Raw genomic sequence first — 72,089 nt, 5'->3', positions numbered from 1 at the left:
GAAAATGAAAGTCTAAGGATGCTCTTGGAAATAGCCCCATTGCGTAGATCTTTTCATTTTGAATCTACTGCAACTTGAATGGGCTAAAATGGACTTTGGATGAAGAAGTTATTGCAAAAGGAAGTTTTCCTTTGTCCTTTGAAATGGAGGCAAATTCTTAGATAAATGGGACTTAAGGGAAAAATGTGTTTTTAACATAAAAACCCTTAAAACCCACCACATTGCATTTCTTCATCGTATCGCAAAGGCCTTCGGCGGACCCGATGGATTTATAAACCAAACAGACAAACCTTTTGAGTTCCGAAGGGAAAGGGCAGTAAGCAGTATTTCGGATGGGGCTCAGGCAGTAAGCAGTATATGACGGGCTCCGCTCGAATCCATATATTGGCCGATGCATGGCACGACGAAGGAGAGAGGAAACCGCCTTTTCGGGTGGTTAATCCCCGTGCAAGTTACGCATCCGAAACGAACTGTCAGCCATTGGATTAGTGGTCGCAGATCAACGGTTAGGATCTGATTGGCAGATTGATGATAGGTGTGACCAAAGAGAAGACCTTGGGGATGTTGCAACAGTGATATGATGATTGCGATATAGCGATGGGGCTGTTGTGACAGCGATATGCCGATTGTGATATAGCTACAGGGCCGATAGAAATCAGTGATATCGCCAATCAACAATTGGTGAACCCCCGATACAGGGCCAATGCACATTACGATTGTGACTTGCAATACACCGATAAAAAGGTAGACCCGATACGAATTATGGACGCGATTTCATAATATTTGAAATCTGAAATTTTGGATTTTCTTTGTATTTCCCATGTATTGAGGTTTTTATACCTCCCGCCTAAGCAATAGCGATAAGCGATATTTAGATGGACCTGATAGGTTTATAAGGCCAATTCCATAATATTTGAAGTCCGGGCTAAAGGCCCATGATGTGTTTTGCGTGCATTTCCTGTGTATTTCCGTTATTTGGCTTACACGACCAAAGGAAGGAAAAACGACCGGTTTTCCTTGCCTGCGTGTTCTTTTCCATTTGTAAACGGATTATTGTGAGGAAACAGTCAGTTTCTTCAATGATGGAGGACTATAACCACTGCACAATAAAAACACAAAGAGAACAAGTGTTGAAGGGAGCTGAAGGTTGCTGAGGGAGCTGTTTATCTGAAAGAGGTCACTGGAATTTTGCTGAAGAATCGCTTGGAGGTCGGCGAGTTATAGAGGCATGCAGAGACCGAGAGAGAGCTCAGAGAAGCCAGAGCCGAGAGCCAAGAGCCAAAGTGAGAGCGAGAGCCAGAGCCACGAGCCAAAGCCAAGAGCTAGAGCTAGAGCCAGAGCCAGAGCAAGATCCAGAAAGCCTGAGAGCTTGAGCTAGGGATGAGATGGTGTTCTAAGCCCATTGTTTCTGTGTAATACAGTGGAGTTGAGCATGGAGCTTGTAAAAGAACTTTACCATAATCCCAGAGAGCTTAGTCGAGTTGACTAGAGCTCAAGGAGATGTAACCCAAGAGTTTTGGGTGAACTCCATATTAAGCTTGTTGTCTTATGGTTTGTTTACTCACTGCATCTTATCGCTTTGTGTATGGTGTCTTTTTGCTACACTATCTGACTGTTACATGCTTCATATCAGTTTAAGTAAATAAACTAATGGCATCCAGTCAGTTAATAATAAACACAAACATACACCTATATTTTCAAGCATTTTTAATTCCGCAATTGGTTAATCATAGTATCTTGGGAATATATAAGCTTTGGAAGTGGGAGAGGTTCTTGTAAGCTTGATAAGAAGCCTTTAGGCCCCATTTTTAGAACAGGTTCTCTGGAAAACCCTAACCTAAGGGTATGCTAATGTTAACATACGAAACACTAAACTGCTTAGGGTTATTGAGAAATGCTATTTGAATTTTTTATTGATGTTTTCAAGTTTGGGATTTTGGTATGATCATGAAAAGATAACTTGTTAGGGTTGAATGATAAAGTCTAAAATCCTAAACCTTTGAAGTATTGTAATTTTGGGTTTTCTATGTTCTTATATTGAAACCCTAACTCACTAGGTTTTGGTGGAATGTGTAAATAAGACCCTTATAATGTATTAAAAATGATTTCCTTGGAATGTGTGTTTGTCTAATCAAACCCTAGTCTAATAAAGTTTGTTGTATGTTTAAATCTTATTGATATTTGTGAAATTGGGATTGAATAAAGCGTTGGTGAAAGTTTTGTTTTTCTAGGATGATAGTATTTTCGAAATTCTGGGGTTTTGAATTTAAATCTTAGTATAAGTGAAAATTTCTGATGTATGATGACAATATGATAATTTGAGATTTGTATAAGATTGTTGAAACATGAGTTCTAGTTTTGATTGATTGAAAAATCTATGGTTTGCAACTAACCCTAGTGGAAGCTCGTCATGTTGATGACTAAGCTATGATTGGTTTTGACTGATTAAATTCTCATGTATGAAATCTAGGATTTGTGTGAAACCCTAGCAAGAAGTATAACATATGAATTCTGAAAGTTGTTAGATACTTTGTAGATCTATATTTATTTGAATTTTTTCTAGGTTTTACTATATGTTGTAGTAGGGTATGTCATACCTTTGGAAGAAACATTGAAACCATAGATGTAATGAAAGCTGTTATGAAGAAGTCTAGCGTTTATGAAAAAGTCCCTGGCAAGATGTTGAATAGTATGTGTCTCTTGTTTGTAATTAAGTTTGGGTATATGATATATATAAGGTTGAAATTTTTCCGTAATTCTGATATGGCTAACTTCATGTTTCTAGAGGTTTGGTTGTATTTGCTATGTAATTTGTGCAGGTACACAATCTTCAATATGGTGAAGATGTTTGATAATAAGCATGATGTGAATAATGATGGAAATGATAAATATGATGAGATGGTTGGAAGCCACTAAATATTCTCCAATGTTGAAGTAAAGAATTCGATCTCCCTGGGTTAAGAGGGAGCCTGGATAAAGAGAAGCTCCTTGGTTGAGAGGGAGGGCATAACATAGTTTTGATTGGAAAATGCATTTTTAAAGGTAGTTTTCTATACATGAAGTAGGAAAGGAAAGTGTATGATTGAGGAATATTCTAACAAAGATTCAGTTGATAGTCCTACTGTGAAGAGGAGCAAAATCTGTTGTCTGAAAGACCCCGAAGGTTTGTATTTGATTATGTACATGTGAAAGTATATTATTGATTGGGGTTGTATTTATAAAGGTAAATATCTCTAAGGTTTTGTTAGCATGTTGTTTACCAAACAGTTTGATTAGGAGAGATTGGTTATCCTTGATCTACTGGATCAAGGAGTGTTGAGGCTTTGTGAGTGAAGCATTCCCTCGGAGGACATCTGGCTGGCACTTTGTGTTGGTGTCTACGTCTTGAAGTTGGAAAGGTGGTGTTGGTTATAGAGCTCTATTTTTGGATACACACCTAGATCCCTAGGTTGATGGTTAGAAAGTAAGCTTGATGGTACCTAGAGAGGCTGAAAGCTTGAGTCCATATTAGTCCCACATGGATAGATTTCCCCGGTAAGGAATCTAGTCTAATTCTTCATGGTTAATATAGTTGAGATCTTCCTTATACTTGTATATGATGAATACCTCCCTAGTTAAGAGGGAGTGTTGGAAAATGTAATTAGGTTCGGTCTTCATTAAATGTACTTGAGTCATCTTGTAATGTACTTGTCAAAAGAATAAAGAAAATAATAATAATAATTATTATTGACTTATTAAAGCATGAGTTTCATGCTTGGGTCATCATATTTTAGGTCAAAGTCCCCATTGAGGACTTCTAGGATTTATTTTGAGTTAATAGAGCCATTGTACTTTTAAAGAGACCCTTCTTGGGTTTTTGAATCATGTAATAAGTTACGTATTGAGTCAAATATGAGCTATGTTGCCTCCACACCAAGTCGGCTTTAAGATGATCAAGTTGGCCTCAAAGAGGGTTATTCGACCTCACCAAAGGACTATAAATGAAGCAGTTCGAATTCCATTTGAATCACTCACTCAACAAGCTAGTTCGATATCTCTTGAAGCTGGAAAAAGTGCGAAATAGAGGGAGGAAGAAAAGGAAATGCGAGTTTGGTCAAGGAGAAGGAAAGAAGGAAAATCAAAATTTTGGTGTATTTATCTCTTTGTCTCTCGTGCCCCGGTTTGGAAGATTGAAGTTTTCTTGTTGATGTCGTAACCAGTTTCTGTATGTTGCTACTGCTAGATCAAAGTATAGGTTGAAGTTGTTGGTGCTGGGTGTTGCTACCTCATGAAGTTGTATTGTACCAAAAATTGAAGTTCATATGTGAAGATCGAAGTCTTTCATTAAAAGTTGAAGTCTCCATAACAAGGTTGAAGTCGCTGGGTTGAAGAAAGTGCTACTACTCCTGCTTCCAGATCAAGTAGGATTATCTGTAAAAGAAGAGGAAGGCTAACATGGTGTGCGAGAAAGTTTGTGTCAAGATCTAGAGTCTTGGAATATCTCCGAAAAACTATTGAAGGAAGAATTACTGGCTAGGTTTTCCCCTAGAGAGGGGTTTTTCCCTAGCTGTGACCCTATATCTTGTGTCCATCGTTTTATGTGTTATTGCTTTGGTAATTGTTTGATGAACGGAAAGAAATAAGATATAAAGAAACCTAATAAGAAGTTAAGAACATCACAAGTAATTATCAGGTATGAGAAAATCTTTCTGCCTTTCTGATTTTCTAACGATCCTTTGTACTTAAATAACATAAAATAAATTATAAATATAAATTCATAAATTTCTAATTGTATAATATATTATTAATTACAATTTATATTATTTAAATTATACAATTAAATAATAATAAAATGTAATTAAGATACTATGTAAAAATCAAATAATATAATATAATAAATGAAATATATTATTTTATGTATTAATTTTATATTACATATTGAATTGATTTGATTTATAACATAAGAATAAATAATATATAATATAAAAAAAATATAATATATATAGTTTATTAAATCATACAAACTAACATACTTTTTTCTTTATTTTTAATATGTTTGTATTGCTATTAATATTATAGTAATATTATTCATAGATTTGATTTATCTTAAAATTACAAGGTTACAATTTTAATTATTTTGAGTTCATAATATATATATATATATATATATATATATATATATATATATATATATATATATATATATATATATATATATATATATAAAATATATATAGATATAGATATAGATATAGATATAGATATAGATATAGATATAGTTTGAAATTGTCATATTAAATAAAATGAGATGAATATAATTTAAAAATAAATATATGAAAATATACACATATAATATATATTGAAAAGTGTGTAAAAACATGAAGATTGTATAGAGATATGTATTGTTTCTTTCAAAAGAATATGAAATGACAATTGATGAGCCTCAGTATTGCAACAAGAATGATGCAACTCCCAAGGCTACCAACTTTAATGATCACCACGGGGTTCATATGAACTTAAGAGGTATCGACACTATATGTGAAACATACAATGTGTCCTTCTTTTGCAGCCATGATGTAATGTAGTGCATGTACTAAAGTCAAATCTTAAACTAATTGCAGAAAATGAAATGTTCAAAATTGAACCTTAACCTATTAAGAGAAAGAAAGTACAAGGAAAGAGACCGAAATCAAATGCTAAAACACACCATTTTCTAACTAACTGCTAAGAGGATTTGTTTCAAAAGAATGCTAAGTTAACATGTATGTAATCCTACTGTCCTAAGCATGCAGATTCAAACCATCAAACCTTCTACTACTATGCATGTAAATGAATAAAATAAATTTGTTTTTCTTTTTTTCCTTTTTTTCATGTGAGAGTGTGAAAGCTAATCTATTTTGGGGATGTGGCAGGTGTCTTGGAGATGATGGTGGATGGTTGAAGGCTTGGAAGACCCTTAGGTGACCTTGTGTGGCTTCCTAGAGGTTTTCCCTTAATTCAGCTTCAAAATAGGCCACTACAATTAAACCTACAAGATCCCCTTAAAACCTATAGGATACAACCGAGAGAAAAAGGATGAATGTTGAAGGTGATGGAAAGATTATGGAAGGTCATTGGTGGATGGAATGGGTCAAGGGAGTGCCTAAGACCACTTTAGAACTCAAAACCAAAGTTGGGAGATGAATGGATTTGCTTAAAAAACTTGGAGAAGTTTCCTTGTGAAATGATGAAATTCGTGAGGGTTTAATGACCAAGAAAATGAAATCCAAATTGGACGGGACAATATTTGTTATTAAATAGGATGTCTTAGGTCCCTATTCTAAGTGGAATCACTCAAAAAGACCTATGTTAACCCATGCAAAAAAAATTACTAGTCGAAAATCTAGAAATTCGAGAACTAGTGAGCTAGTAAATATAAAAAAATTCCTAACAAAATCAAGTGAAAATGCAATGGGGTAATTTTTGTTATGAACTAAAATGTTTTTTTGATCTAATGCAAGTGGAACCAACTAGATTGAATATTGTTAGCATGCTCTAAAAAATAACATAAATGTTTTGTTCTTTGCTAAAAAAAGGTCCAACAATCTAGATTTGGGAATAAGAAAACTAATCCAAGCAACTCAATGATTACTATGAACTTCCAAAGATTTTACAAGGATGAAATAGTGCTTGTGATCCTAAAAAATAACTTACATCAACCATTTAACTCAATCCTACAACAAGAAATCATTAATACTAAATGCAAAAATAAAAAGAAATAAAAACTAGAGATGCATGTGAATAAGCAGTGAAAAGAAGGAAAGAAAATGATACAAAAGGACTCTAAGGCTCCTGGGATAGCCAAGCCCAAGGAAACTCAGAGACCTATGGAGGAGAACAAGATTTAGAAGTTGGACATGACACCAATCTTCATTATTTTCATCAATAGAATTACATCCCTGCAAGAAAATACAATGGAGTTGCAAAAATACGAGTTCTCTCCACAAAACACTAATGAAAATCTATCTCTAGAGGAAAATTTGACTTGGTTCTTATAAAAAATGATTAGGAATCATTCCCAATGAATGAAAGAAGCTTTCCCCACCATCCCTTGATTAGTGGATCTTGTCTCCAATACTAGGAATTTGCATTAAATGGCAGGGAACACATTCCTAGATTTTTCAATCATTCCCTAGAGACAAATTCGACTTGGGACCTATACAAAATGATTAGGAACCATTCCCATGAATGAAGGAACCTTTCCCCACCAAAATCCCTTGATTAGTGGAACACATTCCTAAATTTTCTCAATCATTGGATTTCCACAATTTGTGCCATAATTCCATAATATCTTATTGATTTATTATTTATTATTGATCCTCTTGTAGTAGGGAAAAATCCCCTAAATTATCTCCTCTTCCAAATCTTCATAATCTGCCCAATATTCTCATAATATTCCACACAAATAAATAATATTAAGCAAAAATATCCAATTATTCATAAACTTTCCTAATGAATATATTAAAGTTAAAATAAATTATCTAATGCAAAAAGAGAGGTTTAATGTGCTGAACGATGGTGATAGGCCTTAATTGATGTTTGATTTAGAGGCATGGGCCTTAATTTATGTCTAATTTAGAGGCCCATCATACCCACTGCTGAAAGTGTTGCTCATCCTCCGAGCAACTAGTGACCTCATTGTTCCTCATTCATGGATGTGGTGGCTTCTCTCTTGTGCATTAAGAATCTTGGCTATACGTTCTGCAAGGACAAGCCCAAAAATATATTTTTGCAAAGAAAAATCATTGCTTCTTGAGACCATTAGCTTGCCTTCTTCCCCTTATTCAAGATGGGTTCTTGAATATTTTTCAATTTGGAAAGGTCTTCCACACCCTTATCAACCTTCTGCTACCTTGTTCCGCCATTTGGACACCTCTAACACCTTCAAAATGCATTTTAATGAGAACTAGGACATCCTGTAGTAATTTCTGTCAAAACTACAGGAAACCTACAAGAAACCCTGTTAAAACTACATGATACCCTTTTTGAGCATAAATGATAGTCTGAGGTTAGGGCAGACCCTTACTTGACTTCCATGCCTTTATCCCATTTTTATAACATCTTTTAGGCCTAGTTGAAGGTGGATGAGATTTTTGACCCATCCTTAGCTTATAAAACTTCATCTCTCATGCATTGACAATAAATATCTAACTATAATATGCTCAAGAGAAGAGGTCAAGAATATTGCATACCTGTACCTACCTTATGGTTGTTGGAGAGACCTGCATATTGCTTCTAAATTGATGTTGATGTGTAGGTGTTGGATGGTGATGTTGATGATCTTGATGCTGCTGCTAAGCTCTGAAGGAGCTTCTTTGAACTCTGGATCTCCATGCTAAAGCTAACTGCAAATCTCTGGCTACTTCATCACCATATCCCCTCAATTTTTTAAAGAAACCCATCCAATTGTGCCTTTGAATATCTCTAGTATAGGAGGGTGTTGATGAATCCTCCCTATGTTGATGGGTTCCCCTTCCTTATCACTGCTTGATGAAGCCAACCTCTGTTTTTCCATTTTAAAATTTCTCACTTCCAATCATGTAGGTGTTGTTCTGTATCCTGTAGGATCTCAGGGAATCTTATAGGTTTTTAGGACAAAGACTTGTTTTGTCCATATCTCCCAAACGATAGAATGAATTAACCTAAAACTTTATGAGCATGTTGTCACCATCATTATGCACCTCCCCATAAAACAATTTTGTTCAACGGATGCATGGATCTCGAGAAAAAATAAAAATGGTTGAAGGTGATGGAGGTCGATTTATTGGAAACTGTGCACTGGAATTTGATAAAATTACTTGGGCATGTTACCATCATCTATATGCATCTCCCCATGAACAAATTTTTAAATGGATGCACGGATATCGAGAAAATGCATAAATCACTGTAGGTGATGGAGGCTGATTTCTCAAAAACTGTGCACTGGAATTTGTTGAAATTGTTTGAGCATGTCACCATCATCCATATGTATATTTGCCTAAAACAACTTGGAAAATGGATGCATGGTTTGCAAGTTATGGAAAAAATAAATTTATGCTCTATGTATTTTTGTATCTTGTAGTAAAATAGAGCATCCTATAGATTTTAGGACAACAAACAAATTGAATGGTACAAGCTTGAGAATGATGGGTGGATAGAGAAAATAGACGAGGGTGATGGATTGGCATGGCCTTAGACTTGTTGGAGCATTTGAGCAAAGGAGAATAAAGTCAAAATTTGACTTCTTTTGACTAGGCTTGACCAATTTTTCCTTTTGGTACCAACTTGTTCTTGTTGCTTGCAGATGGTGGAGAGTACATGCATTCATTAAAGAGATGCATGGAGCAAGGATTTCTTTTATTTCTTTTCTCTTTTTTTCTTCCAGGCCTACTAGCCACCTCAATGAGGTTTTCAACTAGTAGGTCTGCCTAGGCGCCTCAAAGGAGGTTTTCACCTAGGAACTTTTTTTCTCTTTTTCTATTTTTTCCCAATCTGTTAACCGCTTCATGGAGGTTTTGAATTAATGAGCCAATCTAAGGTGCCTCCAACGAGGTTTTCACTTGATATTTTTATTTATTTATTTTATTTTTCAAATTTTTTTCCCTAACCTACCCTACTTGAAAAACAAAATCACTTTCAAGTATAAGAATACTTCCAATGGAGCCATGTGCACATCAAGATGATAGACAAAATGATGTGGAGGCTTGAAATGTATGCTTTGACATGTACTTGGATTTGAAAGATAAAATGATTTGATTTTGATGATATCAAGCACGTTTGAAGAAGAGGGCATTGCTGCAACTTAATGATTGTCTGGAACCATAGTTCAATATAGTTGTGATGTCCCTGGTCTTTTTGTTGATCTAGATCATTCGTCATGTCTTCTTCTACCGTGACCTTCAAATCTTCTTCTTTTTGCTTATTGTTCTCTTAAATACATGGAGGATTTGATGGTAACCCAGAGAGAGATTTCTCAATCTCTAATTTTGATGTTTGTTCTTCATCAATTGTAGCCCATGGTTCTTTGATCTTCTCTTTCAAATCTTCTTCTTCTGAATGTAGTCCTTCAATGATATTAAGAGGATCTCTTTTTTGCAATTCTCTTCCTGTGCTATGATGAATACAATTGATCTCAAGAGGAGATGTTTGGAAGTGTTGTACCTCAGCATTGTAAGTGGGCTGAGCTACTTCAATGTGTGGGTTTGGAAATGGTGGTACAGGTAGTTGAGTGGGAGTGTATATTTGAGATGGATGTGGATGGGGTTGTAGTTGTGGTGAAGGTGAATGGTAGGGATAACATGGAGTTGGGTATGAAAGATATTGAGGAAAATATTGAGGACATTGTGGATGGCTCCCAAAAGTTCCTTGCCAACTTTGTTTCCAATATTGGTTTTGGGGTTGAGATGGCCAATGTTGCCAAGGAAAGGGTGTGTTCCAATTACTTTGAGGTGTATATGCATAACCTGAAATTGTGAATTAGGCTCTTGCATCATACTAGGTTTAATAGGCTGCCATGGTCCTCTTAGAGCTACATAACATAGCTGCATTGGTGATTGACTTTCTCCATTGTCCTCTTGGTAAACTTCCTTCAACCTTGGTAATGATGGACAATGTTTAACATCCTGTGATTCTGCAACACAAATATCAACATTTTCTTTTCCTTCATCTTGCATTCTTAACATTTCTACTTGTTTTGTTAGATTGCTAATAATTTCTGTTTTAAAATCATCAAACAAATTTCCAAGTTTAGCTTGACTTACTGCTATGGATGTTGATTTACCTACTCTTGCTTTTCCTCTTGATATGTGTTTGCATGTTTCACAAATTTCATCAAATGATAATTGGTATACATCACCTCTACTCATGAGATTAAGGAGATCAATCCATTCATCCCTAATTGTTCTAAGTAAGAGGGTTTTTAGTGTGTCGTATCCTAAATGACGTATTTTTCCCTCTTAACATTATACGTGAACCTCTCTATTAGATCCTCAAGGCTTTCATCTTCTCTTTTATCCATTCTAAAGATTTCTTCCTTAAGCTCATAATCTTTATATTTTTCTAGAAATATCTTTTGCATATCATTCCATGATCTTATTGAATTAGTCCCTAAACTCATGAACCATTTAAGAGCCCTATCCTTCAATGTTGTCGGAAACAATCTCAATCTTTGAGTTTTTAATAAGTAACCATAATATATACAAACAATTTCAAATTCAAAGAGAAAGGTTTTCGGATCCTCTCACCTTAGACCATGAAATTTTGGAAAAAAAAATGGAGGGGTGTTCTTCATGTGCACATTGATATCAATATTTTTAATGGGAAATCCAAGAGGATGTTCCTCATTGTCATCATCTCCATCCATTTCTCTACATTCTTTGCCATCTTCTTCTTCTACTTGGAAAAGTGATTGGTGATGTGGCTCTTACTACACCACGTGATCAAATGGGGGGTGGGTTGGTGTTGGAGATTTTTTTTGTTTTTGTTTTTATGATTGAATGAAAACTATAATGCAATGCAATTTTCTGCTTTTGAAACTAAATATGCCTAATGTAAATATTTTGTTTTTGCAAAAATGGAAAAGAAATGAATCAACTAGGGAAGAAAACAATGCATACTTTGACACTTTGACACCAAAAAGTGATAAGCCTCGATATTGCAACAAGAACGCTACAAATCCCAAGGCTAACAACTTTAATTATAACTCAGGATTCGTACAAACTTAACAGGCATCAACACTATATGTGCAGCATACAATGTGTCCTTCCTTTTCTGTCATGATGTAATGGAGTGCATGTACTGAGGTCAAATCCTAAACTAATTGTAGAAAATGAAATGTTTGAAATGGAACCTTAACCTATTGAGAGAAAGAAAGTACAAGGAAAGAGACTGAAATCAAATGCTAAAACACACCATTTTCTAACTAACTGCTAAGAGGCTTTGATTCAAAATAATGCTAAGTTAACATTTATGCAATCCTACTATCTTAAGCATGTAGATTCAAATCATCAAACCTTCTACTGCTGTGCATGTAAATGAATAAAATAAATCTATTTTTCTTTTTGTTTTTTTTTCATGTGAGAGTGTGAAAGCTAATCCCTTTTGGGGATGTGGCAGGTGGCTTGGAGATGATGGTGGATGTTTGGAAGGATTGGAATACCCTTAGGTGACCTTGTGTGGCTTCTTGGAGGTTTTGCCTCAATTCAGTCTCAAAACAGGCCACTACAGGAAAACATACAGGATACAACCGAGAGAAAAATGATGGATGTTGAAGGTGAGGCAAAGCTTATGAAAGGTGGTTGATGGATGGAATGAGTCAAGGGAGTGACTAGGACCACTTTAGAACTCAAAACTAAAGTTGGGAGATGGATGGATTTGCTAAAAAAACTTGGAGAAGTTTCCTTGCGAAATGATGAAATCAGTGAGCATTTAATGACCAAGAAAATCAAATCCAAATTGGACGGGACAAATTTTATTATTAACTAGGATGTCCTAGCTCTCTATTCCAAGTGGAATCACTCAAAAATACCTCTGTTAACCCATGCAAAAAAATAAAAAACATTACTAGTTGAAAATCTAGAAATTCGAGAACTAGTGAGCTAGTAAATCTAAAACATGCCTAAATAAATCAAGTGAAAATGCAATGAGGTAATTTTTTTTATGAACTAAAATGTTTTTTTGATCTAATGCAAGTGGAACCAAATTGATTGAAGCTTGTTAGAATGCTCTAAAAAATAGCAGAAATTTATTTTTCTTTGCTAAAAAGGAGGTCCAACAATCTAGATTTGGGAATAAGAAGATTAATCCAAGCAGCTCAATGATTACTATGAACTTCCAAAGCTTTTCCAAGGATGAAATAGTACTTGTGATCCTACAAAAGAACTTACATCAACCATTTAACTCAATCCTACAACAAGAAATCATTAATACTAAATGCAAAAATAGAAAGAAATAAAAACTAGAGACGCATGTGAATAAGCAGTGAAAAATGAAAAAAAATGATAAAAGAGGGCTCTGAGGCTCTTGGGATGGCCAAGCCTAAGTAAAATCAAAGACCTATGGAGGAGAATAAGATTTAGAAGTTGAACATGACACCAATCTTCATTATTTTCATCAATAGAATTACATCCCTGCAAGAAAATACAATAGAGCTGCAAAAATACGAGTTCTCTCCACAAGAACACTAATGAAAATCTTACCCTAGAGGCAAATTCAACTTGGTACTTATACAAAATGATTAGGAGTCATTCCCCCTGAATGAATGAAGCTTTCCCCACAAAAATCCCTTGATAAGTGGAACTGGTCCCTAATACTAGAAATTTGCATTAAATGGCAGAGAACACATTCCTAGATTTTCTCAATCATTCCCTAGAGGAAAATTCGACTTGGTACTTATGAAAAATGATTAGGAATCATTCCCCATGAATGGAGGAGCATTTCCCCACCAAAATCTCTTGATTAGTGGATATGGTCCCTTGATCAGTGGAACACATTCCTAGATTTTCTCAATCATTGGAGTTCCACAATTGGTGCTATAATTCCATAATATCTTATTGATTTATTATTTCTTATTGATCCTCATGTAGTAGAGAACAAGTCCCTATATTATCTCCTCCTCCAAATCTTCATAATATGCCCAATATTCTCATATTATTCCACAAAAATAAATAATAATAGGCACAAATATCCAATTATTCATAAATCTTCCTAATGAATATATTAAAGTTAAAAGTAAATTATCTAATGCAAAAGGAGAGATTTAATGTGCTAAAGAATGGTCATATGCCTTAATTGATGTTTGATTTAGAGGCATGGGCCTTAATTTATGTCTAATTTAGAGGCCCATCAACAATAATAATAATTTATTCAAAAAATGTGAAATGACATTTATTATGAGTATTTTTCTTTATGAATTTAAAAGTACTTAGAGCACTACCATGGTTAACCATGAGTTTTTATCTAAAAATGAGCATGTGACAAATAAGTACCTTTAACTCAAGCAATGTCATCTCAATCATGGGGATGTCATCCCCTAAAATGTGATTGATTCTCATAAAGAAAATTTTGACTGTACATTTTCCTTAGGAGGCTCATTGGTTCTAGGTTGTTTTCGTGGCTTTCAAAGGTTGTTTTTGTGGTTTTCTAAGTGGCTTTGAAGAGGTTTTTTTGTGGGTTTCATGGTTTTTGTATGGTAAGTTTTTTTTTTTCAAATTAATTTATTAATTTTACAAGAAAAATTAAATAAAAAACACAAAATGGATTGGAAACCTACCTTGACTTGAGCCTTTGGGAGGTTAGCGAGGTTGTTGTTGAGGTTGGTTGGGTTGCTCCATGTTCCAATGGCTTGATCAAGCTCTTAGTTATCCCACGATATGTGCACAAATGACGTGAGTAGATCACTTGCACAGGTTTTAATAGAAAATAATGGCTCGATTGAGCCATCATATAATATATAACTAAGTGATGTTATAATTAAATATAGTTATGCTTTTTTTTAGAGTGGTTTACAGACACCCTGGTCAACGGGTGGCGCTACGTCCACATAAAAATCTGGGCTGACGCCCCTCGGCCTACTGCAAGACCTGACCCCAAGGGCTTCGGGAGAATGGACCCTATGACTTCCCGATGGCGAGGCATTGATTTTGACCAACTGAGCTAACCCTTGGGGTTAATATATATATATTAGAGAGAGAGAGAGAGATAATTTAATTTAATTAAATGACATTTTTTTTGGATTTTTAACTTTAGAGATTAATATTTTATTTAAGTAATTATTTTTTAAAAACCAATCATATTATATTTATTATTTAAAAAATATTCAAAACATAAATAAATTTAAATTTAAAATAATAAAATAAAACAAAATTTCTTATTTGATATTTAATAGAGGTTGACACTATGAGCAACCATATTTACCATGTTAATCTCAAGCTTCTAATTAATTAATTTATTGGTTAAATAGTTTGGTTGTTTTCTACTTTCAAATTTGTTGGAAATTTAAAATTCATTTTAAATAACGAAAAAAAAAAAATTGAAAATTTATTTCACTAAATTCCTAAAGAAAAACTTTAAAACCTAAAATAATTAGAAAATAACATTTTTACCATTCAAAATAAGAAAAAATTCATAACAAACATGCTACCAAATTGCAAGTAAGAAAAAGGTTTAAAACCTAAATTATAATTCTTTTGATGGTTTCAAAATGTTTTCTCGGTGGTTTTGTGGTTTTCCAAGTTGTTTTTATTGTTTTTTAGGGTTGTTTTTGTTGGGTTTTAAGTGATTTGAAAGATTTTTTTGGGTGGTTTTCATGTTTTTTGTATGGTAAATGTTTGTTTTTTCAAATTAATTTATTTATTTTGCAAGAAAAATTAAATAAAAAATACAAAAATGATATAAAACCTACCTTGGCTTGAGCCTTTGGGAGGTTGGCAGGGTTGTTAGCGAGGTTGGTTGGGTTGCTTCATGCTCCAATGGCTCGATCAAGCTCCAATACCTCGGTTGCGCTCTTAGTTATCCCGTGGTATGTGCACAAATGATGCACAAAGATCACAGACGCAGGTTTTAATAGAAAAATAATGGCTTGATTGAGCTATAATATAATATATAACAAATTGATGTTATAGTTAAATATAGTTATATTATATTACATAGTTAAATAATAGTTAAGTTATAGTTATATATGTTATGCTATATATATGTGTGTGTGTGTGTATGTTTTGTTATAGAGTTACATGATGTTATATAGATCTATATGTTGTATAGTTTCTAGTTTCTAGTTATATATATACACGGTTTTAATAAAATTTAATTAAATAATATATATTTTTTTGGATTTTTTACTTTAAAAATTAATATTATTTATTTAATTAATTTTTTAAAACTTATCATATTATATTTATTATTTAAAAAAAAAAAAATTTAAAATAATAAATTAAAATAAAATTTCTAATTTGATATTTAATAGAGTTTGAACACCATGAGTAACCATATTCATCATATCAATCTCCGGCTTCTAATTAATTTATTTATTGGTTAAATAGTTTGGTTTTTTTTGTTTTGGAGTTTTTTGGGGTATATTTTCAGTCAAATTTGTTCGAAATTTAAAATGCATTTTTTTTTTTTTTTTTTTTGCGTAAATACTAATTCTATTAAAAAGAGAAAATATATGTATAATGAGGTCAAGACCTCAGAGGAGGCCAAAGCCATTCCTCAGCCAGATATTCAGAGATATTACAATTCATGCTTTCTGCCGATTTCACATTACAGCCTTCAAAAGATTTTGTTTGGACCATGACCCCCTGAGAAATTTTACTAAGACTCACACTGTCATGCCCACCATTGACCAAAAAGACAAAAAGGTACCCATCATACTCACAGTTGCAACAATAAACAGAGAGCAGGTTGGCTATCGCCACGCCCTTGAACAAGAACATAAACCAGACATAGACCCATAGACTTGGAGACGAAGACACGTAATCAAAATAACATAGAGCATAGGCAAGAATGCCACCCGTCAGTGAAGAGCCGGCTTTAGTCTGCATGCTGCGGAGAGTCAGGCGTGTCCCTCTCCACCTGGCTGGAAGAAGCTACCCAGGTGACAAAGCCATTGTCATCATTTCCTTCTGTACTGCCTTCAGGAGTGGTCACCAAATTGAGAATGCAGCCTCCACGCTGAGATGGCCCACAGGCCAGAATCTCGCTCTGAGTTGGGTCGACGGGATGCTGAGGCACTTCAGAGACAGGGGTGTCCTCCTGCATGTTGTCCGCGTTAGACACCACCCCAGCCATTTCCCCCTGAAGCACACTGTCTTCCTGAGAATGAGAGGGAGTGGTTTGTGCCGAGCTGACATGATTATTCTCCTCCTCCGTGAGAATGATTGTGATGTTTGCCGTCAAAACAGGCATGTTGAGCCTATTGTGGAAAGTAAACTTGGAAGTCTGAAAAGAGTTATGCGGAAGAGACCTAGATTGACCCAAGGGCGGAGAAGAAGGGGAGGCTGAGGCAATGGGAATGACGTTCTGTGGAGCAGGGCGAGAGGTTCGGCCTCTATTTCCCGTATTGCTTCCTCTGCGTGGGATTCCTCGACGGCGAGGCATGCTTGGGATAACAGACTGACGGAGAAAGGGGTTGAGACAGAGCAAGCGGGTAAGAATTTGAGCGTAGAGGAGCCCAGTGACATTCAAAGACCAGGCGAGCTTCCAAATACGATGGACCAGGCCAGGGTGCGGGAAGAGTTCTGCACAGAGGTGAATTAAACCAGTGACAATGGTGTGAAGACAACGGAGCCATACATAAGAACATACCTAAATGCTCTTGAACCAGGCACTCATAAATGCCAAACTATGAGACCATCATTCCGTTCTGCATTGGATTTACTTCGCATGCCTTTGAAGGAGTCTGCCTGCCTGAGGCGCATGCCATGAGGGCCATCCGCCAGCCAGGTGCCAGGCCAGCTGCCTGCTCTGTGCAGTGCTCCATTAATGACATTGAATGCCACCCGCATCCGGGTGTGTGTCATTCTCCTGAAGTTTATCCTGTATCACAATTTTCTGGAACTCAGAGAGTTGATCCTCGGAGGCTATGCTGGAGATTGTGCCTGCAAAGAATCCTACCCCAATTTCCACTCCGAGATTAGCAAGAAAATCAGCGAGCTTGTTTCCTTCCCTCCTGGTGTGTCTGAAGGAGATTGCTTGATGCTGAGAAAGCCATCTGTCTATTAGCTCGAGCCTTTGGGCCATCCTCCAACTGTTACTAATTTTATGAATGGGGGATCCATGCATTAGTTTTGTGACCATTCTTATAATGATTTGCGAATCCCCTTCTATGATAAGCGGAAAGAAGCTTCTTTCTTGAGCCAGGGTGAGACCTCTCCATAATCCCTCCAATTCGGCTGAGTTGTTGGTATCCCAACCTTTTGAACCCATAAAAATAAGCTGAGGAGTGCCATGGTGATCTCTGAAGACCCCCCCATACCCTGCTTTCCCTGGATTACCCTTTGAGGCCCCATCGAAATTAAGCTGGAACATGTTACTGGGCGGCGGAGTCCATTTTACTGATTCTTTTTTCTTCATGGTAGGATTCTTTTTGATGATCGTTTGCTGATTTACCTGGATCTTCCAATTGTCCCACACTGTTTTTTCCTGCGGTAATGAAGGGAAATCTTCTGAGTACCATTCTCTAATTGATAGAGACTGTTATGAAACCAGCTCACAAAAAGATAGAAAAGAGAGATCCACGCCTTAGAATTCAGCCTCTTCGAGGGGGAAACCTCCTTTACATTACATAAATGAACAATTCTTGGATGATACAAATGAAAAACCTCCTTTCTATATATAGGAGTCTAAGTGGTCCCAATACAATCAAAGCCTACATAACAATAATATTGTAGGGCACAAAAATAACAATAGAGGGATTCTATGTGGCACAATAGTAAAAATATGGGCACTACATGGGTACAACAATATAAATAAGGGGTATAACTACAATAGTAATGGGGTAATCACTAGTATTATAGGGACCCAACATGCCCCTCTCCTTCAAAAAAGTGTTGTCCTCAACGCTTGAGTAGTTTGGATACTTCTGCATAAAATTCTCATCCTCCCATGTGGAATCTTCAGCGGATAAGTTCTTCCACTTGATAAGGTACTCTGAAATTGATCGATTTCGTAGCTGTCGAGTTCTTGTTTCTATAACTGCTTTTGGTTCCAATATAATTTTTCCTTCTTCGTCAAGTTCTGGCAATATTGTTTGAACTGGGAGCTTGTCGCCTATAACCTTCTTTAAACATGAAACATGGAAAACTGGGTGCAATCGAGAAGCTGCAGGAAGCTCCAATTTGTATGCCATAGTACCAATCTTTTGCAACACCTTGTACGGACCATAATACTTTGGTGATAATTTATTATCCTTCTTAGCTTGCTTGAGGGACATTTGCTTATATGGTTGTAGCCGTAGGAATACCCAATCACCTACATCAAAACTTCTTTCACTGCGATGTTGATCTGCCTGTTGTTTCATTCTATTCTGTGCCAACACGAGGTTATCCTTTAAGAGTTGGAGGACTTGTTGTTGATGTTCGATGTGATGTTCCACTGCCTGAACCTTAGAATTTTCTCTTAAATATGATGTGATGGATGGTGGTTGATACCCATAAAGTGCCATAAATGGGGTCATTTTTGTTGCTGTATGAAAGGAAGTGTTATACCACCATTCAGCCAGAGGCAACCATTTGACCCATTGTGTCTGTTTATCAGATACAAAGCAACGAAGATATCCTTCCAAACATTTGTTTACTATCTCAGTTTGCCCATCAGATTGAGGATGATAAGATGAGCTATGAGCTAACTGAGTACCAAGACAAGAAAATAATTCTGTCCAAAAATTTCCAGTGAAAATGGGATCTCTGTCACTTACAATAATCTTTGGGTTTCCATGTAGCTTTTGAATTGTTTCCATAAATGCAGTAGAAACTGTACTGGCTTTAAATGGATGTGATAATGCACAAAAGTGTGCATACTTGGTAAGTCTGTCAACTACCACCATGATGACACTCTTTCCCTCAGACTTGGGTAAACCTGTGATAAAATCCATTGAAACCTCCTCCCAACGTTGGCTTGGAATGGATAAAGGTTGTAATAGACCCGGTGTCTTAATTGTTTCAACTTTATTTTGTTGGCAAACCAAACATTCTGCCACAAACTTTTGAATATCTGATTTAAGGCCATCCCAAAAAAATTCCTTCTTAACCCTGTGGTAAGTTTTTAAAAATCCTGAGTGCCCTCCTAAGGGAGAAGTGTGCAATTCCATAAGAATCTTTTGTTTTAGCTGGGAATTCTTACAGAGGTATAAGCGATCTTTGTACCATAACGAATCATTTTTCCAGCTAAATGTATCAGACGTACTGGAATCTTGTTGTAGCTTTCGAATAAGTGCCCACACTTCTTCGTCATTCTTCCATTCCTCCCTTGCTTCATTTATCCAATCTGGTTGGATAATAGAAATGGCGCACAACAATGCTTCCACATCCTCATCCTTTCTTGAGAGTGCATCTGCCACCACATTTTGCTTCCCTTTTTTGTAGATGATTTCAAAGTCATAACCCAACATCTTTGTGACCCACTTTTGTTGCTCTTCAGAGGATAATCTTTGTTCTAAAAAGTATTTAAGGCTATCATGATCCGTTTTTACCTTGAAGTGTCTTCCCATTAGGTAGGGTCGCCATTTCTTAAGTGCATGGAGTATTGCCAACATTTCCTTCTCATAAATAGCTTTGCTTAAAAACTTTCCCTTGATTGGACGACTTTCAAAAGCAATGGGTCTTTCATCTTGCATTAGAACAGCACCAATTCCATTTCCTGAAGCATCACATTCCACAATAAAGGTTTTTGTGAAGTCCGGTGTAGCTAAGACCGGTGCTTGGCACATTGCCTCTTTAAGATGTTCAAAGGCCTTTGTTGCTTTCGGAGTCCATGAAAATGCATCTTTCTTCAATAATGTTGTTAGAGGTGCTGCTATTCTCCCATAATTCTTAACAAACTTGCGATAATACCCTGTCAACCCAAGAAATCCTCGCAGATGCTTTATGGATGTGGGGATTTTCCATTCCTTAATGGCTTTAATTTTGCTAGGGTCTACCTTAACTCCTTCATGAGATACAATATGACCCAAATATTCCACCTCCTGGACTCCAAAGAAACATTTGGATCTTTTTGCATATAATTGTTTCTCCTCCAATAGTTGTAGCACCCTGTCAACATGTTCAACATGATCCTTCCAAGACTTGCTGTAGATTAGTATATCATCAAAAAATACTAACACAAATTTTCTAAGGAATGGTTTGAAAATTGAATTCATCAAACCTTGAAATGTTGAAGGTGCATTGGTAAGGCCAAAAGGCATGACCAAAAATTCATAATGACCCTCATGAGTTCTAAATGCCGTTTTCGGAATGTCTTCAATCTTCATTCTGATTTGATGATATCCTGAACGAAGATCCAACTTGGTGAAGTAAATTGATCCATGCAATTCATCCAGTAATTCATCAATGACAGGAATGGGGAACTTATCTTTAATAGTGAGCTTGTTGAGCTCCCTATAATCCGGACACATGCGCCATGATCCATCCTTCTTGTGCACCAATACTACTGGAGCAGAGAAAGAACTTTGACTCGGTTGAATTATACCAGCCTCTAGCATTTCTGCAACCATACGTTCAATTTCACTTTTTTGGACATAGGGATATCTGTACGGCCTGATGTTTGGAGGAACACTTCCTGGAATCAGATGAATAGCATGATCATGATCACGCATAGGTGGGAGACCTTTGGGAGTCTCAAATACCTTGGAATGATTGTCCAAGACTTTTTGGAGATCTGGAGAAATAGATGATTCCAATGTGGAAACATCTAGCGAACATAATTGTGCAATTACACCTCTTTGCTCCTTTTTTAGAAGCTTTGTCATACCATTAGAGCTGATTATCTTTCCTGGTTTCCCTGCAATACCCCTTAATTCAACTTCCTTTCCTTCCACAGAAAATTTCATGAAAAGTTCTTGAAAATTAAAAGCTATTGTACCCAAGGATTGTAGCCATTGGACTCCTAGTACAACATCAGCACCTCCCATTGGAATGGAAAGCATTGGGCTAGTCAATACATATTCTCCCATGGATAGCTTGATATTATGGCACTTTCCAGAGCAATTTATTGTTCCTCCATTTGCAATCATCACTTGACACTCTGGTGCTGGATATAGGAAGCAATTCAATTCTTTTGCTACCCTACAATGAATAAAATTGTGGGTGCTTCCTGAATCAATCAACACTATTACCTTTTTCTTCTTGATTTGTCCTTCTATCTTGATGGTTTGAGGAGTGGTAATTCCTGCCAATGCATTACAAGATATGGTCGGATTTATTTGTTCTTCATCTAGGCTTTGTTCCTGGAGTATATCTTCTTCTTTTGACCTTTCTTGCTCCTTTTCTTCTTCCTCTTCACAATCTATGTAGAATAATTTCTTCTCAGCACACTTATGACCTTTGTGTATTTGCTATCACAATTGTAACAAAGCCCTTTTGCTCTTTTTTCTTCCAATTGTTGTGGTGTCAACCTTGTAGGTTGTGGAAGACTATGGGCAACAACACTTCCATCTTTATAGTTGTGAATGGTATGCTTCCTAGTTGCCATAATTTTGCTTTCCATTTTTCTTGCTAACCTGAATGCCTTCTCTAATGAATCAGGTTCCCAAAGGCGAACATCATGTTGGATATTATCCTTTAAAGACCCTATGAACACATCAATCCTATGCTCCTCTGGAATATCTTTTACCCTTATGTTCAATTTTTGGAACTCCTCAATGTGCTCCATTATTGAACCCTTTTGTTTGAGACTTATCAATTGGCTAAAAAAAGTGTTGCTTTTTGTATCCTCATAATGTGCTATCAATTCTTCCGTAAAAATTGCCCAAGTGATAAATTGTTTACGAGAGCAAAGCCATTGATACCATACAAACTGATTTGGTTCCAAATATAAAGTTTCCATACGTACCTTTTGTGTGTTTTGCACATTATTGAGATCGAAGAATTGCTCCATCTGTAATATCCATGTGGCGGGATCCTTGCCATCAAACTTCCTCATATCGATTTTTGGAATATGGTGGGTCTTCGATCCAACATTAGAGTCTATGGAATCATGATTAACATTACTTTTGTTCACATCATGAGTTTCCTTTACAACCTTTTCACCATTAGTAAGTATCTCTTGTAGAAAATTTGTCAAATCTGTCTTCAAATCTGTCTTCAAACTTGCCATGTCTTTCTTCAAATCTATCTTCAAATCAGTCTTCAAATCATCCATCTTAGCTTCCATGCCCTTTATCTTAGCATCTGTTAGCTTTTGTGAGCGTGACATTTGTTGCACTTGTTCTTGTAATTTTGATATATCATGTAGCATTTCTTCCTCTTCTTCATGAGTCATGCTAGAGCTTTCAGGTTCCTTACTAGGTGTTTGCATTTTCTTTCCTCGGGGCATCAGTTACCGATAATAATGCTTTACTATGCCCTTTGAATTCCTTCAAACCAAGCTTATGCAAAAATAAAAAATAAAAACTACACACCTTTTTTTACTTTGTAGAAGCCTGATATTGAATCTGATGTATCTCTGTAATTTTGAATCATCCAATTCTGAAATTGTGATCTGTAGTAGCTTTCTGTGTCCTCTTTCCAATGCCACTAGTCTGAACCAAATTGGATTCTCCAAGAAAGAGTTATGCACAATCTCCCGCAGTGACCTGATTATAGACTGTTTCAGTAGAGCGAACTTGTATGAAGTGCCACGTGTCACTGTTTCAACCCTTGACTCTAAAAAATATATAAACGAAAACTACAGTTCGTCCTCTTTCTGTAACTTCTTACGAAATTTCAATCCGATGCTCAGAAAGAAAGTTATGACGATTTTCCTCAGGTCACCTGTTTTGAGTGTAATTCAGGAGTCTGCAAAAAGACCAACTTCCGCAGATAATATCTCCGAAAATATTGCGCGAAAAGATCTGAAATTTGGACCCAAGGTTCAGCGCCAATTCTTCTCAAATGGGTTTTTTTTTGCGACTTCTGAAACGTCACAGAAAAAAAGTTATAGCGAAAATGCCACGATGACCTGTTTGGAGCAGCGAAACCCTAGAATCCAAAGCTCTAATACCAAATGTTATGAAACCAGCTCACAAAAAGATAGAAAAGAGAGATCCACGCCTTAGAATTCAGCCTCTTCAAGGGGGAAACCTCCTTTACATTACATAAATGAACAATTCTTGGATGATACAAATGAAAATACCTCCTTTCTATATATAGGAGTCTAAGTGGTCCCAATACAATCAAAGCCTACATAACAATAATATTGTAGGGCACAACAATAACAATAGTGGGCTTCTATGTGGCACAATAGTAAAAATATGGGAACTACATGGGTACATCAATGTAAATAAGGGGTATAACTACAATAGTAATGGGGTAATCACTAGTATTATAGGGACCCAACAGAGACTCCTTGATATTCTGATGTATGTTGGTCTATATTTGCTCTAAGGACATAGATTGATCCTTAAAAACTCTTCTATTTCGCTCTTTCCAGATGTTCCACATTAGTAGGCTAGGTATAAGTTGCCATAGAGTGTTGAGGAGTTTGCTTTGGTATGGCGTTTGACTCCAGTTGCGAATAGTGGCTCTTAGATCTCCTTGCACTCTGCCCTCTTTTTGGCAACGGAAGGCTACCTTCTCCCACAGCTTTCGTCCAATTTGACAGGTTTGCATGAGATGTATAGCTATTTCCTCTTCTTGCTTACAGTTGAGACATATAGATGGGCCTGAGAAGCCTCTTTTCCGGAGATTATCCCATGTTAGAATTTTATTGTGACATAGGAGCCATAAAAAAGTGGACACTTTCGGCCAGATGGATGAGTGCCATATTTTGTCCCATAGAGTGTCTTTGATTAGCTGATCTTGGACTATTATCTTATACGCTTCCTTTGTGGTGAATGTCCCTTTCTCTTCATATCCCCATCTTAGAATGTCCGGTTCTTCTGAGATAGGGATTTGCCTCTTTTGTAATTCTGTGGAAAGATAATGCTGAACTTGCTCAGAGTTGTGCGTTATAATTTGATTTGCGTCCTTCCATTGTCTGTCCCTATGTGGCAGAGGGGTTCCAGAACTGACTAACCTTGGCTAACTGATTGATATCCTGCTCTGATATTGGATGGTTAGGGAGTACATCCCTTATTTTTGGGAATTGCTGCCAGGAGTCTTCCCAAAATCTAGCCGTGCATCCATTCTTGACTTCCCAAAAGCTGTGCTTTTGTATGAGATTTCTATGTTGAATAGCCGAGTTCCAAATTACCGATCCTGTGCTTAATTCTGTCATTCGAATTCTCTCTTCCATAGGGCAGTTGCTTGCATACTTAGCTGTCCAGAGGGAGGCCCAGGGGGTATTAGGATTGGCTAGCCATCTCCACCAGACTTTAGCTCCCATTGTCCTATTACTGTGCTCAGGATCTCTTAGCCCAATGCCCCCAGCTTTCTTCGGAAGACATACCTTGTCCCATTTTACCAGAGCCCATTTTCGATTGTGGCCTGAGCTTCCCCATAAGAAGTTGCGCTGGAGATTCTTTATTTCTTTGAGAACCCATTTAGGTGCTGCAAGAATGGAGAAGAGATACAAGGGCATGGAGTGAAGGACTGCCTTGATGAGAACAAGTCTGCTGGCCATATTAAGGGCTCGGTGAGTCCAGAGGGTGAGCCGAGCCTCCAGCTTTTCTAGCAAGTTTTTCCAAGATGAGTGTTTGAGGGCTGAGGCAATTAAAGGAGCTCCAAGGTATTTGGAGGGAAGGGAAGCAATGGTGAAGCCCAGGATACGGGCTATGGCTTTCTGGGTGGGAGCAAGGGTATTAAAGAAAAAATTTTGAGATTTGACACGATTAATAAGGGCTCCAGAGGCATCAGAGAAGTTTGAAAGGAGGGATTTGAGAAGGCGAGCTTCTTGCACCGATGGATAGCCAAAAAGCATGTTGTCATCCACAAATTGCTGGTGGGAGTAAGATGGGGAGTTGTTGAAGGAAAGGCCTTTTAGACGCTGAGAGAGCCGGGCTGAGGTTATACTTCTACCTAGTCCTTCAGCCATAATAACAAAAAGAAAGGGTGACAGGGGGTCTCCTTGCCTGATACCCCTGGAGGGACGATACGTTGCCGAGGGGATACCATTGATAAGAACAGAAAAAAAAAAGCCGAAGACAAAAGATTAAAAATCCATCTGACCCATGCAGGGGAAAAACCAAAGGCAGTGAGAATTTTTTGAATATAAACCCAACTGATACTATCAAAAGCTTTAGATAGATCTATCTTAAGCAACATACCTGGTTTTTTGGTCTGCTTTAAAGAATGGATTATCTCATGAGTTAAAATAATCCCATCCGTTATTTGCCGACCTTCTACATAACCAGACTGCTCGGGCGAGATTATAAGAGGGAGCAGCGGTTTTAGTCTGGTAGCTATAACTTTTGAGACGATTTTATAGATAATATTGCATAGGGCAATCGGTCTGTACTTATCTGGTGTGTTGGATTCTTCCACCTTTGGAATTAAAGCAATGAATGTGGCATTTAGCCCTGGGTACATCCAACGTAGTGCGCGGGACTCCTCCACCACTTGCCATACCTCAGCTTTTATAAGGTCCCAAAACTTATGAAAAAAGTTTGATGTAAATCCATCCGGGCCCGACGCTTTCCCTGCCTTCAATTGTTGAACAACCTCTTCAACTTCCTGCAAGTTGATGGGTTTGAGGAGGAGACTATTATGCTCCTCTGTTATTACTTTTGGGATATCCTTTAGGATCTTGTTTATAGCAGGCATTCTGTCCATACTGGGTTCTTGGTGTGCTTTCTTAAAGTATCTGAGAAATTCCTCTTCAATGCCTTTGTGAGTCTCTATTCTATTCCCCTGCTCATTTTTGATGTGGGTGATGCAATTGTTCATTCTGCGCTGCACTGTAGTTTTATGGAAAAATTTTGTATTCTTTTCCCCGTCCTTTAGCCATCTAATCCTCGATTTCTGCCTCCAAAGGGTTTCCTCCTGTTTAGCTCTCTCTAATATTTGGGATTCGATGATTTGCTCCTGCTTGGTGAGTTCGTCTGAGCGTCCTTCAGTGATGATTCTTTGCTGGATCATCTTCATTTCTTGATTAAGAGTAGCCTGAGCTTTAAAAATGTTGCCAAAAGTATTGTGATTCCAGCGTTTGATTTCGCCTTTAAGATGCTTTAGTTTTTGCTGAAACATGGACATCTTTGTACCTCTGATAGGATTGAAGTTGAGCCAAGTTGATCTAACTAATTCATCAAAATCCGGATGAGTTAACCAGAATTCTTCAAATCGGAAAGGACGCCTGATGCTGTTACCTGGCCTATTCCATTGAAGTTCGATAGGCCAGTGGTCTGAACCTGAGACAGGTAGGATGGACGCTATGAATTCCCCTCCCAGGTGAGTTGCATTGTCTGAAATAAGGAATCTGTCAAGACGCGAAGCGATCTGTTGCGATCCCTCTCTCTTATTGTTCCAAGTGAAGATGCCATTGCTTGAAGGAACATCTACCAACCAGTTGGTTTGAATGAAGTCTTTTAGCAGGTTCCCGTCACTGTTTGTTCTGCTTCTACCACCTTGCTTCTCCTCCATTCTTGCTATCATGTTAAAATCGCCTCCAGAAATCCAAAGCGGGTATGGCCTGTCTGAGTTGAGGTCTGACAGTGTATTCAGAATTTGAGCTTTGTGAGTAGTGTCCTGAGGGAAGTAAACATTAGTTACAAGTCCATAGGTGTTGGTGCCGATTAGATGAAATGTTGCCTGAATGAAGCTCTTGTTAGCATGTATGTTGTTTAGTTGAATGGCTCGCGCATCCCAGAGTATTGCAAGTCCTCCCGATGCCCCTTGAGCATCAACAGCTGTTACTAGCCCTCCTGGCCAGGCTTTCGCTGCTATTTTTTCCAAAACTGTCGAGTTGCATTTAGTCTCCTGCAGAAAAAGTATGCTTGGTTTTTCTTGCATAAGCATATTTTTTAATAATCTGCCTTTCCTTGGGCCATTAAGTCCCCTTATATTCCATGATATCAGCTTCATTGAGAAGGGTGGGGGTCAGTATTAAAGTACTTGGTTAGCTTGGCATACCTCCCTGACTCGACTAACACCTCTCCTATCTTGATGGTTCTCTCAAGAGTTGTTTTTCTGCCTCTCTTCTTGCTGTCCTTGGTGATAAATTTGCCATCCCATGGACTTCCTATCTGGACTCCTAAAGAGTATTTCTTCTGTGCCCGATTTAGGACCTCTACCAGGTTGTCCACTTGCCGATCTGGTATTTTATCAAAATTCCCTGTTTTGCATGCTTGCTCCAGTCCTAGGATATCTAGATCCCCTATGTCTAAAGTCTCAGGATCTTCTTCCATGATTTGAGGCTCTTGAGAGGGTTCCTCTCTTTCTTTTGGTGACTTGGCGCTTGGTTCAGGGTTGTCAACTTCCATTCCCTGGGAATGCCAGGATTGAGATTTGGATTGAGATTGAAGGATTGATTTCTTGAGAGGGATATCTCCTGATTGCTGTGAAGTTTCTTCCAGCTGTTCTTTATTAGATTCTTTGTCCTTCTGCGGTTCCTTATCCGGATCTTGCAGGTCAGTCTTAGCTAGGGCTTCAAAGCTATTACTCGTTGAGGGTTTTGTCATGTTGACTGGATTTGTCTTGGGATTGACTGTTGATATTTTATTCCCTCTTCTACGGTTTGTAACCTTGGTAAAACCATCAGGCGTTTGGTTATCTGAACTTTCTTGAGAAGGGGGTTTCCTGTTCAGTGGACAGTCTCTGTAGAGATGCCCTATATCATGGCATTTCCTACATCTAAATGGTACATGCTCATAATCTATAACTTGAATCCATTCAACATCTTCATGAAAGAAACTTACCGTGTCTGGCAGGGCTTGCTTAAGGTCCATGTAAACACAGATCCGTGCATAAGACGTGTATCTGCATAGTTTTGTTTCCTCTGCGACCTTGACAAACTCGCCTAGTGTATTCCCAATCTCCTGAAGAGATTTTTCTTCCCAGTATTCCCAAGGAAGCGAGTACAACCTTATCCACACGGGGGCATAGCTAAGGTCTTCCTTGTCTGGATTGAATCTTTCGACCCACGCTTTGAGATATAATCCTGCAGAGTTGAAAAAATAAGGACCCCCATCCAGAATCCTATTGCGATCTTCCAGGCAGTTGAAGACTGCAGTAAAGAACCCCTTTGGCCCTAGATGCAGAGTAATATGCCCTTTTGGGTTCCATTTGGTGCTTATCCAGCTTCTCAGCGCTCTCTCAGTCGGCCATATTCCAATGAATTTGCCAATCAGCGCATGATCTCTCATATACTGTATTCTGGCATTGATACGATGACTGGGGAACTCCACTCTTGGCCTGTGAGTTGCAACTGGCTTGCATGTGGAGGAACTTGCCTTATTTTTGTCTTCCTGATCTGTCTCCTTGCCCTGTTGCTTGCTGCGTCCCGTATTGCCTCCGCTCTATTCGTTTTCTTTGTCCCATTCTTCCATCGGCTGCGTTTGACTGTCCTTTTTGGGGGGAGGTGCATCGCCCTCCCCCTGAGGGGACTGCATTCTGTTGTTTGCGTATGGCCGGCTCACGCTGACCATGAATCCGCTCTGGTTAGTTTAGTACTGTGCTGTGTCTGTCAAGCCTGCCATTGCAGGGGCTGCAGAAACCCTAGGATGGGTTGCAGAAACCTTAGGTCGAGAAATTCTTCGTCCTTACTCTGCATGAAATTTAAAATGCATTTTAAATAACAAAAAATTATAAAAAAAAATTGAAAAGTTATTTCACTAAATTCTTAACTAAAAATTTTAAAACCTAAAATAATTAGAAAATAATAATGTTTTTACCATTCAAAATAAGAAAATATTCATAATAAACATGCTACCAAATTGCAAGTAAGAAAAAATTTAAAACCTAAATTATAATTCTTTTGATGATTTCAAAATGTATTCTTGGTGATTTTATGGTTTTCTAGGGTTGTTTTTGTGGTTTTCTAAGTGATTTTGAAAGGTTTTTTTTGGGTAGTTTTCATGGTTTTTGTATGGTAAGGTTTTTTTTTGTTTTTCAAATTTATTTATTAATTTTGCATGAAAAATTATATAAAAAACACAAAAAGGATAGGAAATCTACCTTGGCTTGAGCCTTTAGGAGGTTGGCGGGGTTGTTCGTAAGTTTGGTTGGGGTGCTCCATGCTCTAGTGGCTCGATCAAGCTCCAATTCCTCGGTCGAGCTCTTAGTGATCCCGCATTATGTGCAAAAATGACACATGGAGATCACGGGGACGAGTTTTAATAGAAAAAATGACTCAATTGAGCCACACTATAATATAGAGCTAAATGATGTTATAATTAAATATAGTTATGTTATATTGTATAGTTAAATATAGTTATGTTATGTTTTTTTTTTTAGGCTATGGTTCATGGACACCCTGGTCAACGAGTGACACTACGTCCATGGAAAAATCTGGGCTGATCGACCCCGAAGGGAATCTAGCCCCACGACCCACTAGCAAGGCCTGACCCCAAGGGCTTCGGAGAGATTGGTCCCTGTGACCTCCTGATGGCAAGGCACTGATTTTGACCAACTGAGCTAACCCTTGGGGCTATATAGTTATGTTATATATATATATATATATATATATATATATATATAAGTTTTGTTTTGTTATATATATAATTAAATAACAATTTTTTTTGCTTTTAAACTTTAAAGATTATTTAAATAATTAATTTTTAAAAACTAATTATACTACATTTATTATTTAAAATATAAATTAAGTTAAATTTAAAATAATAAAATAAAATGAAATTTCTCAATTGATATTTAATAGAGGTTGAACATCATGAGAAATCATATTCATCATGTTACTCTTAGGCTCCTAATTAATTAATTTATTGGTTAAATAATTTGTCTTCTCTTTTGGAGTTTTTTTGGGTATATTTTCAATCAAATTTGTTCAAAATTTAAATTCATTTTAAATAATAAAAAATAAAAAATTTATTTGACTAAATTCCTAATGAAAAACTTTAAAACATAAATAATTAGAAAATAAGGTTTTTACCATCCAAAATAAGAAAATATTCATAATAAACATGCTACCAAATTGCAAGAAAAAAACATAAAACCTAAATTAATTAATTAATTAATTAATTATATATGTGTGTGTGTGTGTGGTTTCAAAATGTTTTCTTGGTGGTTTCTTGGGTTTTTAGGGTTTTCAGGGGTTGTTTTTGTGGTTTTCTATGTGGGTTTGAAGGGTTTCTTTTGTGGTTTTCATGGTTTTTGTATGGTAAGCTTTTTTTTCAAATTAATTTATGAATTTTAGAAAAATAATTAGATAAAGAACACAAAAAGATAAGAAGCATACCTTGGCTTGAGCCTTTGGGAGGTTGGTGGGGTTTTTGGTGAGGTTGGTTGGGTTGCTCCATGCTCTAATGGCTTGATCGAGCTCTAATACCTTGGTCGCGTTATTAGTTATGTTGCGGTATGTGCAAAAATGTCACACATAGATCACGGGCATGGGTTTTAATAGAAAATAATAGCCCAATCAAGCCCTAAATCTCGATCGAGCCCTAAAGCTTGATCAAGCCCTAAATCTTGATCGAGCCCTATAGCTCGGTTGAGCCTTAATGCTCAATCGAGGGTTTGTTTTAAACCCTCAATTGTGCTATTTTTTTAGCGCTAAAGGAGCTCGATCGAGCCCTCTTTTTTCATCTAAACATGCCCTCTCTTGCCAAAAAGTGTAACCCAATTCTATGATATCACTGTGTTACCTCTTGTTCTTTCTAGGCTTCATCATTCTTTCTTTGATGCAAACACTATGTGGCTCCATACAACTAAACGGTAAGTAACAATACTTAGAGTAGAACTTTATGGTTTGTATACATAGCCACATTTCTTCTGTCGATTTCATGTATTGTTAACAAGTCATTTCTCCTTCTTGGAATTGCATGTTTTGTGGTGATTATTTCCCTAATGAATTCAAGCCTCTTCTCAATCTTTATCATAAATATAGTTATGTTATATTGTATAGTTAAATATAGTTATGTTATGTTTTTTTTTAGGCTATGGTTCATGGACACACTGGTCAACGAGTGACACTACGTCCATGGAAAAATCTAGGCTGATCGACCCCGAAGGGAATCTAGCCCCACGACCCACTAGCAAGGTCTGACCCCAAGGGCTTCAGAGAGATTGATCCCTGTGACCTCCTGATGGCAAGGCACTAATTTTGACCAACTAAGCTAACCCTTGGGGCTATATAGTTATGTTATGTTATGTTATATATATATATATATATATATATATATATATATATATATATATATATATATATATATATATAAGTTATGTTTTGTTATATATATAATTAAATAACAATTTTTTTTGCTTTTAAACTTTAAAGATTATTTAAGTAATTAATTTTAAAAACTAATTATACTACATTTATTATTTAAAATATATTTAAAATATAAATTAAGTTAAATTTAAAATAATAAAATAAAATAAAATTTCTCAATTGATATTTAATAGAGGTTGAACATCATGAGAAATCATATTCATCATGTTAATCTTAGGCTCCTAATTAATTAATTTATTGGTTAAATAGTTTGTCTTCTCTTTTGGAGTTTTTTGGGTATATTGTCAATCAAATTTGTTCAAAATTTAAAATGCATTTTAAATAATAAATAATAAAAAAATTATTTGACTAAATTCCTAATGAAAAACTTTATAACCTAAATAATTAGAAAATAATGTTTTTACCATTCAAAATAAGAAAATATTCATAATAAACATGCTACCAAATTGCAAGAAAAAAACATAAAACCTAAATTAATTATATATATATATATATATATATATATATATATATATATATATATATATATATATATATATATATATATATATATATATATATATATATGGTTTCAAAATGTTTTCTTGGTGGTTTCTTGGGTTTTTTTGGTGGTTTTCTATGTGGGTTTGAAGGGTTTTTTTTGTGGTTTTCATGGTTTTTGTATGGTAAGCTTTTTTTTCAAATTAATTTATGAATTTTAGAAAAATAATTAAATAAAGAACACAAAAAGATAAGAAGCCTACCTTGGCTTGAGCCTTTGGGAGGTTGGCGGGGTTTTTGGTGAGGTTGGTTGGGTTGCTCCATGCTCCAATGGCTCGAACGAGCTCCAATACCTTGGTCGAGTTATTAGTTATGTTGCGGTATGTGCACAAATGTCATGCATAGATCACGTGCATGGGTTTTAATAGAAAATAATAGCCCGATCAAGCCCTAAATTCGATCGAGCCCTAAAGCTTGATCGAGCCCTAAATCTCAATCGAGCCCTATAGCTCGATTGAGCCTTAATGCTCAATCGAGGGTTTGTTTTAAACCCTCAATTGTGCTATTTTTTTAGCGCTCAAGGAGCTCGATCGAGCCCTCTTTTTTCATCTAAACATGCCCTCTCTTGCCAAAAAGTGTAACCCAATTCTATGATATCACTGTGTTACCTCTTGTTCTTTCTAGGCTTCATCATTCTTTCTTTGATGCAAACACTATGTGGCTCCATACAACTAAACGGTAAGTAACAATACTTAGAGTAGAACTTTATGGTTTGTATACATAGCCACATTTCTTCTGTCGATTTCATGTATTGTTAATTTGACAAGTCATTTCTCCTTCTTGGAATTGCATGTTTTGTGGGGATTATTTCCCTAATGAATTCAAGCCTCTTCTCAATCTTTATCATTGGCAAGAATACATCATTAGCTAGCTCGTGGTTATTTAAACTTGTTACAGATATGATTATTCATCCCCTTTGTCCCTAGGTAAACTCTTATTTTTCGTTTTCTAGCATACAATGTCTTTTAGTTTTTTAAACAAATAAGGGTTTGTTTTATTCTTGTTTTTTCTTTTGGTTTACAGGTTCATTGCAGAGATACAAAGTTATCTGCAACCTCTTCTTGATAAGGTTCACTGTCGGAAAGGGTCTGCTCTTCATAGTTAAAATCTATGTTTTTGTTTTCTTTAAAAGGAAGAAAACCCCTTAGTGTATTTCTTGTACTCCTTGTTTATTTTATGTTCAATTTACGAGCTAGGGTTTAAAAGATGGAACCATAGACATAATATTATGGTTTTGGTTAAATCTTGGTGTATATTTTTTTGCCATGACCATATATGTAAACATTATGTGGTAGCTAAACTTTCATATATATATATATATATATATATATATATATATATATAAAATTCATTGCTTAGGGTTTTAACCCTACTCATGTTTTTTTAACTTAGTATTCCTTGACAAATATTTTTAAACAAAATCTTCATTTGTTACATGTAGAGATTTCGGGAATTTTTGGACATGTTCTTATTTCAGGTATATCCTTCTCCAAATTATTCTCTTATTTCCTCTTTAACAATATTAAATTTTGATAAGCCATGACTTATATTTATACTGTTGGGAATTCTCATGTATACAAACTAATGACATATTGTAAGCAATACTTTAACTCATTTCAAATCCCTTCTAGTCCCTTAACGAATTTGGCTTCCTCCCTTACAAGTCAGATACACTTGCACTCCTTGGTCATTTCTCGTATGTATTTGATTTAGTTTTCAGGGAATGAGATATCAATTTCTACTCCGACTTGGATATTATGGAAATTGTTCAAAATTTTTCCCTAATGGGTAATTTTATGTTAAAGGCAATTCTTCCCTGAAATTGTAATAATAAAATGACCAAGACTAGAAACCTTTTGTCCTTGTATATTGTTCTATTTTAAAACAAGTCTTTATTGACCATTTTGATTAACACTGATTTTCTTATAACATTGTATGCTAGGATTGTAATTGACATCTCAAAGGAATTACTCTAATTTTATGTAGACTGTAATCTCTTTGTTTTTCTTTTGCTATACCATAAAGTTACAACATGTATTCTTAATAGTTTTTTCAATGTTTGCATGCATTGATAAAGTTATAGGATAAATGCTATAAAATAATTCTACCCACTGATGGGTTCCCCTCTTTTTATTTTAGAACTACATAGGTCGATTACTATCCTTCCTTTGCTTACTTATTTTATTGGAAAGGACTTTCATACGTTACACATAGATAATTTATCATGCTCTAAATTCTTATTCAGAGACTTATATATGTCCATATATTTCTTAATATATTAGGCTAGTTCAACTTCAATATTTGTAATTATTAGTTTTATGATATAATCTTGTTTTATTTAGAATTTTACACAAGGGAGGGATGCTTCTAGCGTACCCTATGTAGACTATATTATACTTTTACCAAACTGTAACATTTTCTGATTCACTTTTTCATGTTTACATGAAAACTAGAATTCTAATTTTAAAATTACAGTCAACACTTTCAGAAAGTAAATATATATCACAAATTGTTCTAGAATATCTTTACTTAGTAAACAAGAAAAACATATTCTTTTAGATATATGTATCGAGATCTTTTTATGCTTTGAGTAAACATGAAGTATTTAAAAGAATTTCAAATTACTTGAAGATTATATTTTTTTCTTTCCTTTTCATTTGCATATGAAATATTTAAAAAACTTGCAAAAATGTAACAACTCTATTTCTATACATACTCTCAATAAAATGCTTAACATAACACATATCCTAAAATACAAATTGTTTAGTATACCGAATTGTCAATTTTGTTTATGGAAATAATATTGGAGCTGCAAAGCTCCTCCCAACCTCGATTCTTCTTTCTAGATGAGTCCCTCTGAGTTTCAATGGTTTGCCAACAAAAAAGACACTCTGTTCCATTTTTTCTTCCCTTTTTGTCTTTTGTACCTCCTCACACACATTCCCTGTCCTCGTGATTCTACTACAATACAAGACAAAAAATCCCTTTTCCAGGATTCTTTTGGCATTTAGTAACTACCTTCTCCCTTATCCATTAGGTGGTAGGTAGTTGTTTTTCTCATTAATTAGCTCCACTCTCCGTAGCTCCTAAGATAATGCCCTGCCTATCTAGGGGAGTTATTGAGCAATTAATTTTTCATAATTTAATAATCTAATCCCCATATTAGATTCCTAGGTCTTACATCATCCAAGGGTGAATATATCCAAGTCATTTTCTTGCAAATCATAACTTATTTTTATCCATTTGCAACTTCAACATTATTTTCCAGATTCTTTTTATTAATAACTTAAAATCATATTTAAATACAATAACTATCAACAACAAAGTATTTATGTTGTTGATAAACTAATCTCATTTAAGTCTTAAAGCCACAACATCATCACACTTGACATATATACAAATTCACAATTATAACTAAGTTAGGGGATATCACAACCCCACCTAGGCCACACCAACCCTTAGCATGACTTGATTTTTTTTTTGGTGTCTCCTCCTTGCTGGAAATACTAATAGGGGAGGTGAATCAATATTCCTTAACAGTTAGCACTTTTTAAAATCTTTTCAGAGTATTAATTAATCTTCAATTATTATTAATGTTTATGCAGTAATAACAGTACATAAAATAACACAGTAGGCAAAATAATTTTAGGTGGAAAACCCCCTCCGGTAAAAACCACAAAACATTTTTCTATTAAATTCTTTAATCTTCAGCCCCAACTGAAATGAAAGCAACAACTCTCTATAATTATAGAAAAACATTCTTCTCTGGCTCCCATTGGAAGGACACCCCAATGTCATGCTTTCTTCAGTAATCAACTGAATGGATGCCCCAACACCTTAGTGAGCCACAACTCGCCCTAGCACGACCCTACCACCCTGAAGTGCTCATAGGCCCCAACCTGTAGGCGACTTCATACACATGTCTAGAACCTCCCTGCCACCCTATAATGACTAAAATAAGACAAGATTGTGGATTCCCAAACCAGGGACAACAATCCACGATACAATAATATGTATAATTATTTTCATGTACTTGGAAAAACACCTAATCACTCTATGACCTACAACCTAACCATGACATTATCCCAACAGTGACTCCTATACCTCCTAACACTGCCTCTTCGACTCTAGGTAGAATGAATCTTTTACAATCTTTACAGTGATGAATCTTTTACAACTTTACAATGATGACTCTTTTACAAATGACTCTTTTAGAATGATGACTCTTTTACAACTTTACAATGATGACTCTTGGCCTTGATACTTCTTCACAATATGCAGATGGTTTTCATGTCTTCAAAGGATGTCCCGCTGACTCTCGGCCTTGATACTTCTTCATGATATGCTGACGATTGTCATGTCTTCAAAGGATATCACACTGCAATGCTTCCTTTAATTCAATACTTCTGCTCTTGAACTATTTATTGGTGTTGTACTTGAATCTTCTTCTACTTGCATACAAAATTTTCCCGGTGAAACCAATCCCAAAACAAAACAAAGTACCCTTCAACTTACCTCTACCTGCAAAACACATGTAAGTGCATAATAATGAAAAAATAAAAATAAAAATTACAATGCATACCTGAAGTGTGCTTTTCACTTTTTTTGTTGACTTTTTGCAGTAGTAGAAAAAGACTCCCACTCTTGATATATGCCTGGACTCTATGCAAGCCTATATCCAAAATTGACCTAAAGATACATACAATAAAAACTAATGACATACCCTAGACTTGTGATGGACCAAGTTCTAAGTACAACAACAAAGATGATTCTATCAACTATGACAGGACAAGTAACATGAGCTTACAACGTCATATAGATTTATCAGACTTGGTGTAGCATCAAGAATATGTAGTATCAAGAATATGACATCCGAAAAACTAACTGTGATATATAGAGACATAGAGATATAACCAAGACCCTATATATACTTACGTTGTCTTGAAAAAACATATGTTAGAGATGATACTCAAAATTCAAATGTAAACACGAATCATACATACCTTGTTGTAGGAGACTTACCCTTGACTGTTGATGTGTGGTCCTTACTGCAGTGAGCCTTGAATGCATGCTTTTTCTTGCCTTTTAGGAGCTTGATATTGAATCTATTTAATTTTGGATCTCAAGGGTTTGACATTTAGTCCTGTGGTAGCCCTATGAGTCCTCTTTCCAACCCCATAGGTTTGATTAAGATTGAATTCTTCAAGAAATAGTTATATCCAGTATCCCATGATGACCTGATTATAGACTAGTTCAGTAGAGAGAACTTGTACGAAGTTCCACGTGTCACTGTTGCGACCTTCGGCCCTGAAAACGATACCCAAAAATCTAAATTCTATTCTATTTCTATCACTATTTAATAAATTTGAATCCAATGCTCAGTGAGAAAGTTATGATGATTTTCCCAATGTCACCTATTTGACATGGAATTCGGGAGCCTACAGAAACCCTAATTTCCTTAGATAATATCTCTAAAAATATAGCGAACCAAGATCTAAAACTCATTCAAGAGTTTCACCATGATTTTGACTCAAATGGGTTTTAATTTCACATTCTGAAGCTTTGTAGAAAAAAAGTTATAGCGAAAATTTCGTGATGTCTTGTTTGAAGCCACAAAATCCTTACTAGAGGAGGATATGAGGGTCACTATTTATATGAATGTCTTGAGTTGAGAGGGTCCTCAAAAAGTGAACGTTGGAGATATTTAAGAAGAAAAAAAAAACATTATTAATTATTGACTATTCAATGACCACAAATAATTATGATTTCCATGCCACAACCTCATAGGGTTTTAGCTCACTAAATGGGGTTACTAACTTCAAACATGAATATCTCTCAAACCATGAAGAATTACGTGGCATGCCATATGTCAACGGAAACATCTTGATGACTAGAATCCATCTAGAATATACTTGAATAATAATAGAGTAATTTGTCAATTCAAAATTCCCATGCAAGATCGAGGTAGCCCCTGGTGCTGCTTGGGTTGACATCAATGACAACCACTGATAAAAAATCTCCCCCTTTAGCATTGATGGCAACACAAGTACTCCCCCTGCGATCATGACACCTCCTCCTACTACCTTCTATCCCCCTTTGTCATCAATAGAAAAGGGTAACCCCCATTGAAAATTTGTCATCCTGCAGACCTGTACACACCTACACTCCCCCTTTCTACTTAGTTAGATAAGAGAAAGAGTTTAATGAGAACTTGGGAGGATACCAAGCTTTTGGTGAAGATACTCAAATGCTTCATGAGGTAATGGTTTGGTAAATATGCAACAATTTGTTCCTTTGTGCCAACATATTCAAACTTGATATTCTTTTCGGTGACTTGCTCTCTAACGAAATGATATTTGATCGGAATGTGCTTTGTTTTGGAATGCATCACATGATATTTGGAGATACTGATGACATTGGTGTTATCGCATAAGATGGGAATAGGCTCATCAAACTTAACTTGAAGATCTTGTAAGGTTTTCTTCATCTAGAGAATTTGAGAACAACAAACTGTTGTCGTGATGTATTCTACTTCCACTATGGATAACGAGATTGAAGATTGCTTTTTACTTGACCATGAGACAAGGCAACCACCTAGATAGAATGTTGCTCCATAGTACTCTTAGGATCATCAAAACTTCCTGTCCAATTTGCATCTGTATAAGCTTGGATAACCACATCATTTCTTTTGGGATACCATAGACCATATTTTGTTGTACCCATAAGGTATCGAAGAATTATTTTGACATCAATAATATGAGATTCTTTTGGTGTTTCTTGGAATCACGCTACTTGTCCAACTGTCTGCATCACATCTGGAAGGGAGACTGTCACATATAGGAGACTACCAATCATGTATATATACAACCTTTGGTCGATATCCGTTGATGAATCTTCTTTTAACCTGTTACCATGAGGGTAAGGATAGGCTTGCAATCTTACATCTTGAATTTCTTGAGCATTTCCTTGATGTACTTGATTTGATATATGAATATTCCTTTATCCTGTTGAGATATCTCGATAATCGTTAGATTGTCTTGATCCACTTTCACATAGAGATTGCTTGTCAGTGCTTCCTTTCTTGAATATGTAATACTTCAACTATTCTTCTCCCTTTGAGCATGTAATGAAACTACCATCTAGTTCCAATTGCTTGTCTGTTTTTTTCCCTTGGAAAAAGTCGTAATTTCTATTAACTTAAGAAATTACATTTTGTAGATGCCGAGGCATATGCATATGGAGGCTTTACTTGCCTTATCAGGAGACATATAAGTTTGTTTACAAAAATTTTGATTGCTGAGTGGTAGATCTCCTCGCAAGGAGTCTGTAGTTAGTGTTAATCAAAACTGCCCGCTACAGCTAGAGGGAAAAAGAAGCAAAATAAATATATATTTCTCCTCTGTACAGAGAGAGTACTATGTCTGTCTATACATAAATTGTTTTACAGCCGACTGATAGAAAAAACTAATACATGTTTATATAATAAGCACTTCAAAAAACATGAGCTTAGAGCCCAATTTGTCCCTGTTCTATAAACGGCCTGTGGTAATATTGATGGTGGGTACCATCAATCTCCTCCTGTATCAACCAGACATTGTCCTGAAGATGCGTTGCCTCTTTTGAAAGTTGGTCAGCCTCCGTGTTTTGTTACCTGTAGATATGTCGATAGAAAAAAGAGTCAAATATGTTTATCAACCTGTGAGCTTCCTCCAAAATATGTCTGAGAGAATATGCATTGCATTGAGATGTATTGTTGAGCCAATTACATACGATTTTTGAATCACCAAATAACTGCAGGTGTGTGCAATGATGAGATAATGCAAAATGTATGAGGTGTTTTGCAGAGCAGAGTTCGGAAAAATTGTTTGTGCCCATCCCCAAGTTTATTTGGATTTTGAAGCAGTGTTTATCATTCAGGTGTAAAATCAGCCCCCCTCCACATCCAGCTTCCTAGGCAGAGCCATCGAAATAAGCCCAAGGTTTAGATTTGTCTATGATCTCCGGGGAGATGATGCGCTGAGGGGCAACGGGGTCCTCTTCTGGAAGGAGATCATAATCTGAGATTATGTGCTGAGTGATGGATGGCCAGTGTGGTTCTTTGAGATTGAACATGGATTGAGTCCTAGCTATCCAGATGGCCCAGTTGACAAGGAGAGGCATGTTCCAGGCTTTGCCTTTATGAGCAAGGCACCATAAGTTCCAAGCATCTTGGATGTTGTTACCTTGCCAGGGGAGTAAGGAAGGGTAATGAGCAGATATACCGTTCCATAACTCTTTAGGTGAAGGGAAATTCAGGAAGAGATGATCGGTTTTCTCATCAGCCATACAACACAGATGGCATCGGAAGGGACCGTGGAAGGATCTCTTCATCAGATTGACACCCGTAGGGATCTTGCCAAAGAGAATATTCCACATTAACAGGCAGGTGCGTGGGGTGGCCTTGAGTTTCCAGAAGGACTTCCAAGTAGGATCAATAGATTGAGGTTTATGGGGTTCCATAAGGCAGATGTATCCTTCTTTCGGGGAGTAAAGACCAGACTTGGCAAGGGCCCAGATGATTTCGTCAGGTTCCTCTGTTAAGCGAATGTGGGCCTGTGTGAGGGCTTCTATATATAGCTGCCAGTCTTGTCTCCAATGCACAGGTATGTCCAAATCATAAGTTGTTTTCCAAGCTTGTTGAAAGACAGTGGTGTTGTGGTGGTCGCCAATGTGCTTGATGTATATGATGCCTCTATAATTTAGGTAGCTAATTAAAGCAGCAGGTAACCTCTGAGCGTTTCCGCATCCTACCCAAGGGTCCGATCTAATGTGGACATTGTTTCCTTCCTTAATTCTCCAGGTAATTCCAAGTCACAGCATGAGGAGAGCATTCATCATTGCCTTCCATATGTTGGAGATATTGCTAGCTGGGGGACGAGACTGTCTAAGCCAATCCATCAAAGTTGTAGGCCATATATATTTTGCTAGTGCTACCCGGGTCCAGAGACTATTAGAGCTAATGAGCTTCCAGCCCAGTTTAGCAGCCAAAGCTTTCGAGAATAACTCAAGCCTTTTTATGCCCCATCCTCCCCAGCGTTTAGGAATAGCGATGCAATCCCATTTTACCCAAGCAAAAGTTTTTCCAGGTTGATTTCCCTTCCATAAGAATCTGCAACAAATGTTTTGTAGTCTGTTAAGTATGCCTTTTGGGATCCATGCAAGCGTCATCCAGAAAAATGGAGTGGCCTAAATAACAGCCTTGATGAGGGTTAATCTGCCAGCCCTGGATAGATATTTGTGGTACCAGATCTGTAATCTTTTCTCCACTTTTGCAATAAGCCATGTCCAGTCTGCTATCCTATACCTGAGAGGCTTTAAATGGAAGCCCAGATATTTAAGCCCATCATCCAAGTTAAGAGCAGAAAAAGGAAAACACTGGGTAGTATAAATAGACTCATGCTAAGAGCAACCAATAATGGTGATGGTGGATTTACCTTTGTTTATCATCATGCCCATAGCCTGTTGGAAGAGCTTGAAAATATTGTACATAATTGAAGAATCTCCGATGCTTCCGTTTAAAAAGATCAGAACATCATCAACAAACAGAAGATGAGTGAGATAGAAATTATCTGAGATCTTGATGCCAGTAAGCTAATGTCTGTCCTTCGCCGCATTGATGGATCTTCTCAGACCATCCATAATGAGGAGGAAGAGTAGCGGGGAGAGGGGACAACCCTGTCTGAGTCCCCTTTCTAATAGGAAGAAGGGGGTAGCTTCACCATTAAGAAGTACACTATAGGAAACATCCTTGATACAGCTCATAATCCATTTAATGTAGGCATAAGGGAAGCCAAAGTGGGTAAGAATTAATCTGATGTAGAGCCAATTTTCCCTGTCAAATGCCTTAGAGAGGTCCACCTTGAGAATCATACCCTTCTGCTTCTTAGTCTTCAGAGTGTGGAGGAGTACTTGAGCAGTGGCAATCGCTTCTTGTATCTGTCGGTGTTGGAGAAAAGAAAATTGTTTGGGGGATATATGACCAGATAGTATAGGCTTCAGGCGATTTGCTATAGTTTTGGCTATAATTTTGTATAGAACATTACAGGGAGAGATGGGTCTAAAGTCATTAAAGGAGGTAGGAGAATCAGATTTCGGAATAAGGGCAATGAAAGTGGACTTGATGGCTGCATGAATACTACCTTTCCTCCTACTGTCCTCCACGATTCTGAGTAGATCATCTCCCAAAATGTCAAAAAATGCAATAAAGAATTCGATGGCCCACCCATCCGGTCCAGGGCTCTTGTCTTTTTTGAACCATTTAATGGTGGCCTCTAGTTCCTCCTTCGATACAGCCATCGTCAGGTTCTCTGAATCCTCTTGTTCCACAAATCTGGGGAAGTATTCAGCTACCCGCATTATCTCAAGTATGTTTGCCATATCGGGTGCCTTGTAAATGGATTTGAAATGTTCGTTAGCAAGTCTAGCTAGACCCTGCTGATCAGTAATCCTCTGCCCCTGGGCATTTTGTAGTTCCCAGATGGTGTTAATGGATTTTCTGCCATTTGCGAATTTGTGGAAGAACTTGGTGTTATTGTCTCCCTCAGACAACCATATGGCTCAACTTCTAAGGTGCCAGCTCTCCTCTCTTTCCTTTAGAATTTGTGTGCGCTTAGATATAAGAGTAGAATATAGATCCTTGTTTTCCGGTGCTATGAAGGTGCCATCTGATGAATCCTCAAATGTTTCTATGGCTCGTTCGGCCTCCTTCAATATCTTGTCATCATTAATCCACTTCAAGTGTGCCCAATTTCTGGAGAGGTTTTTGAGTTCAGATAATTTCCTTAAGAAACCAGTAGTATGCTCCTCCTCTTCCGTGATAGGATTTGATCTCCAATACTCCGATACAAGCTGATGATAGCTGGGATCCTTGAGCCAAGATGCATTGAATTTAAAAGGGCTTTTAATCCTTGGGGTATCCTCAGAGAGTTCCAGGAAGATAGGTCTGTGGTCAGATAAACCCCCGGTTCCAACCCACTGTCTAATGCGAGGGAGGAGAGTGAGGAAAGCCTCTTTTATGAGGAATCTGTCTAGTCTTCTAGCTAGGCTCTGATCACCACTTCTATTATTGGACCAGGTATAATGTAATCTGACAGGAGGGATGTCAACCCAATGATGGTCGTCAAGTAAGGTAGAAATCAAGTCGGACAGGTTATCCACTTGGGCCGAGTGTCCCCAGGATTCACAGTGGCCCAAGGAGAAGTTCAAATCTCCTCCCAGGATGATGTTGTCTACCTGGAAGAGTTCAGAAGCAAACAAGGTTCTCAAAAATGGTTCTCTGTCCACACAAGGTCCGTAAACATTGATGATACGAAACTCAGTGTTAAGAGAGCAGTCCAATAAGTCCATACCGATGTAGCCTCTGCCTCCCCAGGAGTTTCGGAGAACCAAGGATTTATTACAGAAACCGATAGCAATACCCCCCGATCTCCCAGATGCATCTAGAGCATGGAATGTCCAGTTCAGAAGCCAAGAGCGAAGAATAGTAATGAGGGTGTCAGCCAGGCAGAGGGTTTCCCGAAGAAAGATCACTTCCAGGACAGTCGAGGTGAGCAGTCTTCGTAGGGCTAGTTTTTTATGGGGACTAGCAACCCCTCGACAGTTAAAGGATAAAACTTTTATGGAGGGATAGGCTGAGGGCCGTCTCTAGCTCTAAGGGCCCTGTGAATCGTTTGTTTTCGCCCAAGGGCAACTTCCTCCCCCGCTATATCTCTGGCCTTAGTGAGTCGGGAGGGGCGGCCTCTCGCTGATTTAGAAGAGGTCGGGGTGAGTAGGTTCAATGCCTATCGTGTCGGCATCCTTTCCCTTTGTTTTGGATCGCAGAGGGTATTGAGGGGAAGAGGGAGGGGGGATGGAGGAGTGGGAGAGGGGGGGTAAGGAGGGAAGGGGGGGGGGGGGGGGTGGAAAGGAAGGGGAGGGGGAGGATATCAGGGAGGGGGGATAGAGGGAGGGGGAGAGTGAGGGAAAGGGAAGTGTGCATAGGAGGGAGGAGGGGGGGGGTGGAAAGGAAGGGGAGGGGGAGGATATCAGGGAGGGGGGACAGAGGGAGGGGGAGAGTGAGGGAAAGGGAAGTGTGCATAGGAGGGAGGAGGGGGGGGAAATGCCCTATGGGAGGGTGGGAAACTGGAGAGAGCCAGGGGGGAAGGGGGGGGGGAAGAGATACCCATGCAAGAGAGCGATGTAAAAATATGAGATATGCCAGATACAGATGATGGAGAAGGGAAGAACGTACCCACGGTCGAGGCGACATCTCTAGTGGTGCCTAAGCTGATGGGCGGAGGAGGCAGGCAAGTATGGAGTCCGCAGGACGCTTATCCGCTGCCTTTGTAGCAAAAGTGCCCTATAAGTCTCTTGGATTGCCTGGTGCATCCTCCGCCGGTAGATGTGATGGCTCTCCTTCCTTCTCCTGGGGCTGTGTTGGTCCACCCTCCGTCGAACCCGGATCTCGTATTTGCTCAGGGCCCCTTTTTTTGTGGAGGAGGGGGCAGTCCCTGAATAGGTGTCCAACCTTGTGACATCTGCGGTAGCAATATGGAATGCCTTCATAATCAATAATCTTCTTGCGGGATGTGTCCCGCCATTGGATGGTGATGTATTCCAATAGGCCTCCTCTGGTGTCGAGATTAATAAGAATTCGAGCGTAGGCCATCATACCTGTTTGCAGATATGATTTGTCGTATTCCATATAAGTGCCGATGGCATTACCGATCCGTTTGAAGATGTCCTCGGACCAGTATTGCAGAGGGAGGCCTGGCAATCGAATCCATACAGGTCCAATACCGATCTGCTCAGTCTCGGGGTCAAAAAGAGGTGTCCAACGCTTCAGCAAAACTGGGGCATGCTCGAAATGCCAGTATGAGGATAGGACCCAATTTGTGTGGTCGGCACGAGCGAATCTTAGGGCGAAACATCCCCTCACAAAGGTCTGCACGAATGGGATGTCGACCAGATGGTGACCCCATACCTCAATTGCCCAGGTCTTTAGTCTCGCGGCCGAGTAATTTCTTCCCCTGATGCGACCAACAAGGACTCTGTCCGCAAAGTCCATGGCTTCTCTCCACTGAATGTCCTCTTCCAGTCTCAAGAATATGTCGTCTGCCTTGGACTTAAAGCATTTATGTTTCTTCTTTGAACCCTGTGGGGGGTGGGGGGGCAGAGCCCTGCTATGAGACGAACCTGGTGTAGAGTGGGTAGGTCGGTGGCTGTGAAAAGAGGGGGGCAGATCAGCAGATTGGAGGGATCCGGCGAGCGGCGGGACAGCGGAGTAACTGCCTGATGGGGGGGCCTGAGAAGTGAAATTGTACGGTGCAGAAGCGAAGTCGGTCACCGGAGGCAGAAGACTAGGGTTTGAGCTCGAGAAGGGGGGGTCTAAACCAGGGTTAGGGTTTAGACAAGTGGAGACAAACCCAAGTGAGGATGGAGATTCCGGAGGAGTGGAGAGAGCTGGCCAGGTGGGGGGATCGTCCGGCAGGACCACAGGAGGCTGGGAGGGTTCATCCAAGGAGAATCCGGAGCTGAATAAGCAGGTCGACGTGGAAAATGGGGTACGCCAGATGGAAACCCCTTCCAACGAGTCATCGGAGTAATCAACGGCATCCAAGTCCTCCATGGTGACAGCTGTGCCTAGGAACGGAGAAGCCCTTCTTTCGACCGCAGGAAACGGAAAGCAGACACCCTCGAACCGGTCAACACAGTAACCACAGGCACACCACGAGAGGAGCGGTTGAGGAGACAGAGAGAAAAAGACCCGTGAAACCCGCACAGTACAGATGCCTCCGGTGTAACGACCGCGACAGGTAAACTGAGGGCGGAGAGTAGCGACAGAAAACAGAGTGCGAACCGGGCGGGATACAGCGGCCGGTCTGAGAACCGCTGCAGAGAGAAAACCCTAACCGAAACCTTATGTTGCATACTTCATCCTCACCTTTCTCATCATATATTAGACATGTTAAAAATATAGACTTCCCAATTGCTTGTCTGTTAATCATAGACTTGTGTCATATACTATTGCATAGACTCCTCATCTTCAAATTTCTAGGATTCGATAAGATGAATTGTTCAGAATAGTATTTCATTTAATGGACTGTCTTGAATCGAGTCATCAACCGAAGCAGCTGCTGATTCCTCACAATCCGTTATGAATTTTGAAATCATAATTGTTGGGACCTTATTGCCTTCTTGCTTTTTTTACTCATCTTGTACTTGCTCATCATGTACCTGTTTTCCTTTCCAAACCTTCTTATTCTTGTCGTCAAGCTTTTCATTCATGGTTTATTCCATATTGTACCTACAATTACGAGCTATGTGAATATAATTATGACATTTGTAGCATTCGATGTTATTCATAGAAGATTACGTTTGGTGTCTATCTCATGATCCTGCAAATTTGCTTCTAGGGTTTTTCCGATAATAGTTGTACCTGTCTATAACTTCACCATCCCTAGACATATGTCCAAAATTGTTACATTTGTAACATCCGATATCATCTCTCAAATGATCAAATTTGTTGATATTATGCTGAGTTCTGGAATATCCACTTCTAAAGGATCTCCTAGAATTATATTCGTTCCAAACATACATGCGACATTTTGCAGCTTTATGTCCAAACCTTCCACATGAATAACAATGACCAGAAAATATAGGTTGGTACCTGGGAGGAAATATTCTTCGAGGAATGGTATTCCAAGGTTCTTCCTACAAGTCTTGGTCTCTTGATTTCGCTGAGAGATCTATCTGTTTGGCAGATTTTGCATATCCATCTTCTTTAATTGTCATAGAAGGACTTGACTTATTTTCAAAATTTTCTTTGTAACCAAAACCAGTCTTGTCACTGTATGATCATTGGTTGCTAATGAGTTCATCTACAGTCTTTGAACTATTGGCATAGTTTTGAGTTTTTTTTTTTTCCATTTTTTACTTCCTTTCATAGAGAAACTAGTTCAACTTCCAATGCTTCTCTTTCCTTGTTGTTTTCCTTTAATTCTTTCCTAAGAGATTCTTCAATTCACTTATATTCTTCAACAATGATTTTAAGGTTTAGTACCTATTTTCTTTCTATCCTCAATTCCTCTTGAAGAGTGTTAACATGCTTATTTTCGGCCTTGAGCTCTTCGATAACCCTGATTACTTTGTTTTGAAATTTGACTTTAGTGATTTCTTCTTCTTTGTCTCCTTCTGTGTCAGGTGCCTCTTGTTTATTGTTCTTGACCATAAATAATACTCTTCCGTTGAATTCTTCTTCATTATCACTATCTTATTTGGATGAGGAACTATATTCTTTGGAGAAGAAACTTCTCTTAAACCATTTCTTCTTGCCTTACTTGTTGAACTTCTTAGGCCTTTTCTTCCCTTTTGTAACATCCTCATTTTTGTGAGGACATTTGGCTGCAAAATGCCCAACCTCACCACTATTAAAACATATTAATGGAAGTTTACCTTTGAATATTCCCATACATGTTCTCATTTTCTGCGTGAAGTAGGAAAAATCTTTATCTGAGAATTCTTCTTCATCTTCTTCCTTTTCCTCATCCTTACAATTGCAAGTTTTTTCTTTTGGAGTCTGATTGTCCTTACTATTCTTCTTGGATGTGGAAAATGTTGGTTCTAAGTGAGACGTGACATCCTCTTCTTCAATCCTCATTTCATATGCCATAAGAATTTCATGCAATTCATCTATGCTGAGATTGGTCAAATTCAATATATCTTCCAAGACATATACCTTAGGGTTAAATCTTGTTGGCAAGGTTTTGAGGATCTTTCTGACAACAATTTTTGTTTCAACAGGTTCTCCCAAACCTTCCAGTATATTTGTTGTTTCATCAACACGCTGAAAGTATGCAACAATATCTTCATCTTCCCTCATTTTGTGTTGCTCAAAATTTTCCCTGAAAACTTGAAGCTTTGCTTCTTTCAACTTTGAGTCACCTGCATATATATTTTCAAGCTTGCCCCATACCTCTTTAGCATTTTTGCAACTCAATACCTTAATATAAATAGATTCGATAAGCCCACTGATAATAAGATCTTTAGCCTTTGCATCATATACCATATTTTTCTTACCCTGTTCATCTTGGGTCGGTGTGAAGCTTTTGTCAACAATTTCCCATACTTCATATCCTTGTGCTAGCAAATGAAACTGCATTCTTCCACTCCAAAGTGCATAGTTATTTCCATTGAACACAAGAACTCTATTCTTAGTATACTCCATGATCTCCTTCCAGTTGTTAAACTGCTATTGAAGGAACCAAGATCTGATACCATTTGTTGGAAATACTGAGAGGGGAGTGAATCAATATTCCTTAGCAATTATAACTTTTTAAAATCCTTTCAGAGAATTAGTTAATATTCAATTATTATTAATGTTTATGTAGTAATAACAATAAATAAAAGAATGTAGTAAGCGCAATAATTTTAGGTGGAAAACCCCCTTGTTGTGGCCACCAACAACCCCCCCTCCTTATTTAGTATTAGCAATAACACTAGGTAAGTGGGGACCCTTAGTAAAAAATTCAAAAAATTCAATTAAGACTTATGTATTATACTCCTTAAGAAAACATCACATCTCGCAAAGAAGATACGACATTTCCTTGTGAGTAAAATGATAAACTGCGAAAGTGCGACGCGATTTTTATTGCATCGCATGCATTAAGAAACACTCATATTGGAATAACCTTAAAAAATCGCCGATGGCCAATATGCGATATCGCATATCGAAATATCGCATAAAAAAACACATAACCATATAATGATTGTAACAATCTGTAATCTTGTGATAATGTGATACTGCGATCTACGATCTTGCGATCACACGATACATCAATCTGCGATTCTGCAATAAACGTGATCGGGCAACCCTGTGATAACACACCTTGATGAAAATGCGATAACGCGATACTGCGATGATGCGACGCAAATCGCAGAAACTGTCCATCGCAGATTTTCCCGGCTCAACATTCAAGAAAAAGTTGTCCATAAACCAAAAATTGGATACGCGCTTTAATGGAAATTAATGAATGATACGCTAAGTGTTAACGAAAGACAGTTTTGTGTTTTTCGAAGAGTTAGTTCACGTCAGGTGGCATGTTTTTGTACATCCGTAGAGCGCAGAGCTTTCTTGTCGATTTTTATTATCATTACTCTCTCCTCATGTGTGAACTACAGGAAGGAAGAACAGAAACAACATGAAGCAATGTGTAGGAAGTGATTAAGGAAAAGGGTAAAGCTCCAAAAGCTCGGAAACAGAGAAGAAATTCCCTCATGAACGGATACTGCATGCAACAGAGCCGCAAATTCCAGAGCGCTGCTGAGCTATCCATTACAGATCTGTCAGTCAGAGCCATGGTTGAATGAGTAGTTGAACAATGTTGATATCAACAGGCGATTTAACGCTCAAGGTTAGAAGCTCACGAAAGCAGTATGTTTACAAAATTTTGAAGCTTATACCCGGTGAAGGAAAAGGCGCTAAAGGCGAAAAACGCACCAGAAAGGCCCGGATCAAAGAACAGAGGTAGTTTCCGATGCGCGATTAGCGCCTAGCGCTAATCGCGCATCGCTGAGAAAATTGCTCAAAAAGCAAAGTCCCTAACTGCTTAGTCACTCGTAAGCCCAAAAAACGCAAGAAAGCAAAGGCAGAGGCAATTTGAGGGTTAACCAAGTAGAATTTGGATTATTACTGAGCATACACAGTAAATCCACATAGCTAGAAGATGATTCTCAAATATATCTTCTATTTTGCTAAAAATATGGTGCCAGCTCTTGCCATTTATGTTTTCTTAGCTCAACCAAAAGTGGAAGACAGTCAGCTGACTCTACCCAGGCAAATATTGAATGCTCGCAACATTAAGGAGCAAATGCAGAAATAGTTAGATATTAGATTTAATTTTTAGAAATAGTTTTGATTAGAAAAAGAGTGGTCATTTAAACCGTATCCTGAATCTGTGTAATTAAGTTATTTAGTTAGTAGTATTTAAACCCTTCTCATGCATTTAGAGAAGGGTCCAGAAATTTATCAAAAACTTGTCCTCAAAACATGCACTTTTGCACCCTCAGAGGAGGTTTTGGTGAATGAATGGATCAAGATTTGTTGATGTTTGCATTTGATATCTGCTACTGATGTTGCACTTTTGTACTCTTAGTAGATGTTAGAGCAAGGAGAGATAAATCATTATTACTTGAAGCTTATGAGTAGGACTAGTCATAAATGGTACTTTTATCTCTTGACCATTTCTGCTTATATGTTAAAGTGATATACAATTTTTAGTTGTTTATATGTTATTGCATGAATGCTTGAGTTACCATTTGGCACTTTTGTATGGTGGTAGCTATTTATTTATGTTTAATGTATGAATAGCTTATTATGCGATATGTTGTTCACAACTGTTTTGCCTAACTTTTTATGCGAAATAGTTCATCTCAATTGATTTCCTTTCTTATAATCGCTGAATGATCTTTATTACCAGTTGTTATTTGAAATCTCTTTAGATCGCATAATAGAAGAATTACATCCCGGGTTAGCATAGATTAGATGTGCTATTTTTATTAGATTACAATAGCATAGAATTAGACTAAAGTTTAAATTAGAATAGCTTAGATAGGAACTGTTAGATCAGCAACATCCAATTCTACACACACACACACCATAGATTGAGAAACTGGTCCCATTATCCCCAGTTGGACCCGCTATACCAAACGGATAAGGAGATGCCAACCAAGGTCCGGACCGGGTGGGTATCCCCCTTGTTGTCGCCTCGATTTTCGGGGCTTCAACATATTTGGTGCTAGAAGGAGGGCATGAACTATGAATGGCAAGTAAATCCAAATCTGAATACCATTCTAAGAGTAAATCACCCTCATCATCTCCCCCGACTTCCCCATTACATTTAAATCCAGAGTCAGAAGTCACTCGAGTATCAACCGCTGCTACACACCCTAATATTTCAGACCAATCTACCATTGAACCTCCTGAAGTCGAATCCCTGATTCACAAACTTCAGCGATTTTCCATTTCTCCTCAGAGGTTTGATAAATCTCAAGGCAGCGTGACTTCGCAGTACAACCCTGCTCATCCCCTGACCAGGCTAAAGAGTGAAAATTTTGGTGTCCAGCCAACCAAATTACCTCTTCCCACCAGGAAAAGAGCGAGGAAATCACCGCAAGAGTCTGACAATGAGACTCTTTCGTCTGCATCATCCATCTCAACTACTTCACCGTGAAGTCAACCATCCACACCTCCACTCCAGATCATCGTCCATCCGTCCACTGGAACCCCCACAACCCCTCTTCAATCATCTACGATCATAGTATCCTCATCCTCCCAGCCACAGGGATCATCTTCTGCACTTTCCTCTGTTAGCAGTTCAACAATGGCCCAGTCTCCATGGAACAATCCTGGGGCAGTCTTAATGCCTGCACCCTTGAGTCAAATACCGGCCCATCCTGAGAAATGGCTGCCTAAATTCAATCCCAAGGCAGGCATGCTAGCAGAAGAGCACATAAAAAACTTCATGCTTTCCATTAATCTCAATGGAGTTACTAATGAAGATGTTGTTGTTCGGATTTTTCCCTATACACTACAAGGGACAGCCAGGTCATGGTACTTTTCATTACCCTCCAGATCCAACACAAGTTGGGACATCTTCCAGGACCAATTCCTAACCAAGTTTGGTGATGACAGGTCAACGGAAACGTTAATCAATTACCTATCCAATCTTAAAGCCGAAGCTAGAGAGCCTATCAAGGATTTCAATTTACGGTTCAACAAAATTTTCAACAAAATTCCTACTGCTTCCCAGCACAACAAAGAAGTACGATGTGAATGGTATATTACCGCTCTGCCATCGAACATAGCAATCTTTGTGGATAGGGCAAATAAAATAACCTTAGCTAATAACATGAAAGAGGCGATAGCAGTAGAGAAACGAATAATAGCCCTGGAAAAGAGATCCGCGATAGAGGAACGTAAGTCCAAAAAGTCAACTTCAAGGAAGACTCCAAGAAGAAAAAAGCAAAAGATCCTTTTGATTTGGAAGGATTGCAGAAAGTTCTAAAGACCATGTCCAATGGGATGGTCGACTTAAAAAAGCAAGTAGCAGAAAATTCTTCGAAAAAGCCCTATAGAGCTTTTAAAAGAGGTCCTTCAACGGATACAAAGCCAACCAATGTCATTTCAAATGCTGAATCCAAGGAAGAGGAAGAAGAAATTGCCACTGAAGGGCAGACCGATGACGAAGAAGTCGTGGAATTACAAGGAATGTGGGAATTCATCCTCCCACAAGAAGAAGATCAAGAAGTATTTCCAGTTAGCACACGAAGCAAAAATCAGCTTGATCCTCCCCAAACTACCCCTAAGCCGAAGAGCGCAAGTTCTGCAACAAAGGATAAAGTCATGACAAATAAAACAACATCTAAAGCGACTCAAACTATCCCAGTCCAAGCAGATGAAACGCCTCCATCTAAAACACTGATAGTGTCGGATTAAATGGAGTACAATATTATTGATGACATGAAGAAGACTAGGGCTAATATCACCCTTTATGAACTGAGCAAGTTGAAACATCAACAGAAGATAATGATGAAAGAATTACATGCCGTTCCAGTTGCACCTTTGCATGCCGCTGTACTTTCTCAAGCTTCCCACAACATGGGAAGACCTCCAACTAACGCGATCAGTAAGATTGATCCAAATGACATCACCTTGATTGGAGGAAGATCAAGATCTCACACTCCCCGTTTCTCCTTACTTATGAAATCTTCAATAAAAATGAGCACAATTGTTTGGTAGATTCCAGTGCTTCATCGAATATTTTACCCAAATCTATATGTGTCAAATTAAATGTTCAACCACAGAAATCCGCAGTGTGCATAGTTCAGCTAGATCGATCTCAAGTCGAAGTGATTGGAGAACTAAATCAAGTAACGATAAGATTGTCATCCAACCCGAAGGTATGTCAGGTTATTGACATTCTAGTTGCTGATATCCCAGAATTCTATGGCTTAATTCTTAACAGGGATTGGTTAGAAAAACTCCATGGATACTTCGCAACCGATCGGTCGCACATGTGGCTGCCCTACAATGTTAAATAGAATCAAATAAAAGTTGAACGAGAGCTACACCATAAGTACATAGTAACGGAGTTAGAGGGAGAAAATGAACCGGTAGCGTATAACAACAGTATCATTGGCAATTACTCGGTAGATTCTTTCCTCTGCAATTTCAATGCTCATGCGTCACCCTATTTAGAACACTTTGTTTTGTCCCAAGTCGAAAATTTTTCTCGAACTGATAGTTCGAAATGTATTAATTTTTTAGATAAACCTGTAAATAAATCTGTGTTTTGGAAATTATTTTTTGATGGCTATAGATCTAACGAAGGAGCAGGAGCAGGATGTGTTCTGATTAGTCCAGAAGGAGATAAAATCATGCTCACATGCAGAATTGAATTCGATTGCACAAACAATACAGCAGAATACGAGGCTTTGGTTTAAGGCCTGTACAAAGCAATCGGGTTAGACGTCAAGTATCTTCAAGTCTTTGGAGACTCTGAGATTGTGGTTAAACAGGTACGTAACATTATACATTGCTTATCAGGTCACTTAAAACACTATCAATCTTTAGTACAAGATCTGACTGAGAATTTCATAGCGTTTAATATTTCTTCAATCCCCAGACTCCAAAACGCAAGTGCAGACCTTTTGGCTAACGTAGCTTCTAAGCTTATTCCCTCCGAAGATTTTAGTCCAGATAGATTCTCAATAGAATTAATCTTTAGACTGTCCATTCCTGATAACATCACAAATTGGAGAGTATTCAATGACGATCCTGATAGCGTAAATTTACTCACGTATGAAGGATCCTACTCCAATCAAATAATTGACGAAGACCAGCACGATCGACAAATGCAACAAAATAGCACTAATAATGCTATACCTAAGTCAGTGGTCAAGTTAGAAGACTTATACGATTTGAAAGATCGGTTTAAGAGGTCTACCAATTCAAAACTCTACAGTTCAACCTTGAACTACGAATTAGTAAACCTAGGGACCGATTCTAAACCACAAAACATTAATCTAGGCCTCGGCCTAGCCCCTGAAGAGAAACTAGCGTATATTTGTCTTTTGAGACAATATAAAAATGTTTTTGCTTGGAATTATGATGAACTGAAAACATATGCCACTTCTATCATTCAACACACTATTCCCATGATCGATAACGAAAAACCTGTCCAACAAAATCTGAGAAAGATCCACCTCAATTTAGAAAATCAGATAAAAAATGAGCTAAATAAGTTACTGAAAGCCAGGATAATATTTCTCGTCAGACATTCCAAATGGGTCTCCAATATGGTACCCGTTAGAAAGAAAAACAGAGATATTAGGATTTGCATTGACTTTCGGAACCTTAACAAAGCCTGTCAAAAAGACAATTTTCCTCTTCCACCTATGGAGCAGATACTGCAGGCAGTGGCGGGCTCAGAATTAATGTCTTTCTTGGATGGATTTTCAGGATACAATCAAGTGTTGGTACATCCTGATGATCAGTTGAAAACCACATTCAGAACTAAATGGGGCACATACACATATCGGAAGATGCCATTTGGTTTGATTAATGCTGGTGCCACATTTCAGAGAGCCATGGACATTGCATTAAAAGGGTTAGTCAATAAATCTGTAGTAATTTATTTGGATGATATAACAATGTACTCGAAGAAGCGAAGCGACCATCTCAAAGACCTGAAACAAATCTTTCAACGGTGTTTAAGGTATGGAATTTCACTTAACCAAAATAAATCTTTTTTCGCACTAAGTGAAGGGAAACTTCTAGGATTCATAGTGTCAAAATCCGGTATTCACATTGATCCCGACAGAATCAAAGAAATTTCTGAAATATCCCTACCTCATAACAAAAAAGCCATGCAATCTTTCCTTGGTCAAATCAATTTTGTAAAGAGATTCGGTCCAGATTTTTCGCGAATTGTGTTTCCTTTGCAAACCATGATTAAAAAGAATTCAAATTTTAAATGTGGTCAAGATGAACATGAAGCATTCAACCTAATCAAGCAAGCTATTATTAATGCTCCATCTTTAGCGACTCCGAATTTTCCAGAATCTTTTATTTTATACACATTTGCCTCAGATAAGTCATATGCTGCGATTCTAACTCAAGCAAATCAAGAAAAATCGGAAGCTCCAATTGTGTTTTTTAGCTCAAATTTACATGGTGCTGAACTCAATTATTCAGACGTGGAGAAACAGGCTTATGCTGTTTTCAAAGCGGTCAAATACTTTAGACCTTTCCTACTTGAAACCCATACTAAGATCATAGTACCGTTTCCAGCGGTAAGGAATCTTCTAGTACAGAAGGATGTGGGTGAGAAAAGGGCCAATTGGGTTACTGCATTACAGGAATATGACCTTGAGATCAAACTAGCAAAAATTGTAAGAGGTCAAGGCTTCTGCAAAATGCTGGCCGGAGCATCACAAATTTCTGAAATTCCATCTGAAGAGGTACAAATGTGTGAGGTAAGCCTAAACGATGCAGAATCATTATATGCTGATATCACTTATTATCTTAAGAACGGGTATGCTCCTTCACACCTTGATCATACTAAGCAAAGAGCTCTAAGATTGAAAGCTAAACAATATCAGCTCATAAATGATATTCTTTTTAGAAAAATTATGATTCTGTTCTTCTTAGGTGTCTTGAGAAAGCTGAAGCTGAAAAAGTTTTGCAGGAACTCCACGATGGGCCAGCAGGCGGACACTACGCTGGAGATGCTACTGCACATAAAATCTTACATGCAGGATATTACTGGCCCACGCTGTTCAAAGACTCACACAGTTACGTGAGAAGATGTCAAGTCTGCCAAACTACTGCTGGAAGACAAAAGAAGCCGTCCTTGCCACTACATCCGGTAAACATCGAGCAACCTTTCAGTCAGTGGGACTTGGATATAATAGGTGAGATCATTCCTCACTCTTCTAAGCAGCATAGATACATCCTCACGGCAATAGATTATTTTACTAAATGGGTAGAAGCAGTTCCGCTCAAGACAACTAATTCTGAAAATATTATTGAGTTCATAGATCAATTTATAATCACTAGGTTTGGATTGCCATCCGCTTTAATGTTTGATAATGCATCATACTTTTCTGGAAATGCAATGACTGAATTTGCACTTAAAAGAGGATTCAAACTTAAATATTCGGCCAATTACTATCCACAAGGTAATGGGTTAGCTGAGTCAACAAATAAAAACCTAATCAGGATTATTAAAAGAACAGTTGACCAAAATCAAAAGAATTGGCACAAGGCTTTGATATATGCTTTATGGGCAGATAGGATAACGCAAAAAGCTTCAATCGGCACTTCTCCCTTTAATTTAGTTTATGGGAAGGAAGTGGTTCTTCCGACTCACTTAGCCATTCCCTCTTTGTCTTTAGTACATTACATTGATGAAGTACCCACTTCCTCCTTACAGCTGAGACAAATGGAAATAATTAAATTAGAAGAACAACAAGAACAAGATAAGAAAATGCATGCTCATCATCAAGCGCTAGTAAAATCCTCTTTTGATTCAAACATAATGACCAGAAAAGATTTTCCGATGGGAGATTTAGTTTTAAAGTGGGATAAGGCTCATGAAGAAAAGGGAAAACATACAAAATTTCAAAGAATGTGGCTTGGTCCTTTTCAGATTGTTGAAGTCATAGGTCCATCAACATTTGTGTTACAGGATTTAGCAGGTAAGAGGGATCCTTTACCTGTTAATGGACAAATTCTCAAGAAATATTTTCCATAGAAGATTATTCTTCTATTTTTGTAGAATAGTTTTTCTTTTCATAATAAAACCAGTTGTGAGTGGTTACATTAGGTATTTACAAAAAAGACACCAATTCTCTTTCATATTTTGAAATTTTCGCATGTATAAATAGCAAATCTTTTTGAAAACTAATCTTTATTATTGACAAATACAATTCAAAAACTTTAGCCTAGATATGATACTAGTTTAAACTTCAAAGAATTTGATGAAAGCAACCTTTAGTGAAGAAATTGTTTTATCTCAGTACAATGAAAGGTATCAATAACAAAATGAAGATTCTCTGTAGAACAGTTGTTTCCAAAAAACTCTATTATTGTCATCCAGAGCTATCTTAAGGAAACAATGACTTCCTCCCTGCTAAGGAAAATCGCAGCTTTCAGAGGAATAATCCAAGGATACACTATATCTTGAAGAATAAGAGGTCTCATCACGAACTGGCTTATCATGATCACAGATATTATAACCTACTGACTTTGCCAAGACTGTCGACCACAACAGGGCAATGACTCAAGATTGTTGCAATCAAAAGACAAGGGGTCTCATCACGAGCCAAATTGTTCAGCAAAGTTATGAATCGAGTGAGTGACTGTGTCATAATTTGGCTACCAAATCAAGACATTGTTCTTTAAGAATAAAAAAGAAAATCAAAGCAATAAGTGTGGATATGGATTTTTCTTTGAAAATTGTAGGTCACCTTGAGTAGGATACATGATCATTGCTGGGTAATAGGTAACCCTGTCGAGGCTATAAACGCCTACTAGCAGTAGAGGCTCTACCTACGACAAATGAGCATATTTAAAACTGGTTTACAGAGGAGACTTTATTTTATCTTTACAAGACCAAGTAATGGCTGATGTAAATACAAGGACTAGCCTGAGGAAGCAAATAATTAGAATAGAAAGAGGTTGAAACAAAATATCATTGACAGTTTAAAGCATAATGTACTCTATCTTTCCATAACAAAGTTTAATTTTCTGAAAATTTTTCTGTTTTGGAAGTTTGAAAAATTCAATAGAAAAAACAGAGATAACTGGTTCTTCCAAGTGAATCGCCAATTGTTGTGGCCACCAACAACCCCCCACCTTATTTAGTATTAGCAATAACACTAGGTAAGTGGGGACCCTTAGTAAAAAATTCAAAAAATTCAATTAAGACTTATGTATTATACTCCTTAAGGAAACATCTCATTGCGAAAAGAAGATAGGACATTTCTTTGTGAGTAAAATGATAAACTGCAAAAGTGCAACGCGAATTCCATCGCATCGCAGGCATTAAGAAATGCTCATATTGGAATAACCTTAAAAAATCGCTGATGGCCGATATGCGATATCGCATATCGCCATATCGCATAAAAAAACACATAACCATATAATGATTGTAACAATCTGCGATATTCCGATAACGCGATACAGCGATCTACGATCTTGCGATCGCGCGATACAACAATCTGCGATTCTGCAATAAACGTGATCGGGCAACCCTGTGATAACACATCTTGATGAAAATGCGATAACGCGATACTGCGATGATGCGATGCTAAGATGCAAATCGCAGAAACTGTCCATCGCAGATTTTCCCCGGCTCAACATTCAAGAAAAAGTTGTCCATAAACCAAAAATTGGATACGCGCTTAATGGAAATTAATGAATGATACGCCAAGTGTTAATGAAAGACAGTTTTGTGTTTTTCGAACAGTTAGTTCACGTCAGTTGGCATGTTTTTGTACATCCGTAGAGCGCAGAGCTTTCTTGTCGATTTTTATTACCATTACTCTCTCCTCATGTGTGAACTGCAGGAAGGAAGAACAGAAACAGCATGAAGAAATGTGCAGGAAGCGATTAAGGAAAAGGGTAAAGCTCCAAAAGCTCGGAAACAGAGAAGAAATGCCCTCATGAACGGATACCGCATGCAACAGAGCCGCAAATTCCAGAGCGCTGCTGAGCTATCCATTACAGATCTGTCAGTTAGAGCCATGGTTGAATGAGTAGTTGAAAAATGCTGATATCAACATGCGATTTAACGCTCAAGGTTAGAAGCTCACGAAAGCAGTATGTTTTAAAAATTTTGAAGCTTATACCCGGTGAAGGAAAAGGCGCTAAAGGTGAAAAATGCACCAGAATGGCCGGGATCAAAGAACGGAGGCAGTTTCCGATGCGCGATTATCGCCTAGCGCTAATCGCGCATCGCTGAGAAAATTGATCAAAAAGCAAAGTCCCTAACTGCTTAGTCACTCGTAAGCCCAGAAAACGCAAGAAAGCAAAGGCAGAGGTAATTTGAGGGTTAACCAAGTGGAATTTGGATTATTACTGAGCATACACAGTAAATCCACATAGCCAGAAGATGATTCTCAAGTATATCTTCTATTTTGCTAAAAAGATGGTGCCAGCTCTTGCCATTTCTGTTTGCTTAGCTCAACCAAAAGTGGAAGACAGTCAGCCGACTCTACCCAAGAAAATATTGAATGCTCGCAACATTAAGGAGCAAATGCAGAAATAGTTAGATATTAGATTTAATTTTTAGAAATAGTTTTGCTTAGAAAAAGGGCTGTCATTTAAACTGTATCCTGAATCTGTGTAATTAAGTTATTTAGTTAGTAGTATTTAAACCCTTCTCATGCATTTAGAGAAGGGTCCAGAAATTTATCAAAAACTTGTCCTCAGAACATGCACTTTTGCACCCTCAGAGGAGGTTTTGGTGAATGAATGGATCAAGATTTGTTGATGTTTGCATTTGATATCTGCTACAGATGTTGCACTTCTGTACTCTTAGTAGATGTTAGAGCAAGGAGAGATAAATTATTATTACTTGAAGCTTATGAGTAGGACCAGTCATAAATGGTACTTTTATCTCTTGACCATTTCTGCTTATATGTTAAAGTGATATACAGTTTTTAGTTGTTTATATGTTATTGCATGAATGCTTGAGTTACCATTTGACACTTTTGTACGGTGGTAGCTATTTATTTATGTTTAATGTATGAATAGCTTATTATTCGATATGCTGTTCACAACTGTTTTGCTTAACTTTTTATGCGAAATAGTTCATTTCAATTGATTTCCTTTCTTATAATCACTGAATGATCTTTATTACCAGTTATTATTTGAAATCTCTTTAGATCGCATAATAGAAGAATTACATCCCGGGTTAGCATAGATTAGATGTGCTGTTTTTATTAGATTACAATAGCATAGAATTAGACTAAAGTTTAAATTAGAATAGCTTAGATAGGAACTGTTAGATCAGCAACATCCAATTCTACACACACACACCCATATATTGGGAAACTGGTCCCATTATCCCCAGTCAGATCCGCTATACCAAACGGATAAGGAGCTTCCAACCAAGGTCTGGACCAGGCGGGTATCCCCCTTGTTGTCGACCCGATTTTCGGGGCTTCAACACCCCTTTGGGTCAAAAACCACTGAACGATTTTCTAAAAAATTCTTTAATCTCCAGCCCCAACTGAAATGAAAGAAACAACTCTCTAGAATTCTAGAAAAGCATTCTTCTCCAGCTCCCACTGGAAGGATACCCCAATGCCTTGGTTTCTTCAGTAATCAACTGAATGGATGCCCAAACACCCTAATGAGATACAACTCACCCTAGCACCACCCTACCACCCTGAAGTGTTCGGAGGCCCCAACCTGTAGGCGACTTCATACACATACTTAGCACCTCCCTGCCACCCTATAATGAATGAAATAAGATAAGATTGTGGATTCCCAAACCAGGGACAACAATCCAAGATAAAATAAGATGTACAATGATTTTCGTGTACTCGACCAAATACCCAATCACTCTATGACTTGTAACCCAACCATGAAATCATCCCAACATTGACTCATATACCTCCCAATGCTGCCTCTTCGACTTTAGGAAAAATGACTCTTTCACAAATGACTCTTTTACAATCTTTACAATGATGACTCTTTTACAAATGGTTCTTTTACAACTTTACAATGATGACTCTTTTCCAAATGATCCTTTTACAACTTTACAATGATGACTCTTGGCCTTGATACTTCTTCACAATATGCAGATGGCTATCATGTCTTCAAAGGATGTCCCACTGACTCTTGGCCTTGATACTTCTTCATAACATGCAGATGATTGTCATGTCTTTAAAGGATGTCCCGCTACAATGCTTCCTTTGGTTTAATACTTCTATTCTTGAATTATTGCTTGTTGTTGTACTTGAATCTTCTTCTACCTGCATACAAAATTTTCCCGTCAAAACCAATCCCAAAACAAAACAAAATACCCTTCAACTTACATATGCCTACAAAACACATGTAAGTGCATAATTTTGAATAAATAAAAATTAAAAGTACAATGCATACCTGAAGTGTGCTTGTCACTTTTGTTGTTGACTTATTGTAGCAGTAGACAAAGAATCACACTCTTGATATAGGTATAGACTCTATGCAAGACTATATCCAAAACTGACCTAAAGAGATATACAAAAGGAACTGATGACAAACCCTAGGCTTGTGATGGACCATGTTCTAAGTATAACAACGACGACCATTCTATCAACAATGACAAGAAAAGTAACATGAACTTACAACATCATATAGATTTACCAGACTTGGTGTAGCATCTATTGTGTAGTATCAAGAATAGGACATCCAGAAAACTAACTATGACATATAGAGACATAGAGATATAATCGAGACCCTGTATATACTTATGTTGTCCTGCAAAAACATATGTTAGAGATGATACTCAAAATTCAAATGTAAACACTAATCATACATACCTACCTTGTTGTAGGAGACTTACCCTTGACTGTTGATGCCTGGTCCTTACTGTAGTGATCCTTGAATGCATGATTTTTCTTGCCTTCTGCACGCTTGATATTGATTCTATTGTATATATATAATTTAGGATCTCCACGGTCTCGGTGGGTAGGGGGAATAAAGTCAAATTAGGTGTGGACCCATGGGTTGGATGGAGTGAAATTTCAGAATTTTCTGAAATTTGATAAATACATTATATGTGATGAGCCCCAAATTTGGTAACATTTTGGGCTCATTTGGCCTAATTATCCTTGTTCAATCCTTCATTTTTCATAACTTATGCATTATTTTTCAATATGTTTATGTCATTTGTACGAATAAGGGTAGTCACTCTTCCTAGGTGGCTAACACATGCTCATTTCAGGTTTTTGACATATGTTGGAGCAAAACCGAGCAGTCATGGGCTAGGAGACAGCCAAGCTTGGGTTGAGGATTCGTAGGGGGGTTGTCTATGGCATTAAATAGCCTCCCTCAGGATCTTCACCCCCAACTCCGAGCTCCAAAGGCCACCAAAACTGGATCTAGAAGGCAGCCAAACAGATTTTTGGAAGGAGCTGTTCACTCACAGTTTTGGTAGCCAAGTCCCATAGATTTAGGAGGCCAGCTAGGGCCTCGTGGTGTATAAATGTTAAGGCCTCAACCTTCGTGAGGGACTTTTGGAAACTCTTGCATACTTTGCGCTACAGTGATGCTAGCTTCATTTTGTTCTCTTGTAGCCATTTTTGGCATAACTCTTGACTTATGATTATTTTTTGATAATGAGAAGTAGTCCGATTTGATATCAGCTCTGAGTTTTCTATAGGAGCCATAGCTCTCGGGGTTGGGCCCAACCTGAGAGCCTAGGGCCTCCTTCTTTGTATTGCTATCTTTTCTTTATGCATCGTGATTTTCCTTTTATGCATTTCAAACATGTTTCTATTGAGCAGATTTAGTTGTGTTGGTTAAATAGGTCACTGGTGATAAATAGAATTGCTTCAGATGTGTAGAATAGATTGGTAGGATAATAACAGATAAAGCTCCAAGAAAAGGGTTGACAACACTCTTAGTTTCACCTCTTCCTTATTGGATCAAGGGCTGGAATTGTAGAAACAGTGCTGCCCCAACAAAAACACTAGTTTTCTTGACCATGCAATCCTTGGTGTAATGTTTTCATTTGTAGAAGTTAGTTATGCGTTCAGACCTTTGACATGTTTCTTTGCTTAAGTGTTGTACATGGTTCTCTTTATAAATAAAGCTGTTGTTCATTTGTTTCATTGACAGTTAGAATAGATTAGCTAAGATTTCGATTGTGTGCAGGACTTAGTTGATTCAGTAAAGTGTACACCATGCAGGGCATCTCCACCACTCTCTCATCCACCTAAGCTTCGTCTAGGCCAGTTGCTCCATCTCCTAGTTAGGTTCCTCATCTCACAACTGTTCTTTTGCCCACGTAACCCTACCTTCTTTCTCTTCCATTGTCTTAGCCTTCTTTAAGCCAAGTCAGCCTTCTACACCTTCTCACCACTCCATCCACCAATCCCTGGGCCACTTCAAGCCCCTATCCTACCTCCTTATCCATCCATGCACCTTACTTCACTCACCCATCCTCCAAAATCCAATTTTAAAAACATCCTGTAGAAATTTCTAAACATCCTGTAGAAATTCCTGAAACATCCTGTAGAACCCCTGCAGACTTCCTGTAGAAGCTCACAAATGAGGTTTCTTGATAGCCAAACCTTGTGACACTCTCCAGAAGAGTGTTAGGGACTCCATAGACCCCCTCTGAACCTTCCCAACCTTTTCCAAGCATTTATCCTCCTTGATCCACCCCTGCACAACAAAAAGCCAGTTAAAAACACATGCATGATAATTATGATAACTTATTCAAAAATACAAAAAGATGTTTTCTTCAGATAGAGGTAGCCTAGACACATGCATTTTACCTTCATAGAAGTAATGGCATCCCTTTTAATAGTTTGCATTCTCTCCTTTGCATCAGTAGGACTAGCTGGTAGAATTAGGGTTTGCTAGGGTTTGCTTTACTTTTTGGCTTTCAGTTTCTTTCCGCAAGTAGATCAGCTTCCTTTGAGTTGGCTTCCATCCATCAGTAAAAAGCTTCTTCTAAGAGCTCATAGAAGTTGGCTTAAGCCCCTAGTGGACTTGTGACAGCTGACCAAGTGACAGTTGTGGCAAGAGCTAGTACTTGTGCATACAACACTATCGCTTCCAAGTTTGTTACGAACTACCGGGTTGATAAAAGTAAAGAAGGGAGTCCCAGGAGTTGCAGCATTATTGCTGCAATACTGGAGCCCACCATATTTTTGGCGCCGTTGCCGGGGAAGTGTCAGAGTATTGGTGATTGTTTCTTTTCTTCTATTTTCCTACTCTTGCCTTTTGCTAAATAGTTTATTTCATTTCCATTTTGCAATTTCATTTCCGCAAAAGTAGAGTAGATATTTCTTGCTTTCATAGATTAGCATTGCAATTCTGCAATTTCAATTCTGCAAGCGTAGATTAGCATTTCAATTCTGCAATTTCAATTTTGCAAGAGTAGATTAGCATTTCAATTCTGCAATTTCAATTCTGCAAGCGTAGATTAGCATTTCAATTCCGCAATTTCAATTCTGCAAGCGTAGACTAGCATTTCATTCCTGCAATTTCATTTGAGCAACATAGATTAGTCATTTCCTGCTTTCATTTCAATTCCGCATTTCCATTTTAGCAAGATAGTTAGTTGCAGTTCAATCTATTTTCATTTTGCAGGTACCAGAAGAAAAAAAACAAAAGAAATCAAAAGTCTTTCCATTTCATGCCTCGTAGGAACAGAGATAAAACCGGCAAATTCTTACCCAACACCCCCACCACTTCACTGAGTCACCCTTCTCTCTTCTTTGGTGACAGTGATCCAGAAGAACTTATAGGTGAGCCTCCTGATATATACGAAGATTCTATAATAGAAGAGTTAGAGAACACTCCATCTGAAGCCATGGCTGAAAACCGAAATGGTAGGAGAGAAGATGAGAGGATAGAAGGTGCCTTTCCCATCCGAGAGACCAATGGAGACATGAAAATGAAAAACATAAGCCCTTCCACTTTACCTCACTTCCATGGATTGACTACTGAAGACCCTGATACCTTCATGTTTGAGTTTGTTGTCCTTTGTCGAACCTATGACTATACAGAAGATGAGCAAAAATTGAAACTCTTTCTCTCTACCCTCAAGGATGCAGCATTATGCTGGTTCATGGGCTTACCTGGAAACAGTATCACCACTAGGGCTCAGATGCAGCAAGCTTTCAATACCAAATACCGGGACTACTGTAGGTCCAAGGAAACCAAGGGAGAAATCTTTCGGATGACCATGGGAAATGATGAGTCTTTAGAAGATTATGAGGAAAGGTTCCAACTTAACTATAAACGGGCCAGGTGCACACTTGACCCTGAATCTCTCAAGTTGGTCCTGCTTCGAGGAGTCCCTGAAGACCTTCTAGATACCCTTCACATGCTAGTTGGAGGAGATATTTACCAACTGCCTTATGAGGATATAAAGACTCTGTTTAGAAACCACTCTGCGGTAGCCCAGAAAAGAGGTAGGGGAAACCCACTTTCAGCTAGTACTACTTTCTCCAAGCATGAGTTTGCCAATCAGCTGGAGGGCCTCAAAAGTGAGGTGAGACAAACCATTTCCATGCAACTTGATACATTCTGAATCCAACAAAAGAAAGAGGAAGCTGAGAGGGATTTGGCCATCTTCTGTCCTAGGTGTACAAGGAAGCACCCTAAGAACGAGTGTCCATTACACTCGGTAGAGGTATGTTTCGTTTGTGAGGAGGACCACCCCAAAAACCAATGCCCAACCTTACCTGGATTTAAAGCCATATACCAAGGGACTGAGGCACCCACTAAACCTCTCTACTTCCTCAACCAAAGGAGGCCACATGGACCTAGACCTTACCAGCAGGGGATGCAAGGGACATCCCAAGCTTATTATAGCCCCAACCAATCTGCTCCTATGCCTTCTTGGGGTCCCCCCACTCATCCTTCCTGGTCTGTACCTCCTCCATGGTCTTACCCACCTCCATACCATACTCAGCCCACTACTCATTCGTTTCACTCACATGTCCAGCCACAGCCTCAGTGGAATGCACCTCAACCGGGGTGGAGGCCCCAGTACAACACTCCTCCCACCATTTTGCCTCCACCACCAGCTCAACCACAACCATTACCTCCTGCTCCTCCCAGACAACCCCAAATGCCTGCTCAACCGAACCCAAACCCCAACAACCGACAGGCCCAACAGGTATATACTGGGGAAACAACATGCCCTACCTATGCTGTGGAAATCCAGGAGATCAACCTGCGATCCAGGAAGACTCTTCCGGATCGCCAACCTCCTCCCCCAGAGGACGAGGAAGATAAACAGGAAAGTGAACCCAAGGCCATTCCACCCTTTCCTGAGAGACTAACAGTAACCAAACAACCCGACCCAGAAGAGAATGAGCTTCTGGGAGAACTCAAACAGTTGTGTGTGAAAATACCACCTCTCCAAGCCATCAAAGATGTACCGATATACAACAAATTGGTTAAGGAAAAGTGTTTCAGGCACTCAGGTAGGCGAAAAAGAGATGCCTCAACTATCAATTTCATAGGACAACTGTCTGATCTTATGTTGGGGCAAGTAATTTGTCCAAAGTATTTGGATCCTGGGAGTCCTGTAGTTGATGTCCACATCAATGGCACCATCATACCCCACACCTTGATTGATTTAGGGGCTGCCATTAATGTGATGACCAGGGATACCATGCTCAAACTAAACCTTCAGGGTTCCTTAGGGAAGACCTCGACAGTCCTGCAGTTGGCAGATCGCTCCACCGTGACTCCCGAAGGGATTGTGGAGGATGTCTTGGTCTCTGTTGACTCTTGGGACTATCCTGTGGACTTCTTGTTTCTTCAACCAAAGGCAAAGCTTACTGGATACCCCCTTATTTTGGGAAGGCCTTGGTTAGCCACTGTGGATGCTTACATAAGCTGCCGAGTAGGAAACATGACCATCAAAAATGGTCCTATGTCCAAGCAACTAGTCCTATACCCTCCTGCCCAACCTCTATTAGAGCATGACTTACCACTTTGGTTGGAAGACGGAGAAGAGGATGAGGTGTACTCTGCACCCTTGTGCACCTTAGAAACCACCAGGGGAGGTCCTCAAACCGAGGATGATTTGATTGAGACCTTGATTCAGAATCCGCCTCCCGGTGCATTGTCCTTAGAGAAATTGGTGGAGGATACTCAAGCCAGCACCTTAGTGGACCTCTGTGTGACTAATCCAACCTCTCCCAGAGTTAAAAATGTGGAGTTTGGCCCCGAGAGAACGTTAAAGATCAGCTCCTCCCTATCTCCTTCCCAGGAAAAGGAGCTGTATAGCCTGCTGGCCAGTCATCTAGATGCTTTTGCTTGGAGCTATAAGGAGATGAAAGGAGTCCATCCTTCGGTCTGTACCCATCACATCTACATTAAAGAAGATTGTAAACCGGTCAGGCAACCTCAGAGGAGAATGAATCCAGGCCTTAAGGACATTGTCAAAGAAGAATTGCAAAAATTGTTGGATGCAGGATTCATCTACCCCATCTCGGATAGCGAGTGGGTGTCCCCTCTGGTGTTGGTACCCAAGAAAAATGGAAAGTGGAGAATCTGTGTGGACTACCGAGAACTGAACAAAGCCACCAAGAAAGACCACTTCCCTCTGCCCTTCATAGATCAAGTGTTGGATGGACTGGCAGGAAATAAGTTTTTCTCTTTCCTAGATGGGTTTAGCGGGTATAATCAGATCCAAATAATCCCGGAAGACCAAGATAAGACCACCTTCACTTGTCCTTGGGGTACCTTTGCTTACCGAGTCCTTCCCTTTGGGCTATGCAATACTCCTGCCACTTTCCAAAGAGCAGTATTGAGCATCTTTTCTGAGCTGGTCCATGATTCGGTGGAAATCTATATGGATGACTTCGCTCCTTATGGGTCCAACTTCCAAGAAGCATTGTCCAATCTGGGAAAAGTTCTAACCAAGTGCATTGAGATGAACCTGTCCCTTAGTTCTGGAAAATGTGAATTCCTGATGACTGAAGGGACCGTGCTAGGACATACCATTTCTCGCCAAGGATTACAGGTGGATCCTAATAAAATTGCCCTCATCAAAAAGGTTCCACCTCCTCAGAAGGTAAGAGATGTTTGGAGTTTCTTAGGCTTAGCAGGATATTCTAGAAGATTCATTAAAGACTTCAGTAAGCTAGCCTTGCCATTGTTTGGCCTCTTAGCAAAAGATGTTGAGTTCAAATGGACGGACCACTGTCAAAGGGCTCTGAATGAATTAAAGGATAAGTTGGTGTCCGCCCCGATCTTGAGAGGTCCAAAGTGGGCCCTACCTTTCCACATCCACACTGATGCCTCGAACACAGTCATAGGGGCAGCCTTAGGACAGGTTGAACAAAAACTCCCATATGCCATATACTTTGTCAGCAAAAACTTATCCAAGGCAGAAATGAATTATACTGTAACTGAGAAAGAGTTCTTGGCCGTGGTCCATGCCCTGAACAAGTTCCGACACTACATCATTGGCTATCAAACATTTGTACATATTGATCATGCTACAATTAGATATTTAATGAATAAACTAGATGTGAATGCTCATAATATTATATGGTTACTTTTGTTGCAGCAGTTTGATTTGACTATCGTTGACAAACCAGGTAAAGAAAATGTTGTTGCTGACTTCTTGTCTAGATTGGATTTACCTGCAGGGGAAGATGGAACAGTGGATGACCAGATGCCAGATGAACATCTGTTTGCTATCTCAGTACTCTCTCCATGGTTTGCTGATATAGCAAACTACCTGGTCTCAGCACAGTTCCCTCCGCATCTATCCTCAAAAGAGAAGAGCAGAATTGTGAGGAAAATTGCCTCATTCACTTGGATTGGGGGCAACCTGTTCAAACTTAGCCCCGATCAGATCTTAAGGCAGGAAGTCTTTGACATCCTCCTAACCTTTCATGATGGGCCTTGTGGAGGACATTTTGCAGCCAAGAGGACTGCCTTTAAAATTCTACAGGCAGGATACTATTGGCCCACGCTTCATCAGGATGTCAAAAGATATATCAGCCAATGTGACCGATGCCAAATGATGGGGAAACCGACCCCAAGGGTCGAAATGCCCCTCCAACCTCAAGTGACTCTTGAACCATTTGAGAAGTGGGGTATGGATTTTTTGGGTCCTATCAATCCTCCTTCAAGGCAAAGGTCTTACATCATTGTGTGCACAGACTACCTGAAAAAGTGGGCAGAAACCAAGGCAATCAAAGCAACGATAGAAGAAAAGGTGACTGAGTTCTTAAGAGAAAACATCTTCTACAAATTTGGCTACCCAAGAGAGTTAGTCACCGATCAAGGAAGCCAGTTCACCTCCAACTTAATTGAAGACTTTCTTGCTCATCACAAGATCAAGCATAGGACTTCCACCCCCTATCATCCTCAAGCAAATGGGCAGGTGGAAGTCACCAATAGGGCATTAGAAGGGATTTTGACTAAAGTGTTGAGAAGTAGCAGAAAGGATTGGGAAGATCACCTGGTTTAGGCCACTTGGGCTTACAACACCACTTGGAAGACCAAAACCGGCTTCACACCTTATGAGCTGGTCTATGGGAAGAGAGCTTTGTTGTCAATTGAGTTCGAGTACAACACATTGAGGATGGCAGCTCAGCTGGACCTAGATCTCAGCCATGCCCAACAAGAAAGGTTATTGCAGCTGAATGGGTTAGATGAACACCGAATGCAGGCCCTTCTCCACCCAGAAGTGGTTCAACTTCAGAGGAAGATATGGCATGACTGACACCTCAATGAAAAACAATTCCAGCCGGGAGATTGGGCACTGCTGTATGATTCCAGACATAAGGATTTCAAGGGGAAGCTGAGGAAAATATGGCTAGGACCATATGCAGTGGAGAAGTGTAATGACAATGGTTCTGTCCTTATTTGGACCATTGATGAGGAAGCCATCCCCATGCTCGTCAATGGGCATTGATTAAAGATCTACAGGAAACCTCTTTCAAGGCAAGAGTTCATCAAAACTGTGGAAAAATCAGTGCTGGTCATAGAGAAGGGTTTTGCCTCTATTTTGGGCATACCCTGAGCATCATAAAAAAAAAAAAATATCCTTGGGTGAAAACCTTTCTGAGGCACCCAAGGCAGATGGTAGGGGTGAAAACCTCATTGAGGCGCCCCTACTGTCTCTCTGAAAAAGAACTGGAATAAAAAGACCCTTGGGTGAAAACCCCTCTGAGGCGCCCAAGGCAGATCATAGGGGTGAAAACCTCATTGAGGCACCCCTGATGTCTCTTAAAAAATAAATAAATAAATAAAAGAAGAAGAAAAAAGGAAAAGAAAAAAGAGAAGGAGGCAGAAACAGAAAAACAGGCTTAATCTTTGGAAATTGTTGCAGGTTGCAAGTATTCCATGCAAAAAGGAGGCCTCTCAACTCAAGGACAAGGGTCCCTACCATGCTACCAGGCAACCTCATAAACACTCCCTCCATAAACACTCATCTCTTCCAAGGTTTGGACGCAATCTGGTCATAATTTAGCCTTCTACAGGAAGCTACAGGAATTTCTACAGGAAGTTCTGTATTTCTACAGGAAACATCCTGTAGAGCCTTTGGATGGGCCAGGACCGACTATGAAGGAGGATTTGAAGCTCGAAGTCCGATGAGGAGGCATGCAACCTCTTTTTTTTCCATCCTCCACTTCTATCGCCTCCTTTCACCACCATTGCTGCCATATGATCGAAATACCTGCACAGTCATACCAGAACGTTGGTTTCTCAAAAAAAATTATTTTTAAGTGGGAAATAAAGCATGCAGAGGCTCAACGCTTTACTTGTCAAGGAAATCTAAGGACCCTGCACCTATGAACGCGACTCAATTATTTCGGCATGCACCCTAGGAGGAGAAACGACTATAGGATGTCCTACAGGAATCCTGTAGCAGTTGATCCGGCTAGAGCACATACCATGGAGGCACCCGCAACTCATGAAGCCAGCGCATGCAACATTCACAGCCAAGAAACCAGGTCCCATGGTCTCGTAACCAGCAGCAGTCAATGAAGAGGAGCTCCCGTGCCTGTGCACGAAGCAGCAGCAAGCGGATCCATCATTCCTCGTCCTGAAGCCTGAAAAATCACGTCCACGGCCGCACAGGTAAGTGCCTCACCCTATTTCGTCAAATTACATAAGCTATACTCTAAAATGTGCGTAACTATGGAAATGAACGGATTGAACAAGTCGGGTAGCCATTCAACTGGCCACCACAACCAGTCCGACGGCCTCGTCAGATCCGAAAGGCTTTGGTTATGTCGAAAAGACAGGAAATGGACACGTGGGAAGCGTCCAGTCGGAGAGAAGTGGCGATCTAACAGGAATGGCGGCGGTAGATACAAAGGGAAGGATTCGGCGGTCAGGAATACATGCAGCAGAATGATAGCGGTGATGTCGGCCAACGGGTCGATGGGGACAGCTCACCACCGTGCCATGAATTCCGCAGCAATTCAAATCAGCCGGCTGAATCACTTATGGCGCACTGCAGTCATTTATTCACAACTGTTTTGCAGCCGAGTACGCATCCTCAATTCTCTGAAGGCTGTTAACCCGAGTTCTCGGCCTGTTCCAACGTCCTGTTGCTGCACAGAAGGTCCAGAACCACTGAAGCGTTCCCCAGAATCCGTGCATGACTCCTACAGGAAGCTGCGCTACAGGAAGCCCAACATTACGGAGGAATTTGGATTGTTCACGTCGAAGGTGGCAATTCTGGAATAAGGTAAGCCTGAACATAGTTCTCCCATGAAATTGATTCAAAAGGTGGTGAAGGCGACGTGTCGAAAGGGTAGGAAAACGTGAATAAAAGTCTGTTCATGAA

Source organism: Pinus tabuliformis, chromosome X (assembly GCF_031772625.1).
Source record: "Pinus tabuliformis cultivar Carrire ecotype Pingquan chromosome X, CPIR1, whole genome shotgun sequence".
Lineage (NCBI taxonomy): Eukaryota > Viridiplantae > Streptophyta > Pinopsida > Pinales > Pinaceae > Pinus > Pinus tabuliformis.
The sequence above is the reverse complement of the archived record's forward strand: the minus strand, read 5'-3'. Positions refer to the sequence as shown.